Source organism: Sceloporus occidentalis, unplaced genomic scaffold (assembly GCF_023333645.1).
Source record: "Sceloporus occidentalis isolate IW3139 unplaced genomic scaffold, rSceOcc1.0.p SCAF_24, whole genome shotgun sequence".
NCBI classification, from domain to species: Eukaryota; Metazoa; Chordata; class Lepidosauria; order Squamata; family Phrynosomatidae; genus Sceloporus; species Sceloporus occidentalis.
In genome coordinates, this window is record NW_028317004.1 from 3,540,526 (window position 1) to 3,612,614 (window position 72,089).

The following is a 72,089-nucleotide window of genomic DNA, read 5'->3' on the forward strand; positions in this document are numbered from 1 at the left end:
GATAGCCAAGGTATACCTTCTGGAGGAATCCAGGGGTGTTTTATTTTTTTTTTTCCCCTCGTCCATTTTACTTTTTTGTTTTTTTGTTTGTTTGTTTTTTGTGTGTGTGCTATACAACCTCATGGGATGTAACTGAAGTCATATAGCATTAATTCTTTGCCTACAACGAGACCTACCCTGCATCAAGCTAGAGATACTAAAATAAATGATTAAATATATACCATTATACGTTGAGTCGCTGTACACTGTATCTATATTGCATAACAATTTGGATTTACAGAAATAAAAGTTGAGGATGGCCCTGCTCAAACCAGAAGACAATCGAGGGGAGGTTAGAAGTTCTAGGAAAATACCTGGGGGTCTCAGTTCGACTATACATCTTGACAAAAGCCCCTAATTCGATGTGTGGAGCTCTATTCTATCGAGAAGGACTTTCGAATGGCTGCATTTATTTTGAGATGTTTTTATATCCTGTAAATAAAAACACAAGAATTACATTTTAAATTACTTGAATGATGCATTTCTTGAACGCATTTTCTTTTAAACCGAGCCTATTTGTATCGAGCGTTTATTCCCCTGCCCCCCGCATTTTAATAAATGATGAGCTGCAACAAGCCGCTTAGGCGTTGAAAGGTTTCTTAGCAACAAGCTGTATTGGAGATTGCGGGCCCAGATTTAGCCATGCCTTTGTCTCCCGGTGCTTGTTGGTATCGACGTACAATTGTTCAGTAAAGAGAATGATAAATGTCCTGCCAAAGAAAAGCTGGGGGGGGGGGGGGGAATGTGAGAAATAGACTTGCCTAGGACGACGAAACAAAGATCTCACCCAGCTAATGTTCTTAATGTGCTTGTACTGGGTTTGACTCACACCGGGTTACTGCATAGTGGGACATGTTCTTTTGGTAATGATGGAGCAATTATAATACCTGTAATTTGTGTTAATCGCTATATCTCAAACCTAGCCTCTGCTCAGCACTTTTTTGTCATGTCTTTACTGTATGTTAATTAAGTTTGATGGAATATCTCTGCGTGTTGGATTTGCTTGTCCTAAGTGTTGTCTCTTTTGGTGTTGGCCAAGGGCGTGAGTTGTTGTTGTTTGGAGGATTAGGTCATCTTGGCACCAGTAAGATTTGTCCATTCTTTTTTGTGTGTGAGTGAAATGGTATGGCTTGTTTGTTGGAGACATGAGAGATCTGTCAGAGCACAAAAGAGAAAGTCTTACTATAATAGGGCTTTATCCATTTTTATTTTGGTGCTTTTCTATTTGCATAATTTAAAGGGGTAGTTTAATGTCCTTGATACCTTCTCTAAAGAAGAATTGCATAATGGAGTACTCTGGGAGGACTTTAATATACATTCTTCCAAAAGAGGTAGTAGCTGAAGTGCTCCTTGGCTTGAAGCGTCCAGTCAGTGGCAGCAAAGCACTACCATTAAAATCAGTGGGAGCACTTTTTTGCGCATGGTTAAAGAGGTCTACACCAATTCCTGCATGGAATGTTGCATAGTAAATAAGGTTGAAAAAAGACCCAAGTCCATCAAGTTCAACCCTTCTACCTAACCTTCCTATTGTCATTCAAGCCAGTGCTGCAGCTGAATGGCAAGAAGTAGATCACCTGCAAGGAGAAGTGTTTGGTGGAACAAATCTCCTGCACTGCAAATAGCTGGGAGAGGAAGCAGCAACAGGTTCCGCAGAACTCACCAGTACATTTTGTCAAAGGAACGCCATGAAAATGTTTAAAGGGGCCATGCAGCTATCATATGCGTTAATGTAGAATGGTCCTGTAAGCGCTGCATGTTAAGTGGATGTGTAGCTTAACTGACTTTTGACCGCCATCTTCATTTGGGTCGGATGGGACGGGACAATGCAACATGAGTTAAGTTTCATCGGCACTCTAAATATGAGAAAATACATTTGTAAATAACCTAATAACTGTTTGCTGTTCCTGTAGCATTGTACACACTTAAGATATTTAGTCTGTTGGTTTGGGTGAGAAATGAGTGTGATCTATTTTTAATCAGAGTGGCTTTCCTGTCCTTCCTCTCGGACCCCAGTCGCAGGTTGATGTGCTGTGAAGCCCCATAAGAAAACATCTTGCCTATTATGGTTGGTCAGAAAGACCATATGGGGTGAAAAGCTGTCAATCACACCTACATGTCGTATTCTAAGTGTGCAGATGGGATTGACGGCTTTTGATCATCCTAGGTGTTGTGGGTGTACTTGCACAACACCTATTTGAATTGCAGATTCAGCAAGGTTGCCCTATAAATTGATTGGCGTTATTAGTCCGTATATTGTATTACCTTTTATTAGGCCTTGGAGGTGAAAACTAATGATTTAGCTATGTTGCTTGTGGCCTCGGACTACGTCACACCCATTCGGTGTGGTGGGAGTTGTAGAGATCTTGGCCTTACCAGCACATACACCGTGACCCCTAATACACTCGTATTTGTGACTGTGGGTGCAAAGGTGGGTCCCCCCTTTTTTTCTATTAGTATTTGGTTTGTTGTGTAACGCAACACTACATTTATCATTAGAAACATAGTACCACTGAAAGCCCAAAACACTTCCCAGAAACAATTATTTAGGAAAGAATGAGAAAAAAACCAAACTTTTTTGATGTTTTCCATTTAACAGTATTTCTGCATTTCTTTGAAAGATTAGCAAACTGCTTCACAAATTAAGTAAAACATTTTTATTTATTTTTTATTTTTTATTTTTTTTGAATGCAAAGGTTAAAGTTGCATTTTTAATTCACCAGTGCTGAATTTGGGTTAGTCAATAGAGTTACTGCTCTTTTAAAGGCCTCCATAATGAGCTATTAAAAAAGGGAATTCTGTGATATAAAGGGTCAGGGTCACGCCAAGGGCAAAAAAATATATAAAAACCATAAAATACTTTAATTGTATATAGGAAATAAGCTTGTCATCTGTTCTGCTTTTAACATACAGTTTCCATGTTGAGGCTTTAGTTCCGCCATTGAAAGTTTTTCTTTTCTTTTTTTTTTTTTTTTTTTTTTTTTAAAACCACTTCCTTCTAGATAAGATGCTTGTTTCATAATGAAATGAAAGCGACCCGCAGAGAGCAGAAGCACAGTGTATCCGACACATGGCTGAAGCGGTGCACCTGCTTGTGAAGGATTTATTGCAACCGCTGTAAGCGCATCTACCGGAGCGATCGCATCTCACGTTCTCCGCATTGTAAACGGCTTGGGATGGCCGCCCTGTCTCTATGTATCGTTCTGTGTGTGCTGTTGGTGGCTGCAGCGTTTGGGCCGGTGCCAAGGATCAAGTGGGAGCATAAAGGTAAAGTCTGATCTCCGCTAGGATTACTTGGACAAACTTTAAGTCACATGCTCGGTTAATTTCCCTGTGATGTGACACGTCTTAAAGGTATTTTTTTTTACTGTGCCTCACAGCTGTCCTTGTAACTCTTAAGCGTAATTAGCTTTGAGCTTTTATGCTCAGCTAGCTTACTCCTTTTTCCATTAACCTGTTCCTGTTCTCTGAAGGGGAAACGCTGCATGTCTTAACATGGCTTTTTTTTTTTTTTTTTTAATGCTTACGGCTGTGTGTCTCTGAGTATCTAGCTTTTAAAAAAAAAAATAGAGATAGTATTGCGTTTTAACCCACTGAATTTTAAATATTACATCACGTTTTATTTTGCCTATCTCTCAATATATGTGGAAATAGTTGTGCCACTTATCAATGCTCTTCTATCTTTTTGTTTCATGTTTTGCATTATATATTTCTTAATATATTTCCCCCCCCCCACACACAAAATATTTTAGTTACTGTTTGGATGGAATAATCCTAATTTCTTTTCACCAGATGTTCATTTAACACATTTTCACATGGACGGCATTTTCAACTATTCTACTTTATTGCTGAGCGAAGATGAGGACGTCCTTTATATTGGCGCAAGGGAAGTTGTCTTTGCTGTCAATTCCCTCAGTATCGCTGAGAAGATGCAGGAGGTAGGGAATAAATATATATTTTTATGTTGTGTGTTTGTATGAACATCAAGTTTTCAGGAGGGTTTCCAAAGATTCCCTGTAAATATTTTATAAAATATATATATAATATAGCTGTGTTGAGGTTTCATGGGGTCATAAGTGAAATATTAAGATAGTTCCTTATCTATCTATAACTATAAATGATTCTCTACTAACGACATCAGATCAAAAGTTTGTCATGTTAAAATATTATTATAATATGATTTGAGACCCCTTACTTATCCTCTGGGGGCTCCAACTTTATGGTTAAAGCACGGCTGGTACATAATCCTTAAGTGAGAGATGAAACTTGTGAAACTTTTTTTGTTTTTGGTATAATTTTTTACAATTTGTATTTTAAGAAGTTTGTATTACTAGTTTGAAGTGTTTTGTATTATTTTTAAGGAAAGGGTTTATCAAAAATAAGTTGCATGAGTACCAGTAAAGGAAACTGTTTATCTCAGAATGTTTGTTTTTTTTTGTTTGTTTTGTTGTCTTTTTCTGTTAATATGTTAAAATAAAAATGTTTAAGTTAAATTATTCTGAATGCTGCTAAGAAATATTAATAGGCCATTTTTGGTTACAATTCTAGGTCACCCAACAATTGACTTGTGGTTCAACTTTGTGGGTTTAACAATTCGCGTCTCACTAAGATTATTTTTTCTTCTCATTTTCTCTTCAGGTTTACTGGAAAGTCACTGAAGAAAAGAGTAATGAGTGTGCTCGGAAGGGCAAATCCAGACAGGTATTGATGCAATTTTTTGAGCATTGTTACTGCTACTACTGAACACCTAGCGCTGGCTTCAAATCAGGTCAAGTTACCTGTACTCATAGCAGTTATGTACCAAAAAAAAAAAAATTCTATTGGCAAGGTTCCAGGAATGGTTTGTTACAATTGCAGCCAAGAGGTTCCTGTTGATTGGACCATGATTGCTGTGGTTATAAGATTGCTTTTTTAACTTTACTCCTGAACCACTTTTTATACATAACGTTTTTTTTCAGTGGGCTTTTGTGCCCCTGAAAATAAGTATATTTTACCTGCTGACATGTCTATACATTCTGGAGCGGTTTGTTTTAATGATAAAGGGTGCAAACACCACCCATATATTGATAAAGTCTCCTGTTCCTTCATGCTGCTAGGATGATGTACTAAAGTTGTACTCTGCCCTTTCATCAGCAATAAATAGAAATAATAATTTAAGGAATGATTGTGTTGAGTAAAGCCTAGAACATTATTTAAGCTACCAGTCTGAGTTTGACCTTTTTATTGATTATAAATTCTCAACTCATTTTTTTGAAGAGACCTGTGTTAAAATGTTAAACATATTTTTGTGAAGCATTTATATACACTGTAAAGTATTTTCTGATGAATGCTTTTTTTATTACGACAGACTGAATGCTTGAACTACATTCGAGTGCTGCAGCCGTCCAGTGACAAGGCGCTGTATGTATGCGGAACCAATGCCTTCCAGCCCACCTGTGACCTGCTGGTTAGTTATCTTCTCATAGTTTTTTTCTTATTTGTAAAGTAGTTATGGTTTACATGGCTTAACACCCCAGCCGTTCCCAGATGTACAACTGTAATTCAAATTGTATTCTTGATTTTCAGCTTGGGGCTGTTGAAGGATACATATGTTTACAAGGTTGCTCACAGGCCTTTTCTGTGGTGTCCTTCAGCTGTGACCTTTCTGACCAGTGAGATGCTCCATTAAGGCTGTCAGGGAGACACAACATTATGTTATAGAAATATGCTTCAGTATTGATTATTTTGTTTATGGCGTGTTATTAGTCAGTCGGCACGCAAGCATATTTGTCCTACAAGGCTATTCTCTTCAGTATTGGAAAAGGAAACGGCTATTATGATGTGGGTGTTTGACACTGTTTATATTTCTACTGGGATCCTTTTATTCATTGTTGCGTTGAAGGTAACGTCACAAAAAATGTGTTCCCTGTTTAATTTTAATGTGTAATTATATTTAATTTATTCTCTCCATTTGCAAAATACTTTAATTTATGCACTTGCTTGGATGCTGGCGTTTGGGGATATTTAGGGCCATTAACGCACAGCGTGACCACACAGCACTGCCACCTCACCCTGTGTCTCTGGGTAGCGGAGTAATGGAGCTGAATTTTAGGTCCTCTGAGCTTACTATACAAGTTAAAGAACTGGCAATTAGAGGCGTTACCAGGGTCAAAACCAAAAGAATGAAGGCTGCACTGGAGATTTTAAAGATCAGAGAGGCACAAAGGAAAACAAAGGATATTTGATAGTTTGTCAGGATGACTTGTCATATCATTCTGCCAGTGAACAGGGACCTGCTATTAGGATTGTAAAAAGCAGCATCCCGGGACTAAACATCTATCCCTTGGTGTAAATGTATCTATCATATATTTGACAACAAAGAAAAGTTATACTTTGAACACATTAATATTTAAAGCAAACAAAGATCTTGGGTTGCTGGTGATATCCCGTTAAGTACTTACCACGTTCTTCATTTTTGTAGGAACTGAGTAGTTTCCAGTTCATGGGTAAGAATGAAGACGGCAAAGGAAGATGCCCCTTTGATCCAGCCCAAAGTTACACATCTGTGATGGTTGGTAAGTTGACTTCTCTTGCTACCCGGATATAATTTTTTTGTATCGTAATATCCTGTAACGGCATAAATTAAACATAGAAATGTACAGGTTAGCACTGCATCTCTGAGCAAATACACATTGCCATGTTTTCCACCAAAAGACTCTATAGAACCCTTTATAATTTATTGTCACTGCTAAAATAGACTTGTATGGATTATGTTTAAAAATTAGCACTGGCCTAACTTTTTTAAATGCCTATCATAGATGGAGTCTATGTCTTCGATATCTTTTTGAAGACTACATCTTCTCATGGACCTGTGTTATAGCCATTTTTCTTATCACCACAGCAACCAGTAGCATGTTCCTTTTGATTGGATATTTCTGTTGGTTGCACACACGTTTTTATAAATTCTACTACACGCTTTAGATAATGGGGGCTTAAGTGTAAAATGTCATACAGCTGCAGTTTGTGTCAGAAAGTTCGGCGATTAACCTCAATATAAAGCAATCCGTTAAAGTAAGCTTTACTGTGCTGTTTTGGATACCGCCACAAAATAACAAATTACTTGTTCTAATTTCAAATCGCTTGCGTCATCATGAACAAAATGTAATTTTAACATAACGACTCTGCATTCCGCTGGCTTATTACTTTCCTAACAAAAATGCTGTGCGTTGCTCGTCGGTGATTGTTACTGTTTTGTAAGTACAGCTCCCTTTTATTTTGAGTTTTTTTGTGAGCCCGTCAAACGCATACGTTAATGAAAAGGTTTGACGAGTGGTCTTCAGCCGCATGAGATGGTGGAATAAGCAGGGACAATCCCTTGGTTACTATGGTAACACGACCACTTTGAAAACTGCAGTAGGATGACGTTTTGTACACATGGTTGCTGAGCGGCCAGTATTTGACCGGCTTGAACGCTATAGAATAAAGGCTAGCTGGTTGCTGTTGGGTTGTCTGACTGGCTTTATAGAGAGACCATTTTTGTTTCAAGGGAGAAGGGCTGTATTATGACGGCTGGATCTCCCCTCTGACAGCAGGAGCTGACATAGCTGGCTCATAACCAATAGATGGTATGGAACAGCTTTCATACAACAGGATAACAAGGGAACGCAGGGAGCGAGCAGCCTCCCCTCTGTCACTTTACTGGATAGGGTATAGAGAATACATTGTAACTAACCCAGCACAGCTAAGCACTCATGCCTTTTTTCGTCTTATGCGACCGCATTTGTAAGTACCCGTAAAATATTGCGTATAATACACACCTGTGTGTAATACGCAGGTATAACTTTACGCTCAATTTGAACTTGTAGGCACCCACCTGATTAGGTCACTGAATGATGATCACTGATTTAGAAATGGTTTAAACAAATGTGGGTTAATTTAACCCAAATGACCTTTTTTTAAAAAAATTTGTCCGGGTGCCAGTGTAAAAGCTTCCCTGCTAGTACTTGATGTTTCATTTGGATATATTTGAATATTGTGTTCAATTGTGATGCTTTTGAGATAATTTTGAATCTTCTTTTATTAAGATGGCGAACTTTACTCTGCAACCTCATACACCTTTTTGGGTAGCGAGCCAATTATTTTTAAACACTCCCAGCAAAGTCAGTTGAGAACAGAATATGCTGTACCTTGGCTTAATGGTAAGTAGTTCAGATTTAATTCCTCTAATAAGGTATAATTACAGTATTTGAGAAATATGTATTTGACTTTATTTAATTGTCAGAAAATATCAAATATGCTGATTACTGCCGTTTATATTGCCCACTCAATACATGGAAGGCATATTGATTACTTCTTTGTGTAGGTATTTACAGGGCATCCATAAAGTTCAGGATTAAAACATAAGGTGTGGACCAGGCTATGTCAATGAGTGACATATTGGAAATCCATGTTAAATTACTTTTATAATTAGTTTACTGGCTGTAGTTGGCTATGAAGTGGGCTTTGAATTAATTGACACTGTTATTAACCACTCCTGCATCACCAATAGGCTGATTCTTGGGGGACCCGGCCCTCTGTGGCACTTCTACGCATGAACAGTCCAATATTCAGTGTCCATTAATCAAATAATAACCAAAACACATGTGCCCCAAACGTAAAGTTGGTTGGTGTTATAAAATATTTAGATCTTTACATAGACACATGTAGTTTCCCTGGCTATGTCAATACCAGGGCCCAAAAATCACATCCCAGGCTTCATGAGCCTACTTGACCTTAAAGCCCGAGGCCCACAATCTAGTCAGATTATAGCACCCACCACATAGCATCAGGTGGCACTCTGATTCAACAGCATCTGCTCTCTTGGAGAAATACCAGGGTTGTATCTTCAAAAGAATATTGAGGCCACTACTGTGTATGTCCAACGCAGAGAATTCCCCCTCCTTTGTAAACACCACGTTATTTGTACCAAGTAATAGCTTAATGACTTTTTGGTACAACAAATCTGAAGGTTCCCAATGCATTCTTCCCCCATTACTGAATCTTGCTGTGATGACACAAACAGTACTGTTCCTTTAATACACTATGGGGCTATGCATTACATTTGTGCCCCTGTATCGAGAGATCTTGAAGATTAGAATTTCTTAATTGAGGTTGCGTTTGTGAAGTTATTGCATAGTACTGTAATGTCGGTGTGTGTGGCCATACTACGTTCTTATTTTTGTTTTATTTGGTCAAAAATGATTGTGTAAATGGTGTATCTTCTTCTTCTTTCAGAACCCAGCTTTGTGTATGCAGATGTGATCAGAGCGCCTCAAAACAACCCAGATGGAGAGGATGATAAAGTGTATTTCTTCTTCACTGAAGTATCTGTGGAATTTGACTTTCTAAGCAAGCTTCTAATACCAAGGATAGCAAGAGTGTGCAAGGTGAGCCTTGGGTCATTGCAACATTTTTTACATGCCAGACCTAGTGGTAAAGAATTTGCTTACATTGCATGTAACAGATCCTGCATCATATATAAAATCTCCCACTAATTGATGAAGGGTATGACACCATAAATAACATTTATCAAAGCCATAGATTTTATTCGAGTTTTCTCTGGCCATGATTTTGTATTCCTTCAGTATTGTTAATCTCAAACTATTTCTAATATAAGGATTTAGCAAATAATGCATTTTTTTTATTTTATTCATCATGCACAAGCAGGGTTCATAACTTCCAGCAACACATTCACTTGTCTTACAGTGGTTTATATCCTCTGGCAAGGACTGAGATAAATGTTTAAGGAGGATTAAGATAGATATCCACACTGTGGCAATGCCCAGAAAATATATCCATATTTTCTCAAGAGGATAAATGCAGCTTACTACACACCACAAGCAATGCCTGGGAATTCTTGATGGCATACACCTGACTTCTAAACGTGATATATAATATATATTGATATTTCGTTTTCTCATGGGGCAATGCAATCATTTCCAGCCCAGAAACAGCTTTCATTATATATATTAGCTTTCTTTCTGCAGTGTCAGTGTCAGTATCTGTGTGTGTATGTAAGTATGTATGTATGTATGTATATTCTTTGCATGTGCTGCTATGTTACTTTTGATTCAGAAGTGATAATTCTAGTATGTTTATAAGTAAACTAGTTTTCAAGTACGAACTAATATGGTTTCCTTCTTAGTTAAAGGGCAGTCTCACAGGGAGATTTAGATAAATTAGGACAAATAATAGTAACTATCTTTACTCAATGTCCTGGGCTAAATCTCCCAACAGAGCACAATTAGCATTGTATAGACATTCCAAGGGCAGTATTTGCATCACTGTGCATAAAGTATAGTTAATACACCACATTTTGTTACCACCACTTACTGCTAACTATACACAAAAAAGGTATATGTGACTCTCCCATAGAGCACTATGAGAATAAGTACCCTCGCGCTGGTGTAGGAACTGCAACAGTTCAAGGGCAACACAATTTAACGCTTCATTTAAATATATTTGTAAGAAATTTCCTTGGCTGGCCCTGCTGTGCAATTGTCGTACACACTGATAAAACGTCACCATGTCTAAAATAAATGTAAACAAAAAAGAAAAGGAAAAAATAGAGAAGCACCTGCAAGAAGAAAATTATCATTCTATGCTCGTTTTCAAAAATCTCTCCAGCCTAACGTAGCATGTAGTAAGTTGGTATTTATGGCCGAGAGAGACTGTGTATTGCTTAATGACTATTGGTGAACTGGCCCACAGCCAGCCAGCCGTCAGTCAGTGCAGGGCTATGGCAGGTATTGGCCTAACGCTAGAAACGCATAATAAAACGGATCTAATTCTGGCCTTTAAGCCACATTGGCCTAAGACTTTTTTCATCCTATTCTAAATCTGGCCGTGAACATATGTTCATCGTTGTTACTTAAAAACTATCCTCCCATGCAAAATATATGAGTGCTCCTACTTCGCATATCTCCTTTAAGTGTTATAGGATTCTTTAGAGGGCTGTTTTTTTGTCTTAACTGGTGATGACAGGTGGAAATTCATTCTGAGCTGTCATCACTCAAATGAAAAAATTAGCCCAGCTGCCGACTTCTATCACTCTCACTGCATTTAGAAAAGAATGGCTATGCAGCCTGCCGTGGATGGTGTCTTTTCTGAATTTATATATTTTTTTAAAATCTTTGTAAGTATGCCCTATAGCTGTGGAAAAAGTGTTCTGCTTCACTAGAGCTCTTTTGGCAGAGAGTCAAGCAAAACAATATTACGGGGACAAAATGTGTGGCTGAAAGGTATAGAATACACTTTTAGATACTGGAATTTTGTGTCTGTGTAAAACTGTACAGATACCACTTCTGTTTTGTAACTACATGATAACACATGTTCAGTAATATATAATATATAATTGTATTAAAAAAAGGCCAGTAGTTCAACAAATGAAAAATAATCTAAAACTATAAACGTTGACAATCACCTAGAGCAGAAAGCTGCTGGATTTTTAGTATTACAATCTACGTAAATCATCTACTTTATTTTAATTCCTTTATTTTTGCTTTTGTGTATGAAAAGTTTGGGATAGAGAAACCTTCATTACTTGTTAGGGTGACAGCGTCTGGGAGGATTTATGAGAGCTGTTGTCTCTGCTTTAGCCATGCTACAGAATTCAGTCTAAATATTATGCACAGCATTGATCGATTTGCCTGATTGGAAGTGTAATTTGAAGTAATGGGACTATATTCAGTGAGGAAATTGAACAGGAAATTGTGAAAAACATTTAATCCATCCTTGGGACTTGTGTCGTTGAATCTAACCAAAACTTGGTGTTATTGGGAGTCTCTTCTACCATTGTTCAGGCCTCCATGATGACACTATTTAGGACTTTCTTTGACTTCTGACATATGGTATCGTTGGGTTGCCTAGGTAACAAGGTCGCATACTGATTTCACCTTTTTTATGCCTTCTCTGTGAAAAGGGTGAACCAAATGAGGGAGCTCTGATTCATCAGAACAATGTAAAGGACTGGGAATGCAGAGGGCAGTCACATTTTAAAGCAGCCATTGAGGCCCTCAAATGTCATTCTGGTATATAATATAATCATCTTTGTGGGTATTCCATACAGAATTATGTGCTAGAGACTTTTAAGTGCGTCTAAACCTTCTTCAAACAATAAGCAGGATTGCTGCTGATCCATGAAACCTATAATTGCCAATGTGCCCACCAGTGTTTCCATTTCAGAAAGTATCTCCTTCACCATCATCTTACTACATGATTTACTAATGCTTTCTCCTTATTTTTGTTATTTTCATTGCAGGGTGACCAGGGAGGATTGAGGACATTACAGAAGAAATGGACCACGTTTCTCAAAGCCAAGCTCATCTGCCACTCGCCAGAAAATAATTTCATTTTCAATGTGATTAATGATGTTTTCATCCTGAAATCTCCAAATTTAAGAGAGCAAGTAATCTATGGAGTCTTTACCTCTCACTTGTAAGTGTTTTGTGATTGGCTTACCAGAAACGTGCTTGAAGTAGACCTGTCCTTTCCCTAAAATCTAGATGCAAATGTAATGTACTTTCCGTAAATTTCCCCATCATGTTTATTCAGCTCAAAGGTCATTCTGCTGTCTGTCTTGTTTTTTTGTTTCTTTCTCAAGCATCAGACATTAGGGGTAACTGATTTGCTTGTAAGTTGCAGTGATTTATATATTTTCAAGCTAGAGCACTACTGAACCTTGTACATGGCACTTGGTGATCCAGATGTAATTGGTATTATATGTAATGAAGAAAGCACTTAGTTTGTGTTTTAACACACTTGTCATGTTCCTCTTGTTAAAGAAATAACGTTGGCCTGTCAGCTGTGTGTGCATACAATGTCTCCACCGTGGAAGATGTCTTTGCAAAAGGGAAGTACATGCAGAGTGCTACTGTAGAGCAATCGCATACAAAGTGGGTGAGGTTTAATGGAGACGTTCCCAAGCCTCGTCCAGGAGCTGTAAGTGTTTGGTTTTTTTTTTGTTTGTTTTTTTACAAGTGAACCTTGCTCACAGGGGCGTAACTAGACGCCTCAGGGCCCGGGTGCGAGAATCTTTTAAGGGCCCCCCCACCCCCCCCCACCCCCCCAAAAAAAACATGATTTTTACCCAACAATTTTTTTTTCAACAAATTACATATCGAATAATATCTGTAAATTTTTTTCAACTTACTTTATCTTCAACAATGCAGCATTCAGGACAGGTAAAAGGTGACACGTAACAGCCATTGATGGTGTGGTTCTGCAAATATAAAGGACAACCATTAATCAACCTGTTTTATACATTTAGTGAAGTTATTGTCAATGATGTATATTTCTATAAGAAAACCAAGAGAAATTCATGGCAATTATGGCAATGTTAGACAGGAACCAAAAGTGTTAAAAGGCCAAAATAAATAGCAGGGAATAGACAGAATATTAACTCCTCATCATCCATGTATGCTAGATAAAGATGACCTCAGAGCTCAGCAGATGTATGAGATAGAATCTTTTGTGATGGGATTGGGAGTACATCAATACACTAAAAAAGTCATGTTACATCCGAAGCCACAATTTAGTGCCACTAATAATTTTTAATAAAATATGCAGATTGACATAGAGTAAATAACATAAAACCTTTACCTTTCTTCTCACTGATTTCAGGGCCTAGAATGTTTTGTCCACTGAAGTGACTACAAATTCAGAAATGGCGTTTTATCTCTGGATAAATAAAAATTACACAGTTCTATTTATTCCTACAGAAAGTAAAAAAAACGCCTAACATTAGGGTGCAGTCTTCCCTCCTTCTGACCCTGACCATGGTACTCTCCCCCGTAATCATCCCCAGAGTCCCCTTGTCCCTCATTCACTAAACCATACCTCTCTTGCTTACTCCCTGTAGTTCATGTATAGATCAAATAAACAACACATGTAAACAGTACGTTCATGTATAGATCAACTGAATAAGACATAAAAACCCTGTATTTACAGGTATACATAAATAATGCTTAAGAAATATAGATCACTCTATCACGTGATATGTGTTCAAATTAAAAAGTGAAAATTAAAAGTAAAAATAATAATAAACAAGACTCCTCAAGCAATGCACTGCAGCAACCTGACAAAACACTCCTCAGGATGTTCAAGACCAGACGTAATCAAAGAAAAAGGGGCGCATGTACATAGGGCGAAATCAAAGAAAAAGGGGCGCATGTGCATAGGGCGAAATCAAAGAAAAAGGGGCGCATGTACAAAGGACATAATCAAAGAAAAAGGGGCGCATGTACATAGGGCCCCTTTTGTACATGCGCCGCTTTTTCTTTGAATACATAAATAATGTATGGAAACATAGCATAGCAGATATAGATCAACAGAATAACACACAAACCCAGCTTTGCAGGTATAGATCAAATAGAATTCACATAAAAACTCTGCATTAAAGGTATATTTAAAACCCCCTAAATTATAGGCATTGATCACAGGTTGCACACCCCAAAACCAGCCCTGGTCTCCACACTGCCCACATAGAACCTGACCAGCACCCAGATAACACACGTAGGGTTTGCCATCTTTGTCCCCAAACAGCCCATCCTGTGCCTGGCTGGATGGGGACAAAGGTGACACTGGGGAGCTGAACTTGTGTGTCTAATTTATATATGTATATCTATATAAAAATAAATCTAGAAATCTCCATTTTTTTAAGAAAAAAAAAACTTTGTGTTTTGTCCCCCTCCACAGACACATATATTTATTTTTATGTTTATAATTGAAATAATAATGAAATAATAATTAAATGCCATATACAATATATTTTTTTTTAAAATACATTATTGTACCGACCTCCCTATTCCTTCCACTTTGGGGCCCTGATGAAGTGCTGATGGAGTGATACATGAAGACTGCCGTTTTATTTTCAAACTCATGCAGCTCTTGTGGCACGATCCAGTGCTCCTGCAGTCTGTATGAGGGGGCGGAGCTTTCACCCCTCATGCTCTATGTGATCCGGTGATCCTACACTCTGAGCGTGAGGGGGCGGAGCTTTCGCCCCTCACGCTACATCAATGATTAGGCGGCCGTCGCCAGCTCCGTGGCGCGGCTTGCCTTATTTAAAAAAAAACCAAAAAACATAAAAAGGTATCGGGCGGCCCCTTGGCTTGGGCCCCCCTTCCACCGGGTCTCGATTTCATGCGGCCCCTTTGCTTGGGCCCCTCTGCCGCCGCGGCCCGATTTCGTGCGGCCCCTTGGCTTGGGCCCCTCTGCCGCCGGGGCCCGATTTCGTGCGGCCCCTTGGCTTGGGCCCCCCTGCCGCCGGGGCCCGGTCGCAGTCGCGACCCCTGCGACCCCGGTAGGTACGCCACTGCTTGCTCATGAGTTTAACGCTTTTATGCTTTAATAGCTGCAATTTACTTTGAGTCATTGTCTGTTAACTGTCTGGAGCAAAGGAAATATTTGTAGCTTTCTTGAAAAGTAGCTCAATCATGGGTGGACCCAGCCCGTAGTGTTGCAGACAAACCCAGGTCCTTGGAAGGGGCCTGTGACATCATACATTGGTAAATAACAAAACTACTGGGGTTTGAGTGTGTGTTACATTTTTGCAACTTTTAAGTGAATGGTTGATTAAAAAGAAAAAAATATGAACCAGATGAATTTTTTACTCATGCATAACTTTTCTTTATCTAATAAATCATAATGCCCCGGTATAGATGACTGCGTGTGTTTTTTGTGCTGTATATAATTATTCAGCGTGAACAAATTTCCTTCATCTGCAGCCATTTTAGACAGTTATGTGATATTTTGGGTGACCACACTGAGCTGATTCTTTGACGGTGCTAATAAATCCCTACTAATAAAGTCCTCAAACTTTCATGAGTCAGAGTGTTCCTCTGAGACATGCTATTGTTTTGCATAAGAGGCAGGATAACGGGACAGGGTATTTGTCTAGTAGATTAGGCTAAAATAACAGATCTAGAACGCATACATATAGTTAATATGCTGCTATCAAAGTGTTATATTGGGTGAAAACTAGAACTGTTTAAAAACTGAAAATACTATATGAATGAACATTATTTTAATATGAAACTAGTAAAAAAAAATAAAAAAAATTAAGGGACATTCTGCTTCAAAAGGAAAATAAACTTGAAAATGGACTCTATAAATGCAACTGACATTGAAGAAATAGAGATTTTTTTTTATTATTATTTACTAAATCTCTTAGAAGGAAATGGTATTATTACCAAATCTTTCAATGCAAAATCATATAGCTACTGATTGTTACAGCTTGCTTGGCTTTCAAAAGACCTTCCTAACCATTATCCTCTTCACTATACGCCATTTATAGTATCCATAGTCTCCAACGGTCTAGAAGTAAAAGGTAGAAAGTATGTTTGCATGTTCCTTTCCCTTCATTGAGGCAATTCTTATAATAATAATAAGTATAATAATTTTTAACAGTATTTTTATTTGCTTGGCATTTGTAAGTTAAAAGGAACATTTATGTATTTATACGAAATACGATAATTACAACATCTACTGTGTTATGATACAAAATTGTATTTGTTTTAAGAGAAGCATTGCACATTTTGGGTTGAAATGGTTCCGAATTTACATATGTGTATTTCTGATTGGCAGTGCATCAACAATGAAGCCAGAACAATGAATTACACCAGCTCCCTTAACCTCCCTGACAAGACGTTACAGTTTGTTAAGGATCACCCTCTGATAGATGACTCTGTGACTCCAATGGGCAATAAACCCAAACTTGTGCTGCAGAATGTTGTTTTAACACAGATTGTGGTGGACCGGGTCACTGCCTTGGATGGAAGTATCTATGACGTCATGTTTCTAAGTACAGGTACAATAGAACGTCTGCTTCTTATTTTTATCAATGGCTTACTGTACTGTCTCTTGCTTCCCATATTAATTGTACATTAAATATTCATTATTGGAGGTGTGTCTTGGTAAGAAACCCAGAACTTGCTTCTTTTCACTGTAACACCAGGCGAGACTATGTATATGTTTATTTATTAAGCTCTAGTTGTACAGTACAATAAAGGGGAGTAGTAATAGTAATAGGGATGTTTTAATTGACGTACAATGGGTATAAGCAGATTAGGAAAGGAGGTCCTTGTTTCATAGAGCTTTACGGTTTTAGTATGGTGTGGTGTTTTGGAGTGATCCTGGATATACCAAGCCATCAACCACCAGAAAAATGCAAACAATCTAAAATAAAAAAATAAATAAAAACTTTCACTCTCTTAATCTATATTTTTTGGTGTCTTTCTGTTTGTAGATAATGGTATGTTGCGTAAAGCTGTCAATCAGGACTCTGAGATGCGTATTATTGAGGAAATTGTGTTATTTCCCAATCACGAGCCAGTCCAGACCTTACTGCTATCCAGCAAGCAGGTAAATAACACTGTATTAGTTGCAATAATAATTGCCCCACATCACCAATGGTATATGACTGTGGTCCATGGACCTTGCAAGCTGCCATATTTTAATTAAGTGTTCACCGTGTTTCAGGATGATCCTATTAAAAGCTAGGTTCTTGTCCTGAACAGAGTTTCTGAAAACATGCCATTACATTAAAGTTTGAAAACCTCTTGTACCCAGCATGTCTTTTGAGATATACCTAGGTTTCTAACCTGCCTTTTCAGAGCTGATCAGCTGGAGATGTGCTGTGATGTTGTCACGGTGGTCTAGCAGGAATCTAGATAAGAGATCTTCTCTGTCTATCTAGCTGAAAGGAGTCGCTTGCAAAAGTTCAGTGTTCGTCAACGGCAGCGTCAGCATCTGCAAACAGACGGTGCCAGCGACGTAGAGAAATCTTAAAATTAGAGTTTTGTGTGACTTGGTTGGATGTAACTTTTTTCCTTCCCATTAAGGACAAGCACTATATATATGCCGGATCCAATGTGGGAGTGGTACAATCCCCTGTTGCGTTCTGTGAAAAGTTTACAACTTGCGCGGAGTGTGTCTTGACAAGAGATCCTTACTGTGCTTGGCACCCGTTGAAAAGTTCCTGCGTTAACATCCTTCAGGAGAACAACACTGACAGGTAAATAACTTATATAAGACTTCCACCAGCTTGCCAAAATACTCCTTAGTATTTGATAATCTGATACAGACTGGTACTGCACCCTTGTAGTGAACTGATTAAAGTCTACAATTTTTTTTTTTTGTTGAGCATTCATAGGGTATTAATCCCACTCACCGGCTTGAAATGGAGGCATCCACGGTATAAGTTTACACCAAAGTAGGGGGTCTGTTTGTTATCCATAGAGTTGAAACAAAACGTAGTCTCCTACTATTGAGAGCCGAGGCGATCCTGTATTCACCATGTATCGCCAAGCTCTGGCAAGTTGTCCTGTTTTAAGTCCCCAAGATAAATTCCCCTAAAGTGCGCAATTGTGCTCCCAGTGTGTCTTTCCCCCTTGTGGCAGCATTCATCACTGCACACAACAACAACAAAATAGTGGATGATTTCCATTAGTGCAAAGCCTGTCTTGGATATCAATGAGCTTGTGGCTTACTGCTGGATTTAGCTTTTTTGCTATTGAGCGGTTATTTGCCCTGTTTGGATGAATCCAGTGAGAGTGCCCTATGTGCCGACTCGTGTATGTTAGTGCTTGCGTTGTGCTTTCTAATGTGGTACCTTTTTTTTTATTTTTAGGCGTTTGATACAAATGCTAAATGGAGATATCTCCCAGTGCCCAGGTAAGCTTTATTAACTACTCCAAAATATAAATGCTGTTGTGATAGGTAGTCCGCAAACAAAAAAACATCAATATACTTTATTCAGTGTTCTGTGAACTGCTGCTGATTAGGATAGATGGTGTCAAGCACGGAATGGCTCTATATGCATGCGATTGGATTGGAAGTGAATAGCCTTGTGCTGAAAGATCTGCTTAGCGTTTGCATTCCTTAATCCCTTAAAATGAAATGGTATATATGGATTTTACATTATTAAACCATGCTTTTTGGTCTATTATGACTCTCCGTGTTAAACTTTGGTTATTTATGGGGGGGAAAACATTTTTCTTGTGTGTATGTATACAAGATTGTGATGCCACTTTCAATGTGTGCATAATGTCTTAAGTAGCCTTTCGGAGATTGACAAACATTCTAGCAAATACAGCAGATAAATGGGTGTTTAGTATAGTATCACAAAGAATTCGAGATTTTTCTTTTAATGTAGTTAATCTCTATAGTCTTGGTCCATCGTTTTAAGGATGAAAGATGGTCTGGTTGACAATTCCTCAACAAACTCACTAACAAACTGAATAAAAACCACATTTTTATTAACCACTGAAGTTTAGTATTTTGGTATAATTTCTACACACAAATCCTTTTATTTTGGTTGAAGATATAAAAGATTGAAAGTAGTGTTTCCTGCCACTGATGTATTGAAACAACGCTAAGAAAATATTTTAGTATTTGAAAATACTGGATCATCTGGCAGCCAATAATAAAAGCTCAATGTCAAATAAGATTGCTGATGTTTAACCCAACTTTTTTTAGATCCTACTGATAAAGGAACCCAGATACACACTGTGAAGCCAGGAAGTATGGTCGAATTGAACTGCTCTCACAAGTCTAAACTGGCCTCTTTGGTTTGGATGTTCAATAATCAAAGCCTGGTCATTAATCCTCCACGATATCACCTCTTGCATAAAGGAGTAATCATCTCTAATGTTACGGAGGTTGACACTGGCACGTACCAGTGCTTGTTTCAAGAATCTGTAATGGACACGGTGTATTCCCAGGTAATAGTCAGTCATGTCGTTGAGCTGGAGAAGACCTCGCCTCTGTTATTAAGCACAACACAGCTGATGAGTGTGACAGAAGGTGCTGTAGATATGACAGAGGCCTATACGGTGGCTATGGATATGTCTACCACTGAAGCAACATCAACTACTCGGACCACAGCAACTGCTGCAATAACAAATGCTGTCAGTAAGATGCTAACAACTTCATCAGTATCCCCTTTGACTGAGATTTTGAGCTCTCTTCCTGAGGTTGGGGTTGGAAAGACCTTATACTTGAAAGAAACAAGTGACTGCTCACTCCTCATCTTCCCAGCCGTGTTATTTTTTGTCTTGTTTCTTGGTCTGGTTATGTACAATTGCTACAGGGGTTTTCTGCCAGATCAGTGCTTGAAATATCGCTCCACTTTGCATCCTGGCAATAAAAAACCCCCGCCGGACTTTACGGACTGCGAGCAAGGTGTAAATGAGACCCTGGTTAAAAATGAGAGCCAATACGGCGATGCACCAAAGACCCTTCGTGACACCGGTTACGAGACCGAGACGGACTGCGGCAACGGAAATATCCCTCATAAAGAAGACGCAGAAAAAACGGAGCAGACTGAAAAGGACAAGCCATTTGATGTTAAATGTGATTTAAAGTATGCAGACTCGGACGTAGACTGAAAGAGGCCTTTTAAGTTTAAAGACTTATTTAAAAATTAAACCTGCTGAGCCACCGTAAAAGGGCAGCCTTTAAATCTGTCAATTTCCTGTGTAGAAACAAATCCCAAGAAATCCGTCGAGTGCCAGAGATGCATTCCTTCGGGATGTTCTGTCTTTCAGCGGGTAAACAGTAACCTGTTAAAAAAAAATCCTTCTATTCTTAATCCAGTATCTCTTAATTTTCCTCAAACATTTTAGAGATTTTCTTTTCACTGTTTGACTTTCTAGTTTTTTGGTTGTTTTTTCTTGGTCAAGTTACCATATACTGTTCCTGATGTTATATTTTGGTTTTATGTACTTTTTTTTTTTTTTTTTTTCTTCACCCTTTTATGTTGATACAAATAGTGCAAAGGGCTGATTTAAATGTTTGAACATTTCACCAGTCGTTGCAACCTAACTAATTTGAGTATAATTCCAAATTGGAAATTAACGTTTTATCAGATTGGTAAGGAACTACTAGGCCGTGCCTAAGTTTTGTTTTTTTTGCTTAGTGTTCATGTTGCAGCACGTAGAACAAAGGCCTAACAATGTAAATAACTTTTTTGTGTAATTGACTTGTGATTTGGGGGGGGGGGGGTCTGGCTTTGTTTGTATTGCTTTCTCAGGGAAATACTGTAATACATTTCATTTTACAGTATACTTTAAAATGGAATCTGTAACTTGCATGAACTACAGATAACAGGGATTGGAAATGAACGTTTATATGGCTGCATTTCAGAAGAGACTATGGACTTCCTTTAAAACATGGAGTATGGACATTTATCGCACACGATGAAGACTCAAAAGCCAAGCCATGCTTCTGATATGTATATTTGCACACTGGGACATGATGACAGCATTTATACTGTACCTGAGGTAGCAAAGAGATTCTATATACACCACCCCACGGATCCTTAACTGAGCCACGGATTCTAAACTTTGTATGGGGGGGGGAAAGAGTAAAAACTTTTTTTTTTCTCTTCTACATGTTACACTGGAACGAAAACGCAGAGACTAATAACAGCGTTGGGCACCTGGAATTGTAAAATAATTATCTTTAAGGATATATCATGCTTCTAGTGTGTGCAAAAAAAACCCCACCGCTGTAAATGCCTGGAAATAGTTTTATTTTTTTATAAAGAAAATAGGTGTTAATTTTAAAGAGTCACAATAAAATATTTTATTGTTTTATGAAACCTGTTGGAAACTTTGCGTTCTGTGAATTGTGTGGTATCAAGTGAATCAAATGAGTGTCTCGTCTAAAGCTGTGTAACCCTTTTTTGTTTCTTTTAAAGTGGATCTGTCCCATTTTACATGTTTGTTTCATTAAATTTACCTATCCAATGATTTGGGGTATTTTTAAATAAATATTTGAGGCTATCATACCATAACAGCAGTTACCTGCATTTTATGGTTTTCTTGCCCCTCACCCCTGAACCAATCGGGTGTTAATTGTACATCAAAGACCACCATCAATTAATACAGAGGAACCCTTTTCAGATCAGTGAGGATTTGGGAAGTTCACAAATCCACTTTAAAATATTTTTATTGGATATCTGTGCACTTTTGTGGATTCCTTTTGTCTTTTATTTTCCTCAGTACTCTTTCTTTCTTTCTCTTTCTCTGCCCCTTTCTGTGACACAGCCTCATCTCCCATACCTTTTCCTCCTCCTGCTACTTCATCTCTATCCTCTGTGGGACCTGGCTTTCACCCTTCAGGTGGCATGCTGGACAGTGAAGTCCTATCTAGAGCAGAGCCTGAACCAGTCACTTTACTCCCTCCTTTCCTAAGTGACCAAGGACACTTTGTCAGTGTTCATGGAACACTTCACCTGTTCTGCCATGCTACTGGTGAGTATAATATATACATATTTTTGTCCTCTGAAATCTAAACTATGCATTGATCTATAGATATGATTTATAGATATAGTCGCATGAAAAAAGTACACCCACAATAATCATTCTTAGGGCTCCAAATTATTGGGTCGAATATAGGCCGCACCGGCATATAGGCCGCACCCTAAAAGTTAGGTGTTTTTTTTAAAGAAAAACATTTCTGCCCCCTCCCCCGAGATATGCTGCCACTCTATCCCCCCCCCGAGATATGCTGCCACTCTATCCCCCCCAAGATATGCTGCCACTCTATCCCCCCCCAAGATATGCTGCCACTCTATCCCCCCCCCCGAGATATGCTGCCACTCTACCCCCCCCCGAGATATGCTGCCACTCTACCCCCCCCCGAGATATGCTGCCACTCTGTCCCCAAGATGTTGCCCCCCCCGCGCCAGAATTACCGGTCTTGCGGGGCCGGTGGGGGGACATCTACGCATAACGCGTATTCAACTTCCGGTGCCGGCAAGGAAAATTAACGTACATCGCGCAGACGTTCACCGGCTGCGGCGATGCGAGCATAAAAAACCTCCGCTGCCGGCACGCCTGCACGATATGCTTTAACAATCCCCCCCCTGTGGAGGCTGTTTACGCGCTTTGCCGGTGAACGTCTGCACGATGCGCTTAGACATTCTCGCATGCTGGCAGGGGAGGCTGTCTGAGCGTATCAGAGTAGGATGCAGGTCCCCTGCTGCCTGCCCGGCGCCCGGGACTGCATGTCCCGGGCGTTGGGTGCTAGACCCCGAATATAGGCCGCACCCCCACTTTAAAGACTTAAAGTGGGGGAAAAAAGTGTGGCCTATATTCGGGCAAATACGGTATATATATACTTTTATAAGAATACTGTAAGCAAGATGTAGACAATTTTGATTTAAGTCAGTGAGATGTCTAACCATGTTAATTATACCTCGGTTCTTGCAGGCGAAGAATGTCAGGGGGTTGGCTTTTCATTTTCGGATAAAAAAATAAGTATATAGAGATACCTTGGGGGTCTCTATTGTCTTCAGTAATTTTGAAAGGATAAATTATGAGCTAGTATGTTTAGAATCGACCTTTATGCCTTTTTGTTTTTTCCTCTCACAAGCTTATGCTGTTGGAATGCCAGAAGTAAGTAAGCATGTGTTTCTAACTTTTTTTTTTTTTCTTCTGCTATGAACCTCCTGGCGGGTAGGCTGTCTACAAATTCATGGTTGTCAATGTGGATCAATGGACAGTAAAGTCACATAATAAACATAAAACCAATATTAAAATACATATGATTGCTCCAACTCACAAGCTATTCACTTTTTGACCAAGGCTAATTTGTACTTGCTAACCCCAAATAGCAATTTTTTTAAGCTCCTGACAAGTAAGATTTAAATATATAAAGGATGTAAGTATAGAATAATTATAACCCATTATTAAGTATTTATAAGATTAGGAAATACAAAAGGAACATTAAAAAAAAAACAAAAAAAACGTTTCAGATTCATCTGGAATATTTTGCAAACTTGATTAAAACGCCTGACGGTTAGGACTGCTGAGTGGCCCTCCTAAGTCCAGTCCTGTTGACTACCAGCGGTTTACTGATAATCCACTCTAGGCACTATGCAAAACTTAAAATGCCTGTTGAGGGGACCCCCAAAAAAGCCTGTTGCTTTTTCCCCATGAAGCTTGTCCTTTATCATAAAAAAATGCATTATGCGTGATTTAGTGTGTTCTAAGCTTGTGCTTGTTGCAGACACTTCAAGTCTCGGTGATGGATTTAGCCTTGCCAGTTCCTTGTCAATAACAATTTACATATTTTACTATTCTAGGAAAGTTGTAAGCAACAGGCTAGGCCTGAGGACGGCTGCCCCTTTTGCCCAGCATTATCTATAGCCCTGAATGAGGAGTAAGATATTAGTGACATATGTTCAATCCTAGAGGACCATTGTTAACACAATAGCATAGAACACCCTGACTTTTGTAATAAGGAAAATGGTTACAGCCTTGTAGGTCCATAAGATGTGATTTATTTATTTGTTATCAGGCCACCATAAAAAAAAAAAAAAGTCTTTACCCGACGCATCAAACTTCTACACTATTTCATGATTACTGGTTGTGTAAAATATATACAGATATACGTGCACACACACACGTGAGTATGGGGAGCAGGACTGTTTTCACTTGTAGTTCACGAACATCATTGTGTGGATAGTTTGGGTTTCCATTTGGTATAAAAACTGCTGGTGTCTGCAGGTCCAGAAGATTTACACTTTACGTGGGAAAAGGATGGTATTCAAATGGAGAGCTGCGTCCAAGAGGCTGTACATACAATGGCTGATGGAAATGTTCACATTCTCAGCTGGGTGAGGGACATTGCAACCAGAGATGCAGAGTATCAATGTACCGTCAGATCCAAGTCAGTGCTGAAGTCCTCAAAGGTTTTTATCAGAGTCACAGGTACATGGAAGTCCAATGAGTTTGGCAACATCTGCTTACTTTGTGTCTTGTTAAGCAACTGCAACCAATGTTGGTGATTAGAGAAGTCAAAGTGGTACACCGCATTTTCAGTTTAATAACATTAATATAAATAATGTAAATATTGCATTTGACAGTATACATTACCCACAAAGAGAGAATCTGACATCTTGGGTAAATCATAATTGAATCCAAAAATACTAAGTGTTCTCTCGGCCCAAACAGGAAGTCTAACAAAAGAAAACTATGTAAACTGGTATTAATGTTTGGGATATCGGGGTCTATTCATCAGTTGGCTTCTGGGCTTTTTATCTAAAATCAAATGTAGTACCTGTGAACATCACAAGATCTTTTCCCTGAAGATTTTATTATTCTGCTGTTTTTATTATAGTTAGAAGCTTTTAAACACAACTATTATTTGTATTTCAACGCGGTATTTTTCTGAATGTAGATGGTGTAAGTCAAGGCTGGTCTAGTGAGCTCAGCAGATGGAAGAGTGCAATTAATGAACATAACAGCGTCATGGAAGGCTGGAAGAAATCCTGGGTACTGATACTCAATTCCAGCATGTAGTGCGTTTTTTATGAATTTGTGAACTAGCTTACTACTTATATAGGGGTCTATATTCAGTATGTTTATATGACAGTGTTATAGTATATAGCATAAATACATTTGGGCTAATCACCAAATCCAAAGTAACCTTGAATTATCATCTAATTTATTAACATTTAATTGGCATTTTTAGAGATCCCACTGACAATGCTGATGTTTGGGGAAATGGTTTGAAGTTTGGGCTACTGCCAGATCTGCCTGATGTCACAAGGAAAGAGTTTATTTTGGGAACTTTTATGAATGAACATTTAAGAATTCTCACTGGTTTAACTATATGTTATGCTGAGACGTGGCTCTTCTCATAAGAGGTTTGCTCTTCATGATGCTTTAAGTCATAAGACTTTTTCCCCATGTAGCTTGTCCTTTATCATAAAAAGATGCATTATGCGTGATTTAGTGTGTTCTAAGCTTGTGCTTGTTGTAGACACTTCAAGTCTCGGTGATGGATTTAGCCTTGCCAGTTCCTTGTCAATAACAATTTACATATTTTACTATTCTAGGAAAGTTGTAAGAAGAAAGATGTGAATTAGAAGTCGCCTTACGCATTCACAGGCATCCGTATGAACGAAAAATGGTGAAAAGAGTATGATGAACTTTGGTATTACAACAACTGGTTTTCTTGCAAAGGGGTTCTTGTTCTAAATCCTTTTTAAATAACTTTCTATAATATACCTGTGTATATTAGATTCCCCATTAGTATAAAGCTAGAACCTGTTTGTTTCTGTGACGTTCACAGGAGGCACAATTTACAGAAAAAAAAATCAAATAAAATCCTCCTTTTAAGATTTTGTAGATCAATCTCCATTTCCACTTAGATTTACAAATTAACATCACCCAAACATTCTATGGAGAATGTGTATTCCCTTAACATAAAGGTAATGTCATTTGTCGTACACTGTGTTGGAACACCTGTCGTGTGTAATTTGGATGTAGGATGCGCACTGTTTTAGTCTCTTACAGCACTAACTGTTCTTAGAAATGAACTGTGAATTTAATACAAGAATTCCCACAATAATATTGGTTGACTGGTATATTTTGATATATTTATTTTTTGTGGACAAACCAATACTGTTTAAAGTGGAATTTTCATTAAAATATTGATTAAATATAAAGATTATTCGATGGCTTTCTTGTTTTCATTCCTTTATGTATTAGCAAACCAATATTTTCTTGCCCCATTTTCTGCTTTGATGCAAATGAAATTTTGCGTGTTTGAAATAGTGGCCCCTTTTAAAAACAGGGGGCCATATTTATCAATGCACAGTGTAAAGTTTATAACAATGCTAATTGCGGTTGTTCTTATGGGACTTGCTCTTAAGATCAATTTATGAGTGGAATCAACTATTAGCAGTGAAAAGTGAAATGCGACCAGAGACTTGTGCTTGAAGGCATTGCATTGGCTTTATGGACAGCAGCTCTACAAGAGACTCCTGGGAAATTCGTCTACAACCTGTTACGTTACAAAACTTCTTAGAGCCTCCTGGTCACTATAATGCCGCCTTTCTTGTTTTTCTGTCTTGCTTCTCATTTCATGTGTCAATGTAAAATCTTAATGTCACAAGGCTTTCTTTTCCTCTCCAGTTACATTTGCCCAAACAGACTAATGTATGTGATAGAAACAATTAAATACAAAAATGGCCAGGGCTGACGGTATGCCTATTCGAAATACATTTATTTCCTCGAGAAGAGGAACAGGTCAGAAAACGTTTTACTACATGGAAGGATTACACTAATGCACCGGACAAGCAGGTTAGGGAACCCGTACTACAAACAGACTAGGTTTGAGGCCAAATTCTGGTTGTCCCGAGTGTGGTGCTGAAAATGCGCATTCCTTTCACTGCTTTTGGCAGTGTCCCCTAATCCAAATTTTCTGGTCCCAAATACACACATTGTATCGTTTCTGTTATCTCCTGAAGTGTCGATGTTTTGTATGGTTAGCCCAATTGATCTTTCCTCTAAAAAACGGCTGTCGCTCATAAATGTATTCTTCACCACTGGATCCTCCCTCAACCACCCACTCTCACCTTTTTCCAAGATAAATTGTTCTACCTGTTTAGGATGGATTGGGTGGATGCCATGCTGACTAAAGAAAAATCTAGCAGTACATTTTTTGAAACCTAGGGTACATACACATCTCCACACTGAAACCAGACACGCAATTACTGATCCAATATGCCTTTCAACATACCTCATGGTATAGTCTCCAACTCTTGCAGGGCAGGGCAATTGTAACTATATAGGTTCGGGTGCCGTTTACAACCTGATGTTACACAGCGGGCAACTTCTCCCCCCTTTTTTTTTTTTTTACCACCACGCAGGGTAAGCAGAGGGTTTATATGTTCTTGTTTGTTATATTATGTTTAATAGATTGTGTCTATCCACGCTCATGACAATGGATACACAGAAAAATGTTTACCTCACAATGAGGGCCTTTACATCTACTCATGTTATTGACACACATCACGCTTTCACCACCTCGCCTAATCGAGTGCTGGGAATTACTCAAGATATTGAAGCCATGTTGCACCATTGTTGTCCTTATTACATATATTCAACTTACATGTGCTCTTAACAGTAATTATTCTGTACCCTTTCATATAAATTGTGCAAATGGAATATTGTAATCGGAGATTTGATATGTATCCTTGACGTGAAGAAGAAAGAAAATGAATGAAAAAAAACTCTAAATAAAAAGTAAAAAAAAAAAAAAGTCAAACAGTAAATACAGAAAGGGCTTTGACAGAGTACAGGAGTAAAGTTTATTTCAGAGGAGAAATATCACACAAGAGGCTATAGTCTAAAACCAAATATGATGCTTTTCTGCTGTCAAATTCTATTTTTCAGCCGGCAATTACAAAATTTTTATCATGTAAAGTATTCATTGTGCTTGTGTTTTTTTTTTTTTTTTTTTTTTTTTTTTTTAATGAATACACGTTTCCATCTCCTATATTCATCTATATAATACACTTTTCTAACGAGTCAAATCCAGTTTCCCTTTCTTTTTATATTAAATAGTTTTGTCTTGTTAAGTATATACATATGTATTTACTGTATAAATTAAGTGCTTGTATTACATTATATATAAAGTGTGTAAATATTTCAATTCCCTGACTGCATTATGAAAGGGCAACAGTAGAATGTATCTCCTGCAATAATGGCTGACCTGAACATATATGGTTAATTGGGGAGATTTCATGAGCCACCCCATGGATTTTAACTAGTCCGGGCCTGATCAGCACTTCTTGCTGATGGGTTTTTGCATAGTCTTCTAACCTAACTTTACTTAAGCTTGTCTTTGGGTCAGCTTGGCATGTTGGAATGGTCCTGTTTGGTCCATAGGGGCAACCCGCAAATGATCACACCATAAAATGCCAATACAATGATAGTCTTTGCAGGACTTTACAAAATGATCACTACAGCAAGTTGAGTCTGTAAATATCAATGATGCTTTGTTTTATGGGGTTTCAATTTTTGTTGGGGATGTTGTGTAATATGTATAGATGTATATCCCCGGGATATTGGTTTAGTACCATACAGCTGTTCTCTTAAGTTCAGGAAATGAAGAGCGGTTTGTCTTCCTTCCAAATCTTAAATGCTCTGGGCTTGTTCTGTACAACAGGGCATGAATACCCCCATAGGTAAAGAAAAACTAAAGCTTTAAAAAGGATAATAAAACTGCAATAAAAGGATAGTTGGCATCTTAACTATATAGCTCTAAACCACTTGTCAAATAGAGGCAAGAGCAAATATATTAACCATTTATGCGAGTCTGAAGCTGGTAACACCTCCAATCAGTACAGCGCAACTGCCTATAGTGTAAATTAAATGGGAAGGTAATACCTGCCTGAATGATTTGGTTCTGTCTACGTTATGTTTCAATAATAAAAATCCTATTACCTCATCTATGACTGCTTAGGACACGTGTGAACCATTTCACAAGCAAAATGGTCCCAGTGTATCTTTTAAACGATAGTAATATGTGGTGTCCTGTTTTTCATACATTTGGCCAGATTCAATGACTAAACCTTAATAGGCCAGAGCTGTGTAAATATAAAAAAAGAAAAAGACACAAAACCCAGACATTGCTATATTGAAACCATAGAAAAACCTCCTCACAGTGTAAATGAGCAACTAAGATAGATACATTTTTGCTCAGGTATTTCAGACCATCTGAATATATCTTTTATCTAACCTTATTGGGCCTGGTGAAACTGAATGAAGATGCCGTTCAAGAACCAAATAAACATTCTGCACATACACGGCCAAGCAGAAATAAACTACACCAAGAATGCTTAACCTTCTTAATGCTGACAAAGTTTGAATTCAACTATCCACAGAACATGAATTAAATCACAAGACAAATGTTTCTCATTTGAGTTGGTTACATCATGTATCAATGCAGTCTATTTCTAGTTTTTCTTTGGTCTAATTGGCAGTTAAGGGGTTTTGTCTTGAAGCGCATGTTGTAGCATAAGTTAATGATACGATAGTTTACTGATTACGCCACACATATGTATACAGTATGAACATTCTATATTTTTTGGGAAAAGTTATAAGGGGACACAGTTATGTATTAAGTGTTTATGATGGTTGTTGTGTCCCTTTAACGGCAAGGTAGCGCCACCTAGTGGAATCTAACCATAAGTACAACAGTACCTAGAAATCTCAAACATTTAATGCTACCTATACCTGTGATAATTTAGCAAAAATAAATATTAACATTGGCCAAACGGGAAAAAAATACTGGTCTCTATGGGGATACTTTCTATTGTTTTATATATCCTTGCCCCAGTCATATGCATGACTGCATGCCTCCAATAAAGCTTCACATTTATTGTCAGAATTACGATACAGTCTTCATATGATGGCATCATACCTATTAACCCCCTTAAGGACCTGGTCTATTTTTTTTTTCTATGTCTTTCTTTCATCCTAATATCCATATTGCTGAAATAGATAGAAAACATTTTAAAAGACAAATATAAAAAGTGGGCAAAAACTGGGGAAAAAAAGCATTTCAAAATGCACTCCTGTCTGGACATGTTTGTTGTATACACATATGACTTGTGTAACATACACTAAATCCTTCTAGATTGCGAGCTTGACCTTCCTTACTTCTTGTTCCTGTAAGTCAAATCTTTGTTATGCCCGGTTTACCCATTGTACTGTGCTGCAGAACATAATGGCGCTATATAAAACCACGGTGTCAGAAGCTTTAACTACCAAGTAATTTGTGCTGCAGTCACAAGGGTTAGAGGGGCAGCAATGGCCCTTTTTCCCAGGCTCACGTCAAATACGGTTTGCCTTTATGATGTCCTTCATTCATACAAATGAGCAAATAATGCTTCATATAGAAATGCTTATTTAGTTTCCTGGTTGCCAAGTCTGCCATCAGAAAGGCAGTTTCAACTTCGCATTACCTTTTCCATGGTCCCGTGTTTAAAAGACTTAATAACTAAATAAATAATGCATAAAAAAAAAAAAAATCAAAAACCTCAGATCCTATGTTAAAGAAATATAATCTGTAAGCCCCTACATCATTATTCAAGGTAGGGATTTGGGGGCACTATGCCAGTGTGGAAATAGAGGGGTCCCATGTCTTGTCAGAGGCTGGCATAAACAGTATACTGGCTGTATCCTCCTAATGGCCGTCCTGTTGGTTGCTTACATGTATTACATGCATCACGTGTGCCCTCAACGCTTCACATTGTTCCTATGCTTGTGTCTTAAAACTACTTGATCAGTGACACCCAGCAAATACTATTCTCTTCCTAACTTTTAAGCGACAAAACCTGTATACGTACGTCAGTGCCAAGCACACTTCCAGGCACATCAATACATTTTTAAGCAAACCCATCTGAAAAATATTACAGAACCATAACCACTTGAGTTTTAAATGTATATATATATACATTTATTCTTGGTTTCTAGAAATGATTGTCCATCATATATTTTTGACATCCCGAGACCTGGTTAGATGCAACATCAACGTTCCTGTTTTTGTTATTTCAATAATCGAGTAATTAAGTGTAAGAATCACATTGGCGTGCCATTTAATTTTTTTTTAATTCAATAGATATTTGAAAATACAGTAAAAAAAAAAAAAAAAAATTAAAGAAAGTCAAAATCAAATGGCATCAGCATGGGGTCATGTGGGCAAGTTAGACCTGCTAGGTTTGTGTTGTCAATCGAGTACATTGTTGCCCTGCGCATGGTTTGCTCCATTGTGAGACAGAGGGACCCCATACTGATGCTGCAGTCACAAATGCAGATTAAACAGGTCAGTGTTAACTTTCTCTTCAAAACTCATAGTGTACGGCTTATACCCTTCTTCGAGCATCCGTTTCCACACCTTAACTGAAATGAGAGGCAGATATAAAGGATACATTTGTTAAGTCTTGACTGTAGTGCTTTCAGTGGAGAGGGGGTAATGTCATAACTACACACACAGCTGCCATTCATTCTCATAGTTACACCTCTGCAAGTCAAAAGTCAATAAAGAAATGTAACATATATTAGGTTATATATAATAATATATATAATGTACCTAGTTATATAACATAATTAGGTACATTTTAGGCATGTTAGACCAATTCGATTTAATAAATATACAAAGGAAAGATGTAATTTAGTAAATACATAGAAGATATCATAGCAACTGTTTTAAACACTATTTTTTTTTTTCTTTCAACCCTAAAACGTCAGCCAGTACTCCAACCTGGTGAGCTAGAGTCGGCTGTTAAGAGTCTGAAAGTTAAGAAACTTAGGTTACATCAGGGGTTCCAGTCTAATCACTCAGACATAGTGTACATGGCATTGAAAAAACAAAACACACCTGCGCAGTATTTGGGCCAATGTGGCAACCAGCAAGGATCGACTAGGGGCAAAGCCATTATTTAGGCCAGGGCACAAGGGAACACCACCTACACAAGTGTAAGCTCTGTCTACAGAGTAAATGCAGAACAATATCCATACAGACATGCATATATACACACACACACACACACACACACAGATCGCATTCACACCATAACGTTATTATGAAATAGGGTACCCTTAAAAAGCAGAGATTTGTCTAAAATAGCTTCTATTTTAAAAAGGCCTCTGACAACTAAAATCAGACGAGTACGTCATGTATAATATTTTGTCATGATTTAACCGTCTTGCTTTCAAGGTTGGCAAATGGTTAATATATTGAGTTATTTCGAGGATGCTATTTGTTAGGGGTTATATGTAAACCTCACGCCCGCGGCCCATCCCTTGATTACTTACTATAGTTTGGTTCATCGTCCCCCTCTGGCACGAGGGTCTCCTTGCTCTCTCTGTCAGGCTGCTGTTTGCTTTCAGGCAGAGGTTCTGTTGCTGGTTTTGTCTCATCAACCCAAATCCAGTTTTCAGTCTGATGCTCTATTTCTTGTGCTACATCTTTATACATTTCCCTTGCTTCCATTGTGAGCGTATACAATTTGTAAAAGTGATCCTGTAAAGAAACAAAAATGTATTTTTAGTGTATATTTGTCAAGTTATTTCCCCCCCCCCCCATCTGTCCTTATGGTCTTTTTTCACACTTTCAATGCTCTGCTTGGGTCCCTTTTCAAGCTGCATTGGTCCCTGTTTAAAACATGCCCCAGCCTTTAACCCCTTCATGACAAAGCCTGTACAAGTATGGGCACACAATGCATTGTCCTTAAGAGGTTAAATCTCACCCCCCTATTACCCATGTGTGTATTTGTGTGCCGAGTCACCTGCACATGCCATGTGCACCCACATATTACAGCTGCTGGGTTACTCATAGGGCCCCAGAGGCTGCTATACCCCTGACAGTAGTTTCACTTTTAATAATAAACTCCTTTCTATCCAATAAGCTTCAAACATCAAATTCATCGCATTAAATGTCATTTTGCTCACTGTGATGCCACCTGAAATATGTCACTATCGCCTTTTAATAACCCCTATATTACCTATATAAATAAAACCCAATCCTGCTCACCTGGGCACCGTCATAGCTGAAAATCCCGACCACGCTAACAGGCACAGCTTTGTTCACGCATCGGCCCAGGGCTTTCCGATTCAGTGCAAACACAAAGGGGACATTCTGCTCACGGGCACAGTCAATGATAGCCTGCAGAGTGTCATCCAAGCCACCTGCAGACACACACAAGCAGGTAAAGTGCCTTCTGTAACATTGTTAAAAAGAGAACATATATTAACAAGTGGGAATGTTACATCTGTGAATGCAACATCATTATAGATTTTAGATTTAAGGCACTCAAAAGAGTACATAGATAGGGTTAAAAAGACAAAACCATTGATACAAGCTCCAACGTTATGTAACTGGCATAACGCTTTCCCTAAATAATGAATTTACATTCACCTTTAGATTGGATCTTTTCACAATTGGGAGAAATTATAATACACTTAAGCTTGCCGAGTTTCAGGTGTTTCAACACCTCCCTCAGACCCATGACCAGCCTCCGCTTGGTCTTAGCTTTCACTGGATCCTTCTGATACATGCGATCCTGGAACCGAACAAGCTCTTTAAGAAGGGCCACCGCACACGCATCCACTTCTTTGCTCAGAACCTGGCTGCAATACCTAGGGGAGACAAAGTCATCTTAATCAAGCCCCACAGTGCAAACTAGACCTTTGATGACCACTATACACTATATGCAAAACATCTACACTGCGCGATTTGTTGATGGGGACTCAGAATCACCGGTAAAATGGGGGGGAGGGGGGCAGGAGGCTCCAGGTCCCCTGCAGCACTGCGGGGGATCTAGATCTTAGTCTCATAGATGACCCCGATTATAAGACGAGGGGTATTTTTCTGAAAAAAAACTCTTCTTATAATCGAGCAAATACGGTATCTATTGGGCGACTCCTATGTGTACAGTTACGCTGCAATACATCTAGCTCTGTTTTAATATTATGTATGTCCATTTGATCCGATCAGTTCATCATGCATACTGACATCAGATCACACGCACATGATGACAATCACACAAGACTGGAATGAGAATCCTCACAGGGTGTCATAGATAGAGAGTTGGGTCATCCTGGAGTCAATGAGTCAGGTTTCATATTTGAACCATTATTTTCCTGGTCATACCCATGTGGTTTGGCTCACGAATTACTTAAGAATACAATGTAAACATGTTTGCACACCGTTTAGACAAATACAGTATACTGAAATGCTACTGGGATTTGGGATGTGTCAGTGTTCCTTCAACAGCAAAATGTTGCTACAATGCCTGAGTCACGCATTAAGAATAAATCTCAAACTATTTAAAAGCTACAAAAGGTCTTACTCTCGAAATCTCCTACTGTGAATTCTGGCAATAGTGGAACCCGATTGTGAAACAGAAGAAAGTGGCTTGCTGGTGTCTTCTTCCTGTTCACCTTTAACAGCTTCATCAGTAGCTGCAAAAGAAAAATTAAAAGCAAAAAGTCAAAAAAGTAAATGTACCAAACCGCCTACTGTCCAGTGTACAAGCAAACGTAGCATATTTCAATTTTAGTTAACACCACAAATTATACAACTGAACAACATGGTGACTATCAAGTCCCTGGGCTTTCTGGATACTAAATTCTACTTCGTCAATAATTAGTTATATAGGTTTTTATTTGTGTAGACTTTTTGATTTTTTGCCATTGCCCTTGGGGATATCATTTTAGCTTTATTACAATATCCCTCTAAACAATGACACGCTAGAAACATTTAACCAGCTGGTAACCCACCCATGATTTTATAAACATGCCTGTTTCAGTGTTAGGATGTGGATCATCTGCAGATTCTGCTGGAGCGTCAATTTGTTCACATGAACCAGAGCTAATGTCTTCAACGGAAGCAGGTGCTTCCTGTTCCACTGAAGCTCTCAGCTGCTTCCGCTCTTCCCTCTCTTTCAAAATTATCTTAAATTGAAACAAAAAATAAAAAAAAATTCCATGACATAAGCTTCTAAATATACAGTGTATCCATCCACACCTCAAAGACCCTGGGAACTAATGTCATTAGAATTACCATGTGTGTTTATTTAGTGTACTGGAAAATAGATGCTTTTTAAAAGTTGTTTTTTAAAAAAGTTGTTTCATCATCATCGTCTATACAGGCAAACCTTTTTAAGTGAAGTTGGTTTCTTGGCTTTGGGCATCTCTCTTTGCTTTCCTTTCTTTACCAGCGGAGCACTCGAGTCCAGCGGATTGTGTGGAGCTTGACTTGGTTTTGACTGTTGGTGTTTTGTTGATGCAACTGGCTCTCGAGCCAATACTGGGATACCACCTCCAACTGAAACACAGTCAACAGGTTATGAGACCGAACACTGTCACAATTAAAGGATTTAATCAGATGAGAAATCATATCTGACCAGAAAAAAAAAAACACAACATAACAAAAAGTACATAAAGTTGTTTGCACAAAATAAAATGAACAGACATTCAGTAGGTGGTAGCCAGCAGAATGATAGGTGTAAATAGACATCAGAAATTATTATTAACTAAGCGGCATAGACTGTACCAGATAACACTACAGGCTTGGCAGACTGCTTTGCCTTCTCTGTGTGCTGCTTCTGCTCCAGGGCTGCCAGCATCCCACCCAAATCAAGCTGAACCGGGACTTTACTCTTTTTGCCAGAGCCTTTGGGTTTTGCATCCCCCTGCAGAAGAAAAAATGTCATAAAAAATACAGTGTAGGCTGCAGAAAGGAACATCATTCCTACATAGGGCATACTTTATTTTTAGCTGACAGCATGATGGCAAAGGAAGAGGGGATCGATATATTTATTTATTGATACTGGGTGAATAAAGATAACTTTTTAAGGTGCCCTAAACAAAGTATACATGTACAGAGGCATCATGCTAAGCATTTCATTGAACAGTGTTATAAAGAGAACAGCCTAAAAATATATATTGCTTAAGAAAACCTGAATGATGTGAAGAGGCATTCTCCCTGTGCTCTCCACAGACCTGTATGCACCGGTGGACCGGTAGGGAGCAGTAGAAGAAATCTAACCGCCGTCAGCACAAATCTACTCCACTGCTAGCTCAAATGGGGATGAAAAGTGGTAATTGTACAAAAACATATGGAATGCGGGCCCTACACTGCCTAGCTAAACTACGGATTAAAATAATTTTAAGGTTAAACATTCAAAATCTGTGTATGTAGTGCTGGATTTTCAATCTCGGTGTCATTTTACAAACAAACAGAGCAAAAGAAGTGTAACTTAGCTGGTGCTTACCCAATATAGAAGCAGATTTTTAGGCTTTGTCATAGGCTGGTTGTCTGATATAATATGGAAATATATATATTATTTCAGCCTTTAAAAAATGTCTTACCGTTCCTTGACGCGGTGACAAACCATAGGCACACGTGGTAATGGATTCATGTCTCCTACCCCTTACAGACGATACCAGATCAGGAAACTCTTCATTGTCCTTCAAAAGAACAACTCTAAATAAGCCCATAATTGAACCAAAATAATAGTTTCTGAAAACTGGGGGAATTCCTACACAATAGGTATTTACCAAATTTGAAGCTTCGCTGATTTTTTGGCAGGGACTTCAGTAATTGAATATGTTTTAAAAAGAAATACTAAAGCCACTTAATGTTAGAAGAAGTTGCAGCTCCAGAGCTGAGTAGAGCAACTTTAGTTGCAGGAAAGTGCTCACAACTTTCATGTGGCAGAAAACATGTCCACTGCAGAGCCAATATCTGGAGGGTGTAGAAAAGGGCAGATACGAAATCCCTGTGTGCATTTGCAAAAGGGGTCATACAGAAATGTGCATTAAAGTGCATATAACGGCCAGAGAGTCGGGTTAAAATAATGGCTATACAATACCATATCGGAACCGCTAGTTGCTAAAACTGAAACGAGAGAATTTCATGAACTGTACCTGTATTTTTGGTGGCTCTTGACTAATATAGTTTTCATTTTGAGATTTTTCAACATCTTCACAATTACTGCTTGTGCTTGGTTTCTTTTTCCTTTTTTTCTTCTTTTTCTTTGCTACCACCTCTTCTGCTTCTGTCCCAGTAGCTGTGTTAGTAATTACAGGCATCTGTAAAAGAGCATTAGAAGAGAAAACACACTGATAAAAGTATTTTTGTGACAGGTTGTCTTAAAAGCGGCCGTGTTTTAACATAAGTGATTCACGACCACGTTTAGGAAATCTGTTAACTTTCCCAATATTTCAGGCAACCTTCAAGCTCTTTGACAAAGCATTAATAGCACTCCATAGGCCCTTAGGCTATTGGTACAGAGCTCAGGTTGGCGCAGGACTATAAACTGCGCCCTTGATACAGAGTCAGCTTTTCAGAAGGTGCTGCCAGGAGGTGAAACTTCTGTGGGGCCACGTGATGTAAAGTTACGACCCAGTAGTAGTAATAGTAGCAGTAATAGTAGAGAAGCCGTGACTGGCTCCTAGATTTTAGGCCTTAGAAGTTTCACAAGCTTTCTCTGTATCTGTGGCAACTACCTATCAGTGCCTGCTTTTGTTTCACATGACAATTAAGTGTTACCAGCAAGTGATGGGAAGGTCTGGAAAATAATAATAATAAAAAAAGCTATTTTTTGTTTCTTTTTTCTGGAAAAATTGAAACAAAACGGAGCGTGGAATAACTTCTTCTACAATGAGAAATAATACATTTCCGACATGGCATTCAAACTATATGACATGAAGACCTTTGTGAAATAACACCAGTTATTCCATTTCACTATTTCCATTTGCAATTGGCGCTAAGGTGCAAATCTGATTGGGTGATTGTGATCTCTCTCCCCGACCAATCCATGTAGGAGGATTAGAGGAGATCATTTATTTTGTTGCATTTGAGGGAAGGTGTTATCTGTTCTTATGAATAGTTGAAATGTTCTTAACAAATACAGACCTTGTTGTTCCATTTGCAACAAAAAATTAAAAAGCAAATTTAGTTTATTATTTACTGAATAAGTTGTAATTTTATTGATACTTTTATATACACAACATTTCACGTTCCCAGTGTAAATAAAGCATTTTACATTTGTAAAACTATTCCACTCTGCATTTTTTTTTTTTTTAATTTTCCTGAAAGTTTCCATTATTTCCAGAAAAAAAAAACATTTTTTCCCCCAATGGCTTTAAAATTTCCAGAAATGTTACCAGCAAAAAATCTGACTGAAAAAAAAATTATTTCTGGGTTTTGACATGTTTCAGTAATAGGAACATTGTCAGTGGAGGGAAAAGTGCATCCGAGCTTGTTCTTAGGCAGAAGTAAAAGAAACTGTTTACTAGAAACCCAAATAAAATGTTTTGTTTTTGCCTTAATAGCCAAGATGTATTAAAGCTTTAGATAATAAAGAGGCCATCTAGAACGCGCCGATTCACGGTAAAAAAACTATTTTATAGGCCCATCACGCTTTTTCCAGTCTCGCACCTTTTGTTCCCTGGTGTGTGCAGGTGAGCCATAGGCCAGAGTGGCTGAGGTAGTTGAAAAGATCACATTTTTGTTGGCCTTTTTCACCCTGCTGGCCCAATTTTCAGTCTCGGTACAAGTCACTGCCAGACAAAACGCAAGAAATTACAAGCAGTAAAGACTGTTTTGTTACATAAACATATTTTAAAAGAATTAACCCCTCAGGAACATTAACATTCTCTTCAGAGTTTGATTAGTTACAAAAGATAACACTAGACAGCTACTGCTGACCCCTTAACCGGTATAGAGACGACTAACGCACACAAGCTAGTGCTGCCTGTGGTGAGACATTTACGTAACCCGCGCAAACCCTCTCAGCGCCCCCTAGTGGACAAAGACAGGACTGTGATCACGTCACGCAGGTCTCGTTAGTAAACAGGTAGTATTATGAATGTGTATATGGGCGGCAGAAAGCTCCACACAGAATGCAGGTCAGCACGGCTACCCCGTTTACTAACCGGCGAAACTGCACTGCGCGCGAGATCACATGGAACCGAGTGTTCAAAACTCTAAACTACTGTGGTTACGTCATTAGCAAGACTGCGCACCCCCACCATATCACCGCCCTTTTCATATACAGTAGTATCGCACGGTACATACCCACAGGCTGCATTGCTTGGCTGCTTTTAGGTGTCTTAACTTCATCTGACAATCATAAACCGAATCCCCAATCTAAAACCGGAAAAGCGACTGTAGCAAATATGAACGCCAAAGGGTTACATGATGTCATCATTAAACGCGTTTTCCCTTCCTCCTCAAAAAACAGTCGAGTGTTAATGTAACGCCCTCAGCTGCAGGCGGCATTTTGCCGGAGCCTATTTCTGAGCCCGCAGTGCAGCGGTAAAATGGCTTCCTCAGCGTACTTCGGTGCCGGCCACTGGAGACACATTGCAAAAGCTGACTCCGTGCAGCAATTTCTGGTGTTTATAGCTCTGGAGTCCACGGTAGAAAAGGATGTTAGGCTGCGCTACATTTGAAATTCGTTTCTTAATATTTCTTAGCCCTTCTTGCCAATATGACTATATTACACCACTCGTAATTCTGTTTCTGTGCAGTAGTAGGGGTTATTTCTAAAAAGAGATTTTTCTCCATCATAGTTTTTAGTAAACATGAAAAAATAGTTTACATGAGTTAATATTTAATAGTAAAACTTTTTTCCTATAGGGCAGTCTTATATTCAGGTTTTTTTATTTTTTTTTCTAAATTAATATTCAAATTTTATAATGAGCACATACGGTATAAATATATATATATATATAAATATATATACATAATGTCTTTCTTTTGATACAATATTCTTTGATACAGTAATCAATTTATTAACAAAAATATATTAAAAATAGAGTAACATTTGAAAATAAAACACATTTTCATGGATATAAACTTCCACTAAAATAGATACGCTGACAAAAATACTCATTTAATTATACGCATGGTGCGTAAAAGTCGCCAACACCGATTCCATAGCTGAAGAGTTCCAAACTTCCACTGACATTAATATCAGCACAAAGCCTGCGCGGCGGGAGCTTCATGGAATGGGTTTGCATGGCCTGCACACAAGCCCCACATCACCGAGTACAACGCCAAGCGTCACTGCCAGCGGACTCCGGAGCGATGGAAACGGGTTCTGCGGAGTGACTAAGCCCACTTGTTTGGCAGTGTGATGGGCGAGGCTGGGTTTGGCGGATGCCAGGAGAACGTTACCTGCCTGACTGTAAAGTTCGGTAGAGGAGGGATGTGGTATGAGGCTGTTTTTCAGGGGCTGGGCCCCTTACTTTGACCTTTCCGTTAATCTCTATATTTCTATGTGATTTTCATTTGATCTATACATGCAATGCATAGTTTGAACGTTATTCAGTTGATCTCGGTTTCCACGTTGTTCTCATTTTATCTATTATTGGATGTTACCGTGTTACTTCTGTTTGGCAGTACGCTGCAGTACTAGCATATCTCGAAAAATTCTATGCGGTTTGTTTACAAGGCATTCTCACTTTTATGACGTGTGAAAGATATTTGCATATTTTGGACCGTTGCAATACAGCTTAGCAAAATACTTTGAACATTAAAGGGCTACGAGGGCTGTCATAAAATTGTTTTGCACATTATCCTCTTTGGAATATTTTGTAGAAGCGCTACATTCTTATTTGCCTGTATATTATCTACTGTAAAAAAAAATTTCAAGCACCATTTTCAGTAGTTTAATTTAAACATGGTTAATTTCATATTAATATTTAGCATTATTTAGACTAAACATATTCTCCCAGTTCATGGCCCACAGCTATATTAAGAACTATGTTTTCAAGGGTATGACTGTCCATCAAATATACTTTAAAAATCTATGGTTTGTTCCTATGCTGGACAAACATTTGCACAATAATGGTACCATGAAATAGATTAGACATTTTTTTTGCAGCGCAAGCAGGGCCTTTTTTGGAAACCATAGACCTACACGAGTGCTGAGAAATAAAAGCTGCAGCAATACCCCATATACATAGCTTTTATGTTCACATCAATACCTTATGCAGTACCCTGTATTTTCCCCATTCTGTGCCAAGTTAAACAGCTATAGGAGTACCCTTGGGGATACCAGTTTCACACTTTTAAATACCCATGTTCATCTAGCAAGAGGTGATCAGGGATGCCAGCATGGTCTAGACAGACCTCCTTGTGCATGTGTAACTCATTGATTTCATTGGTACCACTTCCATGTCGCCAATCGTTGCTTTAAGCAGCTAATCAGTGGCAAGAATTCTGATCACAGAAGAGTGCAGCTGTAGCAGAACTAGCCGGAGTACTGATATGTATTCTTCAGTGGGGCTGTCAGGAACAGTCCCTTTAGATAATTAAAGAGCAGTCAACTCCCACACTTCTCTGACGTTTTAGTTTAATATAGAATTGAAGTCCTTCCAATCCCTCCGTGAGTCAGATCTGCCGATTCATATTGTTTATGTCAGCACCTTAAAACAATTTGATTGCAAAGGTCAGTAATAAATGCAAAATTAAGCAAACATTTCGCATGAATACTTGTTTGAGCCTTCAGTTTTTTTCCCTTTACATCAAGCAATTAATATACTAAGTTGAAGGCAAAACTGCTACGTTTTGACCATCTGAAACATTCCTATGACATAAGGAACTGCCAAGCCAAATTTAGCACTATGTTGCAGAAAAGAACAGTTAAAGTCATTTTTCACACACTGTTACTCTTAACCTTAAATCAAAAGTGAAAAATTGTAAAGGGGGGGTGTGCACAAATAAACACCATTTACGCAATGTAAGAATAGACATGCATGAAACATGTAAACTTTATTAAAGAAGTGGTCCAAGTATTCACTAGGAGTGATAGCAGAACGACAGTCAAATGAAAAGAAATTAACACAATAGCAGCTCCATCTGTAGGTGCACTAACTGAGCTCTTTTGCTGTTAAGAATACAGCTCTTGCACAGCTGTGGTTGTAAGGATCATAGTCTTTGTATTCACTGAATACTACATTATGTACAGATTGTCCCAAAAGATAGAAGTGAAGAAAGCAGTTCATTTCTGTTGGTCTTTTGGAAGGGGTCTCCTAAAAAGTAGTATATGCGGCTCTGCAGAGGGGAAAAAAAATATATATATGAATCATTCTGCAAACATTGATAGCTTCTTACGTATTATATGCCATAGACTATTACCAAAGGTGCAGTTACACACGACACAGTATGTCCGTATCTAATATGAGAAACACTACTCATTTGTTTGTAAGTGCAGTGACATAGTTTTGCGGGACCCCCCACTGCATTACTGTGTGTGTGTTTATATACACGTACAACCTTGAAATCAACACATTTCATAAATCATAATTTTAAGAGTATACCTAAAATACATTGTGATAACCATTATGAAGCATGCTACATAACATTAAAACAGTTTTAAGTGAAGACTCCCTGAGAATTCATCACAAACCTAAAAGCATAAACAGTGGTAGTGCCATCACATCCCTTTAGCAGAATGTGATTCATGTCTCCTGTAAGCCAGCATGCATGGCATCCTCTCCTTAACTATATTAAAAAAAAAAAACAAACAAAAAAAAAAAACTGTACCCACCTGGTTCATGGATCATGTAATGGACCCAGCCAAGGCTTTGTTGTACACCAAGTCTTCGCCATTCTTCTTCAGACATTAGATGTGTTTTTGGTACTTGCTTTGCCAACTCTTTTGGCAGCATAACATGCCTAGGGGGAAGATAAACATAAGAGTTTAGAATGAGACAGAAACCCTCCCAAAACCAAACACACTAAATAGGATACTAAATAGAACAAAGAAAGCAAGCACACCAGAACTATAGTAAGCTATTCAATCCATACAGCATAATAGAAACCACAAATGTTTCAGGCATAAGCCCTTTGTCAATGCGTCCTGTCCCTCATATGAGCAAGTGGTTACCTGACATGTTCTACTGTAATATTCTTCATACCAATTAAAATGACAGCATGCATCAGAGGTCTCCACGGCATTGTTCCTTTAAGTCAAAGTGGGGATTGCTTCTGATTACTTACTTTCTCGAGATAAATTGCCTACAGACCTCAATCTGTCGTGCACTAGAAGGGATTGTAACTAAGTATTTGGTTTACAGCTTTTCATGTACTTAGTTGAAAAGTTGACCTCTGGAACAGTAGGAAAGTGGTATTATGTAACTTCCTGCCCTAAAAAGGTATCCCTTCTCACCCTTAGACAAGCTGCCTGAAACAGCAGCTAAAAAGGGGAGCAAACCCAATGGATATGAAAAGCATCATGATGAGCTGGGCTATAAATATATACCGCTTTTTTCATTTTAATCTGCACTAGTAGTAGGATTTGGGAAGACAGATCCACTGCAACACCGTCAATACAGATCACATTCCAAAAGAGCAGAAAGGACATCATGACACTAAAGAAAGCTGCTATTGATAGCAAACATAGCTGGAAGAAAAAAAAAAAAAAGGTAGCCTCGCGGAAAGTAACTTGCCTTCCTGCTTTGAAGAACAATTATTAAAGCACTTGTTGAGTGCCTTAATATGCATTCCTCATAGAATATCCCGCCTCATGCGCCAGGGACTAAGTAGTAGGTATTTGTTACTTTATTCAGAACAGAAAACCTCACATAAGATTTTGCACAAATGTTCCTTAGTGCCTGCTTTCCCGGTAAAACAAGTTGAGGCGGCCTTTCCTAGCCAGCTTCGGGGGCAGAAATAGCCTCAGCTATGTTTTCAATATGTGGCTTGGTTAAGGATGCTTGATTCCATTTGCAACAAACATTTACATAATTACATTACATGCTGCATCCCATGCAACCCAACTCCAGGTTATTTATGACAGCTATAGTCTAACAGAGTTTCAATGGTATAAGTGTACGTGTGTGAAACAAAGCTACTATGTAGGCAGCAAACATTACATGTACACTTAGTCATACAACAAAATATAAAAGTATGGTGGGAGCTCTAAGTATGAATGATGTAGGCAGTTCTAGAGAAGAATTCCTATGTCAATCAATACCGTCTCACAAAGCAAAGCCAGAAAGTTGAACCCACTAAACTAACTCGTGTTTTGTTTTTAATCAATCCGCAAAACAATTAAATAAAGTTTAATTGAATAACGTCCCCTCAGCTGACTACAGGCCTGACCTCGCCATGTTTATGACTTATTTTCCATCTGGTAACCCCAAAATTCCTCTTAAGCAGAATGAACTTTTTACAACGGACAAATGTTTAAAACTATGACCTAACTCGCGGATATATATACACGCCCTCCGGTGAAGTGGCACCAGTTAACAGATAAGGAACACAGTGAAAACGTGCAGCGCCTCCACACTTACCTGTATTCATACTTTTCATCCGTATACTTGTCGGAGTAGTATATATTTTTGAAAGACATGTTATAGACTCTGGCGGCGATGCCGCGGACACGCTAAAAAAAAAATCTGACTCCTCCTTCGCCGGTTTTGCCTACCCGCCTGCTGGGACGGTTGCAGTCTACTAACGGCCACCAATCGTATGCGTTTTGAATTCGACCACACTTTTCTATGATTGGTAAAAACTAACACAGACTCCAACCAATCAGAAGCTACTTTGTTTACTATTGACGATCGAGAACTACGCGAATTGTCCAATAAAAAGTCTGTTGCTAAGGTTTGCTCAAGTTTCAGCAGAAAGTGACGTATTACGTAGTGCATTGGCGTAAGACCCACGGAGGGGGACTGTAGAGATAGGGTCGTGTATGACCACGTGCCTTAACGGTGTTGTGCGGCCATTTTTGTTTTGGGCTGGTTAATGTTTAAAAGCAAAAGATAATTCTAGAAATGGTTTACACAAGAGCGGAGGTATGTTTCCTGTCTGCAGTTGTCGGACGCCATGTCTGATGTGCATTCGAAAACTATGTAATGCACGACCGTTAGGCGGAATTAAGCTTCCATGGCTTCTTTTGCATAGATTTATATACGTTCTGACCGAGTAAATGTGTTGGGGTAAGCGTTTTATATAGTTAAATATCAACAAACCTAAAATTCATGTTTTATGGGCTACCCAGCACTCAGGAAATTAATAAACTGTCAGGTTTCCCATTGACGTTGCCATAAAACAGATGGGAAAGGCTGAACTTGATGGACGCATGTCTTTTTTCAGCCTATGTAACTATGTAATGAGAAGAAATGTCTGCAGGTGTAACATCTCTGTACTTGGGACGCATAACCTCCTGTACTGTGGTAGACTAATTACTGTATTTGCTCGATTATAAGACGACCCTGATTATAAGACGACCCCCCAAAATCTGAATATTAACTTAGGAAAAAAGAAAAAGCCTGAATATAAGACGACCCTAAAGGAAAAAAGTTTTACCAGTAAATGTTAATTCATGTAAACTATTTTTTTTAATAAAAGCTATGATTGAGAAAAATATTTTTTTTGTTTTTATTTCTTGTATTTTCCAGCCTGTCCCCCAGTTACGCACATCTGCCCCCAGGCTTGCCACACCAATATGGCACTGTGGCCCATGATATGCCTTTTAACCCTCTATATGCCACTGTGCCCCATGGTATGCCTTTTGACCCCCTATATGCCACTCTGCCTCCAGAAATGCCTTATACCCCTATATCCCATTCTGGCATTTAGGGGGTTAAAATGCATATTATGGGGCAGAGTGGCATATAGGGAGGTATAAGGCATTTCAGGAGGCAGAGTGGCATTAAGGGAGTTAAAAGGCATTGTATAGAGCACTCTGCCTCCAGAAATGCCTTATACCCCTATATGCCACTCTGACATTTAGGGGGTTAAAAGGCATATTATGGGGCAGAGTGGCATATAGGGAGGTATAAGGCATTTCAGGAGGCAGAGTGCTCTATTAAATGCCCCCTTAACGCCACTCCAGAAATGCCCTATGCCCCCATTTAATTAACACACACACACACACTCTCTCCCCCCCCTCTCCTCTCAGCCCTCTCTTACCGGTGCTTCCAGCCGGGGCAGCGGGTTGACGTCGCCTTCTGCTGCAGCCGGAAGGAGGTGGAGTTGGCAGCGGGGGTTTGTATGCGTCCGTCGCGTATACTTTCCCCGGCTGTCAGAGATCAGAGATCTCTGACAGTCGGGGAAGGTCTACGCGACGGACGCAGACAACCCCCGCTGCTAGCCACACCTCCTTCCGGCTGCAGCGGACGTTGTCAACCCGCTGCCCTGGCAATACAGCAGGAAGCACCGGTAAGTGTGTATGATGGGGGGGGGGGGTGAGACAGGAGGATCCAGGTCCCCTGCAGCGGTGCGGGGGATCTGGATCTTAGTCTCCTAATCAGACTCTATTTGAGGTCTGATTAGAAGACGACCCCGATTAGAAGACGAGGGGTATTTTTCAGAGCATTTGCTCTGAAAAAAACCTCGTCTTATAATCGAGCAAATACGGTATATATATATATATATATATATATATATATATATATATATATATATATATATATATATATATATAATTATACACCATCGTTTAGTTAGAGCGATATGTATATGCATTTGCATGTTTTATATATTTTGTATTGGAGAAAAATATTTTTCTCCAATACATTTTTTTTACTCCATTTGACTGGAAGTACCTTTGGGGTCTTTATAGACTAAAGTTATTATAAGACCTCCCCTTAACCCCTTCGAGACAAAGGCTGATTTTACTTTTTGTACCCTTTGTGACAATGGCCTTTTTAACATTTCTGCGCTGCTTGTGTTTAGCTGTAATTTTCTTCTTTCCCGTTTACTGAACCCACACACATTAGATATTGTTTTTTCAGGACAAGAAGGGCTTTCTTTAGATGACATTGTTTTGATTGTATCATATTATTTACTATTAAAAAAATTATAAAATATGGTGAAAAATTTAGAAAAAAATGACTGTTTCTAACTTTTAGTTGAAAAATCTTTTACTCATCTATAAAAGGTAATGAAAAAACCTGCTAAATAGATTCTACTATTTGTCCTGAGTTTAGAAATACCCAATGTTTTTATGTTTTTTTGCTTTTTTCTACCCATTATGGGGCAATAAGTACAGGTAGCGTTTTGCTATTTCAAAGCCATTTTTTCCAAATCTGGTAATTCTTCCCCCCATGTGCCATTTCGGGTATCTTTGAACCCGGCCAATGCAATTTACCCCATCAAGTCATATATTTTTGAAAACTAGACAGCCCAGAGTATTCCAAATGCTAGTATTTTAACTCTTTCCATGCACCATATCTACCACCAGTCTTTGTCAAACTTTATGGTAGTCATTTTTTTGCATTTGTTTTGTCATACACATTTTACTTCAGGTATGAATTAAAATGTTCTAGTTTATGTCACTATCACAAAACACCCCAATATGTGTTCAGCAACATCTCCTGAGCGCAGCGATACCCCACATGAATGATTTTGCCTGGCTGTTTGGGGGCAAAAGGGCCACATTTGGGGCATGCGCATTTTTCAATGTTGAACTTTGGCATTTGGGGATCCACTGCCCATGCCCTATTTGGTACATCTTTGAGCCGGGCCATTTCAGTGTGCCCAATAAACCCATATATTTTTGAAAACTAGACACCCCAGGGTATTTCAAATGCTAGTATTTTAACTCTTTCCATGCACCATATCTACCACCAGTCTTTGTCAAACTTTGTGGTAGTCATTTTTTTGCATTTGGTTTTCCACACACATTTTAATTCAGGTATGAATTAAAATGTTCTCGTATATGTCACTATCACAAAACACCCCAATATGTGTTCAGCAACATCTCCTGAGTACAGCGATACCTCACATGAATGATTTTGCCTGGCTGTTTTGGGGCAAAAGGGCCACATTTGGGGCATGCGCTTTTTTTCAATGTTGAACTTTGGCATTTGGGATCCACTGCCCATGCCCTATTTGGTACATCTTTGAGCCGGGCCATTTCAGTGTGCCCAACAAAACCATATATTTTTCAAAACTAGACACCACAGGGTATTTTAAATGCTGGTATTTTAACTCTTTGCATGCACATATTTTACCACCAGCATTTTTTCAAAGTTTGCAGTAATATTTTTGTGTGTGTATTTTTCCCACACACCTACTTTATGTATGAATTTACAGCTCCTGGTATATGCCGCTGTCACACGACACCCCATAATGTGTTCAGCAACATCTCCTGAGTGCAGCGATACCCCACATGCATGGGTGTGTCATTTTTGTGGGAACTAAAAGGCCACATTTGGTACGTGTGCATTTTTCTAATTGGAAATTAGATGTGTGGCCATCCTTCCCCCCGTGTTAATTGGGACGTTGTTGAACCTGGCCCATTCAATTTACCCCATCAAATCATACATTTTTTAAAAGTAGACACCCCACGGGCATTTAATATGCCAGTATTTTAACTCTTTCCATGCGAGAATTGTTTTAAGCTAATATGCTAATTTTAGGACTTGCTCACAAAAATATATTTTTTATATATATATATATTTTTTTTTTATTTTTTTTTTAAAAAAATTTAACATTTTTTTTCAACTTGGAGGTTCCCCTTATAGTGACATCAGTGGGAAATGATTTTTACATTTTACTGTTTTTTTACTATTTTTTTCTAATTATTATTAATTTTATTTTATTTTTTAATTTATTTTTACTAATCACACTGTGATTAGAAAGCTGGGTTCCATTGACTTGCATGGTGAATGCAGTACCTGTATTCAACCTGCAAGTGGAGCCAAAGTTCTCTAGATGGTCTGGACTATCTAGCGAACTTTTAAAATTTGTGGTTCCTGTTACAGGACGGCGGCCATCTTCCTTGATGGCGAAGATTGCCGGCAGCTGCGGCTGTGACCGCTCTCCGGAGCGGTCACAGCCCATCAAAAGGTTAGTGTTTGGTGTCGCTGGATGCCTCCTGATCGAGGCATTCCAGCGACACCATTTAAGTTTAGGTAACGCTTTTAAAACGGGCGTCCGCCGCCATACAAAGTATGGCGGATGTTGACGCCCCGTGGAGGGGCCAGAGATGGCCCCTTCGTGCCGATCGCGGCGTTGCTGAATGCCTCGAGGTCGAGGCATTCAGCAACGCTTTTTGGGTGCAGAAAGCGATAGTAGATCGCTTTCTGCACCCGTTTAAAGACGTGCCGGTCCTGGCACGTCAATTGTCGTAAAGCACATGCTTTTCCGTGCCGTGCCAGGACCGGCAATTGTCATTAAGGGGTTAATGCCATGGTGACAGTACCGAAGTTTTGTTTGTTTACTATTTTTTTTATCCTCACTGTAGCTAATTCCAGAATGATCAGCAAACATGGTTTTAATAAAGTACAGGAAGGAAGTTTGTGTCAAAGGAGTTGAAATGAAAGAAGAGTCCATCTAAAACTAGACCGTCCCTGTCTTAGATGTAATGAAAGGAAGTTTTACTTGATTGAGAGGAATCTAAATAAGTGAAACAAGCAAAAGTGGTAGAGGCTTATACAGTGAGGGAATTCAAACATGCATGGGGTAGGCATAAAGCAAGGCCAAAGGCTGATTAAGGTTGCGTCTTTGTATGGTGAAGCATGGACAGACTAGACTGTAAGTTCCTACGGGAACAGGGCTCTCCATTTCTTATGTATCTGTATGTCAATTGCTGTGTTGTACTTGTCGTTTATCTGTAAAATTTTTATCTTGTACAGCGCTGTGGAGTCTGTCGGCGCTTTATAAATAAAGCATAATAATAGTAATGTGTCAAATGTTTTTTATCTGCCCTTGAATGCCGTGTTTTCAATATACAATTTATGACCAAAAGTATGAGGCCTCCTGACCATCACAACCATAAAGAGCTTATTTGACATGCTATTCCAATAGCTAAACCACAGCATATGGTGACACAAGTGAAAAGGAGTGGGGTTGCCCTTTATGTAACAAAGCTTAATCTTATACGAGGTAAGGAGTCAAAGCAAGAGACAGTTTGGGGAACTTGGTAACAAAATTGATATAGGTGTGCTTTATAGACCCCATGGACATGCAGAGGAACTCGACCTGCTAGTTGAAGGAATGACTAAGGTGGCAATGGAAGACAAGGTTTTCGGTATGGTGGACTTCCTGCTGTAGACTGAAAAAAACAAAACTGGGTTTGGGTCAGCCTGACGTAGAGACATCTGCAATACTTAAAAGGGATTGGGTCTGAGACAATTGGTAGTGAAGCCAACAAGGAAGGTGGATGTACTAGATGTGGTATTTACAAATGGAGACTTGATTTTGATTGTCCCTGTAGGAGACTGTAGTGATTATCAATCAGTGTGGTTTAATGTAAGGGCAGGGGTTGCATTGAACCACACTTAACCTAAGGTTTTTCAATTTTAGGTTCATTTTTCTAAAATGGAACGATTTGTAGCTGATGCCATGATGTTCTGGTTGTTTTTAGATAATAGGAGAAATGGGGAACAATCATAAAGCTAAGCTTAGGGAGGCAAAACACATTAGACACAGCAAAATAAACACGGAGGAGGAAATTGCAATGTTTACCCCTTAACCCCTTCGCGACCTTTGACGGTCCTGAACCGTCAAAAAGTAAAATAAGCTTAGAAAGTGATCAACGATCACTTTCTTCGCTTAAACGGTGTTACTGTAATGCCTCGATGTCGAGGCATTCAGTAACGCCGAGATCGGCATCGGGGGCCATGTCTGGCCCCTCCCCGAGGCGTCAACAGCCGCCATACATTGTATGGCGGCGGATGCCCGTTTTAAAAGCGTTTAGGAGGCGATCAACGATATGCGTCACTGGAATGCCTCGATCAGGAGGCATCCAGCGACACCAAACACTTACCTTTGGGTGGGCTGTGACCGCTCCGGAGAGCGGTCACAGCCGCAGCTGCCGGTGTTCTTCGCCATCAACAAGATGGCGGCCGCCCTGTAAAAGAAACAAACAAGTTTTTAAAGTTCGCTAGATGGTCTAGAGAACTCTGGCTCCACTTGCAGGTTGAATACAGGTACTGCATTCAACCATGCAAGTCAATGGAGCCCAGCTTTCTAATCACAATGTGATTAGTAAAAGATAAAAAAAAAAAAAAAAAAATATGGAAAAAATTAAAAGTGCTAACATTTAAAAATAATTATGCAGTGATGTCACTAGATGAACCATCCAGCAAAATGTGTAAAAAAAATATAAAAAAAAAAAAAGTATTAAAAAAATAAAATAAAAAAATAAAGTTTATTATTTTGAGCAAGTGCTAAAATTTCTCAAAAATCTCAACAAAGAGTTAAAATAAAAGCACTTCAAATACCCAAGGGGTGTCTAATATAAAAAAAATGGCTGATGGGGTAAATTGGAGTGGCTGAGCTCAAAGATAGGGCATAGGTACAGACTTTCCAAAATGGACAAAAAAAGTTCACTTCCCAAATGTGGCATTTTAATTCTCAAACAACACGACAAACCCATGCATGTCGGGTATCACTGCACTCAGGAGATGTTCCTGAACACACATTGGGGTGTTGTTTGACAGTGGCATATACCAGGACCTGTATATCTATAACTAAAGTACAATTTGTGTGGAAAAAAAAATAAAAAATTACTATTACAAAGTTTGACAAAGTGTAGTTGTATAATTGGTGCATGGAAAGGGTTAAAATAACAGCATTTGGAATACCCTGGGGTGTCTAGTTTTCAAAAATATATGGTTTGAATGGGTTAAATTGAGTTAACCGGCTTCAAAGATGTTCCAAAGAGGAGATGGAGGCAGAATGACCAGATTTGTTAAAAAAGATTTGGAAATCAAAAAAAGCTGCTTGTACTTATTGCCCTATAACTTACAAAAAACAGCAAAAAACATAAAAACATTGGGTATTTCTAAACTCAGGACAAGTAGTAGAATCTATTTAGCTAGTTTTTTTACTTGCTTGTTTAGGTGAGTAAAAGATTTTTCAAATAAAAGTCATAAAATGTGGTTTTTTTTCAATTTTTCACCATGTTTTTTTTATTTTTTTATAGTAAATAAGATGATACGATCAAAATAATGGTATCTGAAGAAAGCCCGTCTTGTCCTGAAAAAAAACAATATATAACTTATGTGGGTACACTAAATGGGTGAGGAGAAAATTACAGCTGAACACAAGCACCACAAAAGTATTAAAACAGCCTCGGTCCCACAGGGTACAAAACGAAAAATGAGCCCGGTCCTTAAGGGGTTAAGGACCAGGCTGTGTTTTACCTTTTGTACCATTGGGACCGAGGCTGTTTTAACACTTTTGCGGTGTTCATGTTTAGATGTAATTTTCTCTTCACTCATTTAGTGAACCCACACAAATTATATGTTGTTTTTTTCAGGACAAGAAGGGCTTTCTTCAGATACCATTGTTTTAATCATATTATCTAATTTCCCATAAAAAAAATAAAATATGATGAAAAATGTAAAACCCCACATTTTCTGACTTTTACCCCAAAAATCTTTTACTCATCCAAAAAAGCTAATGAAAAAACCTACTAAATATATTCTACTATTTGTCCTGAGTTTAGAAATACCCAATGTTTTTTTGCTTTTTTCTGCACGTTATGGAGCAATAAGTACAGGTAGCGTTTTGCTATTTCAAAACCATTTTTTCCAAATCTGGTAATTCTTCCCCCCATGTGCCATTTCGGGTATCTTTGAAGCCGGCCAATGCAATTTACCCCATCAAATAATATATTTTTGAAAACTAGACACCCCAAGGTATTTCAAATGCTAGAATTTTAACTCTTTCCGTGCACTAATCCTACCACCAGTCTTTGTCAAACTTTGTGGTAGTAATTTATTTTGTGTTTTTTATCGCTAAAATTGCTCTTCAGGTATGGATTTACAGCTCCTGGTATACATCACTTTCAAACACCCCAATATGTGTTCAGCAACATCTCCCGAGTACAGTCATACCACCCATGCATGGGTTTGTCGGGTTGTTTGGGAGGTAAAATGCCACATTTAGGAAGTGCACATTTTTTAACTTGGAACTTTTACATCTGGTCATTCTGCCCCCATGTCCTTATAGGACCATCTTTGAAGCCGGCTAATTCAATTTACCCCATCAAACCATATATTTTTGAAAACTAGACACCCCAAGGTATTTCAAATGCTAGTATTTTAACCCTTTCCATGCATGAGATTCTACCACCAGCCTTTGCCACACTTTGTTAGTATTTTTTTGGTATTTTTTTTTTTTACACAAATTGTACTTTGGGTATACATTTATAGCTCCAGATATACATCACTATCAAACAACATCTCTTGAGTACAGTGATACCACCCATGCTTGGGTTTGACTGCTGTTTGGGGTTAAAATTTGGGAAGTGCGCTTTTTTCCCCTATTTTGGTCAGTCTGTGCCTATGCCCTATCTTTGAGTCTGGCCACTACAATTTACCTCATAAAACCATATATTTTTGAAAACTAGACACCCCAAGGTACTTAAAATGGTAGTATTTAACCCTTTCCATGCATCAGCTTCTACCACCAGCCTTTGCTACACTTTGTGGTAGTATTTTTTTTTTGTATTTTTTTTCACACAAATTGTACTTTGGGTATAAATTTATGGCTCCAGGTATACGTCATTATCAAACAACACCCTAATTTTAGCACTTGCTCATAATAATAAACTTTATTTTTTTATTTTATTTATTTTACTCTTTTTGGACTTTTTTTTTACATTTTGCTGGAACTGGATAGTTCCTCTAAAGCATAATAATTTTTAAATGTTACCATGTTTTTTTTAAGCTTTTTCTTTTTTTCCTTTTTTTTTTTTAAATATTTTACTAATCACATAGTGATTAGAAAGCTGGGCTCCATTGACTTGTATGGTTGAATGCAGTACCTGTATTCAACCTGCAAGTGGAGCCAGAGTTCTCTAGAGGGTCTGGAGACCGTCTAGCGAACTTTTTCAACTTTATTTTTTTTTCCGGGCCGCAGCCATCTTGCGGATGGCGAAGACTGCGTGCGGCTGTGACTGCTCTCCGGAGCGGTCACAGCCCGCCCTGGGGTAAGTATTTGGTGAAGTTTAGGAGGTGATCGTTGATCGGCTTTTAAAACAGGCGTCCGCCGCCATACAATGTATGGCGGATGTTGACGCCCTGGGGAGGGGCCAGACATGGCCCATCATGCCGATCTCGGTGTTGCTGAATGCCTCGACATCGAGGCATTACAGCAACACCGTTTAAGCTTAGAAAGTGATCGTTGATCACTTTCTAAGCTTGTTTAAGTCTCATGACGTGTCAGGCACGTCATAGGTCGTTGAGTGACCGTTTTGCATGACGTGCCTGACCCGGCAATGGACGTTAAGGGGTTAACAAACGAATGCTATGATTTTTTTTTTAGATTGATAAGTGACAGAAGAAAACAAAAAACAGGAATAATTCAAGACAAATAAAGGGATAAACAAGGATAAATGTCTACCTGACTACTTAAATACTAATAATCCTCTCTTTTTAAAGAGAAAGGTGAGGGACCCATGTTAGCAAAGAGAGTGACATGTAAAACAAATGTGAACTTTCCAAAGTGAAAACAGACAAATCGGTGGGGCGCAATTGGATACACCCAAACGTATTAAAAGAAGTTGGGAGTGCCCTAGCAAAACCGCTAGCAGACTTTACCAGTCGGTTCCAGAATATTGGAAGTTTGCAATTGTAAAAGCACGTCACAAAAAAAGTAGCAGGGAAGACTACAGACCAGCAGACTTATGTCAATAGTTGGCAAATTAATGGAAACCATGCTAAAGGATAGGATTGTTAAATATCTGGAAGTAAACGGTTTGCCTGGTCAGGAACAACATAGGTTTACTTCAGGGAGAGCTTGTCAAACTAACCTAATTTAGTTTTTTTGACTGGGTAAATAAAATAGTACACCAGGAACAGTTGATATAGCTCATCTAGATTTCAGTGAGACATTTGACACTGTCCCCCATAAATTGCAGTCTTTAGGTTTGGATGTCAAAATAGTTGAATGTATAACACACTGGTTAAGTGGCAGGAGACAGAAGATTATAATTACCATACTGGCTCGAATATAGGCTGCACTTTTTCCCCCACTTTAAGTCTTTAAAGTGGGGGTGCGGCCTATATTCGGGGTCTAGCGCCCGACGCCCGGGACATGCAGTCCCGGGCGCCGGGCAGGGTTAGGATACAGATCCCCTGCAGCGGTGCAGGGGACCTGCATCCTACTCCCCGATACGCTTAGACAGCCTCCCCTGCCAGCACTTTCCACGGGTGGGAGGTTGTCTAAGCGCATCGTGCGGATGGTCACCGGCTGCGGAGGTTGTTTACCCGCATCGCCGCAGCCGGTGACCGTCCGCAAGATGCGTTTTACCTCTGCCCCCAAGACTTACCAGAGGAGACTCCCGGGTGTCTTGCGGGGCCGGCGGGGGACATCTACGCAATACGCGTATACAACTTCCGGTGACGGCACATCAGCTGAGTGCCGGCACCGGAAGTTGTGTACACGTATTGCGTAGATGTCCCCCACCGGCCCCGCAAGACACCCGGGAGTCTCCTCTGGTAAGTCGGGGGGGGGGCAGAGTGGCAGCATATCTCGGGGGGGGAGGAGGAGGACAGTGGCAGCATATCTCGAGGGGGGAGGAGGACAGTGGCAGCATATCTCGGGGGGGGGAGACAGAGTGGCAGCATGTTTTTTTTGGTGCTTTTTTAAAGAAAAAAACTTTTTCTTTAAAAAAGCACCAAACTTTTAGGGTGCGCCCTATATACGGGGGCGGCCTATATCCGAGCCAATACGGTAATTATGTTTATTCAGAGGAAGGACTTGTTACTAGTGGAGTACCTCATGGATATGGTTTATTTTATTTAAAAAAAGGTACTAACAAAGCAATGGATACAGCATAAAACACAGTTTGTAGTCCGTTTACTGACACAGAAAATTACACATATAAATCAGAATTATATCGGGAGGGAACATACAACCTCAACCCATGCAATGACTTATTATACTGATGCAGTCGATGTGTCAAACATGTCTTCTAGAGATTAGGGCTGCAACTAACGATTATTTTAACCCCTTAAGGACCGGGCTAATTTTTTCTTTTTGTACCCTGTGGGACCGAGGCTGTTTTAATACTTTTGTGGTGCTTGTGTTCAGCTGTAATTTTCTCCTCACCCATTTAGTGTACCCACATAAGTTATATATTGTTTTTTTCAGGACAAGATTATTTTGATCATATCATCTTATTTACTAAAAAAAAAATAAAAAAAAACATGGTGAAAAATTGAAAAAAAACACATTTTATGACTTTTTAAAAATCTTTTACTCACCTAAAAAGCAAGTTAAAAAACTAGCTAAATAGATTCTACTCCTTGTCCTGAGTTTAGAAATACCCAATGTTTTTATGTTTTTTTTGCAAGTTATAGGGCAATAAGTACAAGCAGCGTTTTATGATTTCCAAATCTTTTTTAACAAATCTGGTCAGTCTGCCTCCATCTCCTCTTTGGAACATCTTTGAAGCCGGTTAACTCAATTTAACCCTGTCAAACCATATATTTTTGAAAACTAGACACCCCAGGGTATTTCAAATGCTGTTATTTTAACCCTTTCCATGCAACAGTTATACAACCAAACTTTGTTATAGTAATTTTTTTTATTTTTTTCCACACAAATTGTACTTTAGTTATAGATATACAGGTCCTGTCAAACAACACCCCAATGTGTGTTCAGGAACATCTCCTGAGTGCAGTGATACCCCACATGCATGGGTTTGTCGTGTTGTTTGAGATTTAAAATGCCACATTTGGGAAGTACGCTTTTTTTCTCCATTTTGGTCAGTCTGTACCTATGCCCTATCTTTGAGCTCGGCCACTCCAATTTACCCCATCAGCCATTTTTTTATATTAGACACCCCTTGGGTATTTGAAGTGCTTTTATTTTAACTCTTTGTTGAGATTTTTGAGAAATTTTAGCACTTGCTCAAAATAATAAACTTTATTTTTTTATTTTATTTTTTTAATACTTTTTTTTATATTTTTTTACACATGCTGGTACTGGATGGTTCCTCTAGTGACATCACTGCATAATTATTTTTAAATGTTAGCACATTTATTTATTTTTTTCCATTTTTTTTAAATTATTTTTTGAATATTTTACTAATCACATTTTGATTAGAAAGCTGGGCTCCATTGACTTGCATGGTTGAATGCAGTACCTGTATTCAACCTGCAAGTGGAGCCAGAGTTCTCTAGAGAGTCTGAAGACCATCTAGCGAACAGTCCATCCAGAGGTAAGTGTTTGGTGTCGCTGGATGCCTCCTGATCGAGGCATTCCAGCGACACCATTTAAGTTTAGGAGGTGATCATTGATCACCTCCTAAACACTTTTGAAACGGGCGCCCCGGGGAGGGGCCAGACATGGCCCCCGATGTCGATCTCGGCGTTACTGAATGCCTCGACATCGAGGCATTACAGCAACGCCGTTTAAGCGAAGAAAGTGATCGTTGATCACTTTCTTAGCTTATTTGATTTTTTGACGGTTCTGAACCGGCAAAGGTCGTTAAGGGGTTAATAATCGATTAGTTGGCCGATTATTTTTTCGATTAATCGGATAAAAAATAAAAAAAATTTAGATTTAAAATAATGTAATAAAAAACGTGTAATGGCCTCTCTCTATTCACCTTCTTATTTTACTGACATAATAATAAAAGCTACAAGAACCCAAACACTGTTTCTCAAACTAGGTTTTAATACAAAGTTATTAGTAAATATTAATTCATATGTTAACTATTTTAGATATTTAATACATACTGAGAAAAAAGCCTTGTTTATATTTTCTTTTATTTACCAAACTGCCCCCAGTTATGCACATCTGACCCTCAGCTTGCCACTCTGCCCCCATATATGCCAGAGATTCCACTGTGCCCCCTGATATGTCACTGTGCCCCCGATATGCCTTATACTCCTTATATGCCAGTGATATGCAACTGAGCCCCCTGATATACCTTTTACCCCCAGATATGTCTTATGCCCCCCTGATATGCCTAATATCGATATGCCTTATACCCCCTATATGCCTTATAACTTCCAATCTGCCACTCGCCCCCATTTATGCCTTATACCTCCCTATATGCCACTCCTTTCCCCATAAATGCCCTGCACCACCCTGAAATTCATTATACTCCCTGATTCACCACTCTGCCTCCCCCAGGTATGCCACTCTGAAATTCATTATACCCCCATACACCACTCTACCTCCCCCTATACACCACTCTAACTCCCCCAGATAAGCCATTCTGCCTCCCCGAAATTCATTACACCCCCATACACCACTATAACTCACCCATACACCACTCTGCCTCCTCCCCCCTCCCATACTCCACTCTGCCTCCTCCCCCTCCCATACTCCACTCTGCCTCCTCCTCCCCCTCCCATACTCCACTCTGCCTCCTCCTCCCCCTCCCATACTCCACTCTGCCTCCTGCTCCCCCCTCCCATACTCCACTCTGCCTCCTCCTCCCCCTCCCATACTCCACTCTGCCTCCTCCTCCCCCCTCCCATACGCCACTCTGCCTCCTCCTCCCCCCTCCCATACTCCACTCTGCCTCCCCCTCCCCCCTCCCATACTCCACTCTGCCTCCTCCCCCCTCCCATACTCCACTCTGCCTCCTCCCCCTCCCATACTCCACTCTGCCTCCTCCTCCCCCTCCCATACTCCACTCTGCCTCCTCCTCCCCCTCCCATACTCCACTCTGCCTCCTCCTCCCCCTCCCATACTCCACTCTGCCTCCTCCTCCCCCCTCCCATACTCCACTCTGCCTCCTCCTCCCCCCTCCCATACTCCACTCTGCCTCCCCCTCCCCCCTCCCATACACCACTCTGCCTCCTGTCAGCAACGGAGGTTCACAAGACACCAGGGAGCCGGGTAGAGAGGCAGAGTGGTGTATGGGAGGGGGAGGAGCCAGAGTTGCGGGGGATCTGGATTCTAGTGTTATAATCCGATCTGTGTTTGAGGTCGGATTATATAAGGAGAGGAGTTTTTCAGAGCATTTGCTCTGAAAAAAAACCTCCTTTTTATAATCGATTATTATCGATTTTATCGATTAGTTGTTTCAGCCCTACTAGAGATAGCAATCAAGGGTAGAGCTGCGTAACGCAATAGGGGTGGGATGAGAGAGAGAGGGATATAACGTTCAAGGAGCTGCTCTTACAATAGATTACAGTGAAGGCCCCAGTTAGTCACTTGTCCATAGTAGAGGTTGGACGCGGGGCCCAGCTATAAATTTCAGCCAGTAAGCCCTCAGCAGAGAGGGCCAACTCCTCCAGCTCACGCTTGCACTCTACCCAAAGAATCCACTCTCTAAGGGAGGGAAGGGCAATGTTGCCCCAATGTAAAGGGATTAGAGCTTTTCCTGCTGTCAAGAGGTGGCAGATTACTAATTTTTTTTGTACCAAGAAATCGGGTAGGTCATATGAGTGAATGTTGGTCCAGAACGGGACTATTCTAGGGCATTGCCACCATAAGTGCAAATGTGAGCCTGGAGATGCCCCACATCTCCAACGTGTGTTAATTGTGCCAAGGTGATAAGTTGAGGTTGTCGATGGGGGTCTATTAGAGTTGGCCAGTAACCATGCTAATGATAGAGCCATCTCCTGGTCTTTGTTATTAAGAGAGCAATGGTGAGTGAGGACACATACCGTATATTTTCCTACTGTTCGGGAGGGAGGACGACCCGCAACACTGTTTCCAACTTTCCCATAAAGGTGGGGCACAGGGTGTAGGGCCGTGAGAATGAGCTTATAAAGCACAAATATACCATGGGCTAGAGGTGAGGCTGAGGTGCATAGGCTTTCAAAGGGGGTGAGGGCTCTTAATAAACAGTGTTGCTGGGCAATGGATCGGAGTAAGTTATTTAGTTGGATGTGTCTAAATTTATCAAGGAGGGTGGTAGGCCTATTTGGGCCTTTGAGAGGGGAAGTGACGGATCTCAGAGCCCTCTGCCGATGAGGTGGATAAGAAAGGGCCCGTCCCCAAGCCTTGAGGGAAGTCAAGATTATCCCAGGGCGAAGGGGTGAGTCGAAGCCTGTCTCCTGGCAATGCTCACTGCAAGCCACGTGAGTGTCAGTTCTCTCTCCACCCCAATCCACTGCTGTGAGTCGTCAGACCACTCTAATATATGGAGGAGGTGGCAGGCTCTACAATAAGTGTGCGGGCATGGTAATGCGAGACCCCCTTTACATTTAGGGAGGATTAATATCAATGTTTTATCCTAAGAGTTTTATTAGTTTATTAGCCTAAACAAAACGCAGGAAGACTGAACGGAGAGTAGAGAAAAAGGATAATGGGATATGTATAGGGACGGTTTGGAACAAATACAAGAGATGGGGCATTATGTTCATCTTAATAGTGTTCACTCTACTTGACCATGAAATCTCTAGCTTGGATCAGGAGGACAGATATGATTGCAGAGGGGAAAGTTATATTGATAGAGCCAGGAGAGGTCAGCAGTCAACCAAATCCACAAATATTTCAATTTAGAGTGACACCAGGCAAAAGGAAAGGAGGCGGCTATCCTCCAGAGGTAAGTTAATATTAAGGATTTCTGATTTTGAAACTTCAATTTTAAAGTTCAAGAGATTACTGTATATGCAGAACTCTCAGAGGATTACCGGTAGAGAATGGTTCTAGGACATGTGATTGTGAACAAGAGGCCATCTGTGTAACGTAGAATCTTATGATGGATCCTACCCATGCAAAGACCCCCTATGTCTGCATTTAGTCTAATGGCTTGCATAAGTGGCTCCAGCGAGAGCAAAAAAAAGCTATGGCGATAACAGGCACTCCTGTCTGGTCCCATTCAAAATCTAAAAAGAACACCCACTTATGTGCAGTCTCGCATTGGGAACAGAATAGAGAGAGCGGACCCAGGTGAGCATTCTTGGGCCAAAACCAATATTTAGGAGCGGGCCTGCATGAATGCCTAATCAAGTCTATCAAACACCTTCTCTGTGTCCGTAGATTGAAGAATAGTAGGGGTAGAGGAGCACTTGGTAAAATTGTATTAGGTTAAGTGCCCAGATCCTGGGCTTCTTATCCTGGCACAAACCTCGTTTGGATGAATCAGTAATGGCATATAGGGTTTTATACGGTTGGCCGGTATTTTTGCAAATAGCTTCAAATCTAAATTGAGCGAGATGGGGCAATACCTACCACACTGCTCAGGGTCTTAACCCCCCTTTGGGATAAGAGATATCGAGGCTGCAAACGTGTGGTCATGAATCTGGCCATCTTCCAAAGTGGCCAAAGACCTCCTTAAATTGTTTGAAATACTAAAATGGTTGGCCATCAGGGCCTGGGTATTTCTCAGTTTGGAGGACTTGATGGAAACCATAAACTCTAAGAGTGTTATCGGGGTATCAAGGACAACTGTCTCATCAGCAGAGAGCCACCCGCCAACCATCCTCTCAGATACTCCTCTAGCTTTGCCATCCTCCTGGGGGAGCTCTGATCTTTTGGCTTAATGTTATATAGAAGGGAGAGGTAGGTTAGGAACTCCTGGGCCATCTCTGAGCAGAGAAGACAGGCATGACCTCCAGGTGTGCGGATTTTCAGAATGTGGGTGGTGTTAGGGATATTAATGAGACAAAATAGGCAAAACCAATATTTTGTCACACACACAAAATAACGACGCTACCAAATATTGTAGTACCACATCCACAATATTAATTTAAGGAGATACCCTATATTTTATGTCCGATCCTAAATTCTTTCAGATCGCCGAAAATTATAATTCAAATTAGATAGATATCGCCACGATAGTCAATAAAAATATTATTTATTGTAAACACAATTTATAAAATATCTATATGAGTCACACAGTGCATAATATAAAACACAAAATTCTTCAAACATGTCAAAAATGAGTCAATTCAAATACAGTATATTATCGATAGTTATCAATATGAATTGTTATTTTATGAGTCTAACACACAATTAGGGATTAATCTAGCCTTGGTGCTGTATTAATCTAAATTTTATGAAAGACAGGAGGCGAGTATTTTGCATTATCCTTCTTTACTGAAACCTCCAGCAGCAAAGGAGTTAACAACAATAATAACGACAACCAATCAGAAAGAACAGGACCCTATAACAGTCCAGGCGTCCAGCAACTCCTCCTCTTTCTTTGCAGTGGCGCCGAACAGGTGTGCCAAACGACACGAACCGAAGACAGGAACAGCAGCCTCAGAATAGGCAGAAAATCCATAGACAACCAGGAAATGAAAACCGGAACCACTCACAGGGCAGAAGAGCGACCTGAAAAAACAGAGATAACATGACAATACCAGGCGAATGAACCTGTCACCTGGAAGACAAGCATGAAAAAGGTACAGCAAATCGGCACCCACAAGGACCCCCCAAAACACAGGGAGGGAAAAGAAAGGGAGGGAAAATACTCGCCTCCTGTCTTTCATAAAATTTAGATTAATACAGCACCAAGGCTAGATTAATCCCTAATTTTACCACAAGACAGGAGGCTTCATATTTTGCAATTTTAACGCCGCAACAGCGCAGAGGAGGCATGCGGCAGAGGACGAAAATAAAATGTGCGAAACGTAGACTCGCGCGACCAGTCTGCCGCGGACAAGACATCCGAGAGGGAGCTCCCAAGAGACAAGGCCGCCGAAGCAGCGGCGCCCCGCACCGAGTGAGCCCCAAACGAAGCCTCAACGCCAGCCAGGCCAAGGATCCAGCGGAACGTAGGAGAGGAGACCTGGCCGAAACGGACGCACATAGGAAATGAAGAGGGGACCCGAAGAAGAAACACAAAACTGACGAGAGGCTGCAAGGTAAGCTTGAACGCACTGCGCTACGCAGAGCTTGGGCCTATCAGGGAAATAAGGGTAGGAGACAGAAACTGACTGAGATTTCGTCCTCCAAGAGATGGAGACCGACACCCCGACAGGGGAAAAGGAAAAGGAGCCAACATCGAACGCCAGAACGTCAGCCACCCGCCGAAAGGACACCAAACACAACAACAAAGCAGCTTTGGCAGAAAGCTGACAAAAGGAAAGGCGGACATTATCCGGCCAAGCCTCAAGGAAATCTAGGACCCGCGAGACGTCCCAGAAAGAAGAGTACCGAGCAGCAGGGGGACGCGCGAGCCGAATCCCGCGGAGGAGGCAGCACACTGACGGGTCCTTACCGACACCCAGGCCCGCCACAGGGACATGGGCGGCGGAGATAGCCGATCGGAACAGATTAATGGTCCGATAAGACTTACCCAGGGAATAAAGGTGTGCGAAGAAATTCAACACGGCAACAATAGGAGCCGTAGTGGGATCGCAACAGTGTTCCACACACCAGCGACACCACACATTCCAGGCCTGCAGATAGGACTTACGCGTTCCCGGGGCCCAAGAGCCCCAGAGAAGGTCCCTAGCCCCCGACGATAGACCCGACACATCCCAGGATCCCCGGAAACCAGCCAGGCCACCAACGACAGGTGATCCTGAAGAATGAGAGGATGGGAGTTCCCCTCCGGGTCCAGAAGCAGATCCGGAGAGGCGGGAAGGAGAAGGGGATCGTCGCAAGACAACTCCAACAGCAGCGGGAACCACGGTTGCGTCCTCCACAAGGGGGTGATCACCAGAACCGTGGCCCCCTGTCTGCTGAGGCAGTGGAGAGTGCGCAAGATCAAAGAGAACGGGGGAAACGCGTAGGCGCCCCGACGGGGCCAGACCTGCAGAAAGGCATCCGCCGCCAGAGAGAGTGGATCCGGCAACCAGCTGAAAAAGGCATCGGTCTGGCGATTTAACCTGGACGCGAAGAGGTCCAGATGAAAAGGACCCCGGGATTGATCCAGAGCCAGAAACACTTCCCGAAGGAGACGCCAGTCGCTGGCGTCCCTCCAGTGGCGCGAGAACCAATCCGCCACCAGATTCTCCTTTCCGGGCAAATACTCCGCCCGAATGGACAGGTGATTGTCCAAACAGTACTGGTAGAGGTCATTGGTGAGTTCCGTAAGGAGCTTCGACCTTGTACCCCCTAACCGGTTGATATACCGTACCGCGGACACGTTGTCCATGCGCAGGACAAGGGAGCAGTGGGTAACCTGTTTGGTAAAACTGCGGACGGCGAAAGACCCCGCAATTAGTTCCAAACAGTTGATGTGGAGTCCACGCTCCTCGCCGGACCAGAGACCCCCCGTCGCCGTCTCCCCGCACGCTGCGCCCCAGCCAAGCAGGCTGGCGTCCGACTCCAGGACGAAATCCGGAACCGAGCCGAAGATGGCCCGACCGTTCCAGGCGTCCATGTGCGAGAGCCACCAACGAAGTTCCAAACGCGCTTCGTCGGACAAAGGGACGAAATGGTCGTAAGAGCCTGACGCGCGAAGATGACGAGTCTTCAAACGCTGGAGAGCCCGATAGTGGAGAGCCTGAATAGAGGCCGAGAGAAGACCTATCACGCGAGCGAGAGCCCTGAGGGAAACCATCGGAGATCGGAGCAGTCTCCGAATATCCTTCTTGATGGCCAAAACCTTGTCCCGTGGCAACCGAAGCACCGCCGACACCGAGTCCACGGCGAAACCCAGGAACTGAATAGACTGGGAAGGGACTAGGACCGACTTTGCCTCGTTGATGATAAAGCCGAGGTCCTGGAACAAGCGGACTGCTAAGACCGTGTCCCGGATCAGGGAATCCCTGTCGGAGGCCATGAGGAGTACATCGTCCAGATAGACGATGCACCGCACGCCGCGAGCGCGAAGATACTCTAACACCGGCTTCAGCAGCTTCGTGAAGCACCAGGGCGCGGAGCTGAGACCGAACTGGAGGCACGTGAACTGCCACAGACCCCCTTGCCAACGAAATTGGAGATATCTCCGATCCCCCGAACGGACTGGAACCGTCAAATAGGCGTCCTTCAAATCCAGCCGCGTGAACCAGTCGTTCTCGCGGAGGAGATCCCTCAGAAGGTGGATACCTTCCATTTTGAAGTGGCGATAAACCACTAGCGAATTCAGGGAGCGGAGATTGATAACCGGGCGGAATTCCCCCGATTTCTTGCGCACGAGGAAGATGTTGCTTAGAAAACAGGGAGGACCGGGGACCCGCTCGATGGCGCCCTTCACCAGTAGAGAGGACAGCTCGGAATCTACCAGGGCCCGCGAGCTGCGGGCCAGGTGGGGGGAAAAGGGAGGGGAAACCTGACACGGAGGGGAAACAAACTCTAGACGAAAGCCTCGAGAACCCAGGGGTCGGAGGTGAGGGTGGACCAGGCATGGGAGAAATGAGCCAACCGACCCACAACCGGAATACGGGGAAGAAGAGGACAAACGCTTACCCGCAGGCGTCTTCCCTCGGTAGGCGGAGGAGCCTCTGCCTCTAGCGTAGCCACGGCCGAACGGGGCGCGGTCTTGGGCCCGGTAGGTCATCGAGGCGTGTGGAAAACGGGGTCTGGAGCCGAAGGCGACTCTGCTGGCGGCACGACCCCTCTGCCGGCCAGCCCTGGAGGAAAAACGCTCCCCGGAGCGAAAGACGCGCTTCATGGACGTTTGCGCTTTATTAAGTGAAGTGAAGACGTTCACATGCTGGCTTAAGTTCTTCATGAACTTGTCTCCGAAGAGGAGGCCATTGGCATCAGGGCCCAGCTCCTTTGGGGCCAGATCGGCCAGCTTCGCGTCTAATTTGAAGAGGGCGGCCTTGCGCCGTTCCGCCGAAATGGCGCAGTTGGCATTGCCCAGGAGACAAAACGCCCTCTGGATCCACTCCCGAACCAGGTGGGCGTCCAAAGGAGAGCCTTCAGTTAGGGCCTCGTCGGCCATCTGGAACACCTGAGCTAGCGGCCCGGTAGCGTCCAGAAGTTTATCCTGCGCTGCCCGAAGCCCCAATTCAATACCCTTCCTAGGGTCTCTTCCTGTGCCAGAAAGGAAGGTAACAAATGACTGATCGAATTCTGGCGTATTCGACACTTTGGCAGGCAGGGTAGGTCTAGGACACTCAGACCGCAAACGCTGACGAACCTCCTTGTCCAGGGGACGTCGCAGCCAGAATTTCATGAATTCTGCGATGTGAGCGGACGGCGTCCACTCTGCTGATCGTGGGTGACGGAGAGCCCGAGGATCGAAAAGTGGGAAGCCGAGTGCGTCCGTGACTTCAAAGGGCTGGTCGGGCCCCGAGGATGTAGGCTTGGGGAAATCAGGTGTCGCATCTCGCCCGAAGTCAGTGGGAGGTGGCGAGCCAGAAGAACCAGCCCGATACTCATCCAAAACCTCGTATTCTTCGACCAGTTCCCCGGACGGCGAAGCGTCGGGATCAGACCCCGCAGGGGGAAGAGCGACACAGTGTCTCTTGAGAGGGGCTTTGCCTTTGCCCGATGTCGAGGGGGCTTTGCTCCAAGGACGCTTGCGAGTGTGTTCCTGCTCAGTCAGGGGAGGAGAGCTACCAGCCTCCGAATCCTCAGCCCCAGGTAGAGATGACACGGTCAGTGTCGGACGGGCCAGTTGGGTCTCAGCCAAAGCGGTAGGAATAGCAGCTGCGATGGCTGAGCGAAGCCAGGCCTGTAGGGCCGCAGGAAGAGGTGTTTCACCTTCATCAGCCATACTGCCAGTACTGTGTTTCTGAAAAACACAAATAGATAGAAATGAGCGGATGTTTATTGAAAAAGGAGGGGTTCACCCAAGCCTAACAGTAACACAAAATCCGCAGGGGGTTTCGCCCCCGAGGCCCAGGCAGGTACGATACAATAAAGGTGGAGAGGGAACACCCTCAGAAACCACCCACCAAGGGGCCCTAGAAAGGGCACAGTCAGGGTAGAGGGGGGTACCCTCAATCTCAAGGTAGAGGGGGATACCCTCAATATAAGTAAGGGGTTCACCCAGGGTTCAGAGTGGGGCCAGTGCAGAACATAAACACCTATGCATGGTGTATCCAGAACCCGGAAAAGCAGCTGATATAACAATGAGGAGGGGTTCACCCCCATACAAAGCGTGTCTTTTTTTTTTTTTTTTTTTATTATTATATGATTCTAAACCTGCTCAAACAATCCCCAGCAGAAACGGTAAACCTGCATGGGGCCGGCAACACACATACCGACCGGCCAGAGACCGAGAGACACGTGGTGCAGAGGGGAAGAAATCCCCTCGCGCCACAAACATCCAAGGAATTTCTCGGCCAGTGAACTGCACCGCGCCGAGATGAAGGAGACACGCACGCGGCCAGCTTTCAAAGAAAACCGCCACGTAACGTCCAACAGACGAGACGCGCGGCGAACCGCCGCTCACAAACACCAGCGCGGTACACGCGAGCAGGAGCCTAGAAATCAACCCGCCCGCGAAAGAGACGCGCATGCGGTCAGCTTCAAAGGCGAGCCGCCGCGTGGCACAGAGGCAGGGAAAAGGAGAGCTGCGAGGTCCGCCGGACCCGCGGCACGCAGGGAAAAACCAGCGGAGGGGGGGGCGAGCAGGAGAAAAAGGCAGTCAGACAGCGCCAGAAGGGACCCGCGTGGAAGGCAGGGAGAAGAGCAAAGACAAAATCAGGTAGGATATAGAATAATACAGGCCCAACAAAGCAAAAGGCACAGTCAAAGAGACAAATAGGAAAAATAAACTGAAAATGACAGTAAACACCAATGCAAAAAATAAGAGAAAACTCCTGAATCAAATAGATAAAACGAAATAGACCTAATACAAATAATAAGAGTTATAATTCATAATTGGAAAGTGCTCACCTGGAGGTCAAGCAGCAAAGAAAGAGGAGGAGTTGCTGGACGCCTGGACTGTTATAGGGTCCTGTTCTTTCTGATTGGTTGTCGTTATTATTGTTGTTAACTCCTTTGCTGCTGGAGGTTTCAGTAAAGAAGGATAATGCAAAATATGAAGCCTCCTGTCTTGTGGTAAAATTAATTTCCAGTCCACTCAGCAACCAAAAATTGATAATAATCAGGGCAGTAATAAAAATATCACTATTTCTCTTATATTAGTTTAACTAATATGACAAATTAAAAATAATTTGTTTGTGTCTAAGAGTATTAGTGAAGTTCCTAATAGATGCAAATAATGTCAAACTTCATCTATAGGTAAAAATACCTTTTCATTATTGTTATTATCACGGGTCATAAGCTGTAGTCTCACAAGCCATCATATACAATAATGTAATAATATAATATCAGAATAATAAAACAATTATAATTACCACCACTTGTTGCTGTTGTCCAACTGGTCCTTGTAGAAATTAATCCAGATTCATTGTCAAGAAATTAAATAGGCAAGAATATAACTTTCTACAAATTATATAGGTTAGGACTCCAAGTAACTCTAAGAGTGAAATATGGTGCCAGGATCTTAAGATTCCAATTCTCTGGGGTAAATTTGGTGAATAAGTCCGTCCGGGTCTGTCCATTTCAGGGTGCGATCTTTTTTTTTTTTTTTTTTTTTTATTAAAGACATAAGCTTTTAAAGACAGGGCTTATTATCATAGCCTCCACCTTTTGATTGGAATTCTCCAATCATAACGGTGGGTTTTACCCATTATAATTAGGATTTTTACTCATATTTACACAGTTGTAATTTCTTAATTTACCTGTGAGAGACGTTCTGGTCTAAAAATTAACTTAAAACCATTACATATGTGTTTGGAATTTTTCCTTGGTCACCCTAATCGCCAAATGTTACTTCCTAGATAGTAACTCAGGTCTTGGTAGTCTTACCATGTATCCCCCATTCCAAGTTACATTTCTAAAGATATGCAGTGTCTACTCCTTAACTTTCTCATGGAAGATAACATTAATTGTATCATATATACACTGAAACATCATTATACATGAATACTCCTTTGTTCTCAATTATAGAGGGAACAAGGACAAAAATAAAATATCTGACAGTGGGCGTCTGGTGGAGTGCTCTCACCAGGTATTTCTGTGGTTTGTCTTATTCCAGAGATAAGATTAATGCATCTTTTTGTTAAGGATGGATGCCAGCTCTTGGTGGATTAGGAAGAGCTGCTGCAGGTTGCCCTTGCCCAAGGAGGTTTTGTGGGATGGTTCAACAGCTGCCATGATCCGGCCTTAACATATTGTAAAAGAACCCGAGCCAGCTCCACGGGATAGAGAAGAGAAAAGTAAGAAGAAGAGGAGAGAAGTTATTGAGAAAAAAAAGGTGCGACCCGCTCTGATCTTCTGATGCTCGAGTGGGCGCGGCTATGAACTGCAAAGACCTGCTGGCGGCTCCCGCTAACTAGACGAGTAACACGCAGTTATACTGAGGCAAGGCCTACAAAGCCTGTTTTCTGGCATTTCTCCAACTGTCTGTCCTACTATGATGTCATTTGGCCATGCCAGATATTGTAATGATCTTTTGGTCCACCCTGCTCAACCCAACCAAAATCTAACGTCTCGGTTCATAGAGAATGTCACGGAGCTGGCTAGTCCGACCGACTACCTCCGCTGTCTTGTGCTCCCTTAGCCTGGGAAAACACACTTTCCCCGGTTCCCCAGTCACTAGCCGAGACTCAGTGTAGGGTGAAACCAAACGAAGACTGATTTATTTTAGACACACAGAGCTGGATATATCCAGCAAAACACACATTAACATAAAACAAGATATTGGGACACAAACTGCCCCCTTAATCTGCCTCTCAGAGACAACAGGGGCAGTAACGGGATTAACAATACAATAGGGGGAGACTGATTTATACAACATTAAACATCAAAGAATGGTGGTCACTCCCTGGTGGCAGATCCTGGCTGTCTGCTGGAGATAATCCCCTCAGCCAGTGATGAGATGATACTGCTGGGGGTAGCCACAGAAGTCTTTACAAACCCAGGGCCCATAGTCAATAGGGAGGAGGCTGGCAGTCAGGCTTCTCCAGTGGCCCCAGTGATGGAGGCTTCCGTCACAGAGAACATGTTCCATTTACCAACTTGACATGTTACCAGTTCTTAAACCTTTGGCAATGGAAGCAAGATTCTGGTGCCCAGCTATAGCTTTTTAATTAATTTAGTTATGCTAAAAGCTATGAAGACAACAATTCCCCTTTAAGAACATAAAACTGGAGAACATTTTGCATTCTGCTGTCTAATAACAGCTTTGCTCAATCAGGTAATTTCAGTGATTATGTATCAGTAGTTAATTACCTCCCCGGGGTTCAGGACATCCCACTACTTTTTGTTTCTCTTAAGTGCCTGGGGTGTGTTTGTACTGTAGTCATTATACTCGTTGTAGCTGGATTAATGTCTAATTATAAAATTAGTATCCCGATTTTTAGGAAGTCATTTTGGGGAGTCCAAAATTGCAGCATATTTCACTGTTTATTATTTAGTACCAGCTTTGAGTTTATTATATTAACTAGTTTCCAAATAACTTCAACCTTCTTTTCGCTGCAATGGAATGGATTGTTGTAAATATCTATTTTCATTTTATTAAAATGTACCAACAGGCACTAAACCGTCAGCAGAGAGCCACATGTTTTTCTGTTCTGCAGGTACAGTGAGACATTTGCAGTATATAATGGTTTGAAGATTTTAGTTAGAATCTTTAAAGGAAGTAGTGGCAGTTATGCATGGTAGGAAGGGTTAGGCAAAAGTGCCCCATAAGCACCTATGATTTGTACAAGCCTCAACACAGACACCCTTCTTATTTCAATTTTATGATAAAGTAAAGTAAAGGATCTTGATCCCTACCTGTTAGCAGGAATCTGCCGCTACTTAGTGTAGCTGCTGGTTTCCATGGTAACAAAATAACTGATTCCCGTTTGTTGGCAAGTCTTCTATTATTAGATCCGCTTGACCACATGGAGGAGCAATTGTCTGATCCCTGCTTACATGGAGGGATAGAATACTGTGATGTTACACGTCTTCCCCAACCTTTTAATGCCCCCCCTATATTGAGAGGCAGCAGAGCTGTACCCCACAAAAGCATGTTCACCAGGGGAACCGAAAGAATAACATAATTTAGGAAATATGTTTTATGTCTAAACGTTTTCTTCTTCCTTCATCTAATCTTTATCTAGCCTGAGATAATGTTGTGTAATCTACATACATGTATTCATATATCGGGTAGTTTTTCTAAGGGGAGGGGACTTTCAAGAAACAGATATTCATTTTTTATTACTCCATCTTTATTGTTTGGTGTATATATGGGAAAAAATAGGGAAACAATGTTTTATGTAATTTTTGGCATTGGTACCATTATATTATGATGTGTTGTATGGTTTGCCTTTTATTTTTTTCATTTATAAATAGCTTAACTTGTCATAAAAAAGATACATAGGTTTCTTTAAAGTGTAAGCTACTTATGAGGTTGTTTTGTAGGGCAAAGAATGTGTTCTACCTGCTGGTACACAAATGGTTTAATGTAACATAATTTTGTATGATCCCCGTGTGTTATTGTGTCCTATGCATATAGAGGTTTACAAAGCAATACCCCCTTGGCACCTGTGGGATGTGTCCCCAGGTAAATTACTTTTTGTGATGTAAAACAGAATAGCGAAGTTAGGCATCCGATCAGACACAGACCTGTTTCTCCTTTCTTCTGATGTCCAAGATCTAGGCTCAGCATACTGTATTATAAGCCTTCTCACTCACTAGACCATTAGTAGATGAGTAAAATCACTGGGTGTGTAGACCCTTACCACCCATTTACCACCCATGATTCCATAGTTACCTCACTAAATAAACAACATTTATGGTTGTTATGGAATTAGTAGCACATTTTTTGGCTATTATGATTTGATTATTTGATGCAAACAATGTTGTCGTGCTGAACAAAGTAGGTATAGTGAGAGCTCCAACTTGACAATTTCGGTTACAAAGCCAATACCCACAAGCTTGCAGTGTTAAGAGGTTTAACATACACGTATGTTTATATATAA

General features: G+C 40.6%; 3 protein-coding genes across 3 annotated transcripts; 1 reads left to right on the forward strand and 2 right to left on the reverse strand.

The window, feature by feature from the left end:
* The first annotated feature begins 3,212 nt into the window (after positions 1 to 3,212).
* Positions 3,213 to 20,441, forward strand: LOC149300520 (semaphorin-4D-like). The gene is made up of 14 exons (XM_089485020.1): positions 3,213 to 3,303; positions 3,829 to 3,974; positions 4,675 to 4,737; positions 5,384 to 5,482; positions 6,497 to 6,590; positions 8,100 to 8,213; positions 9,289 to 9,440; positions 12,314 to 12,489; positions 12,837 to 12,993; positions 16,639 to 16,861; positions 17,300 to 17,415; positions 17,895 to 18,067; positions 18,683 to 18,726; positions 19,531 to 20,441. Exons 1-14 carry the CDS (start codon positions 3,213 to 3,215, stop codon positions 20,439 to 20,441), a joined length of 2,559 nt encoding a protein of 852 aa, XP_089341146.1.
* An 11,221-nt stretch (positions 20,442 to 31,662) lies between these two features.
* On the reverse strand, positions 31,663 to 40,281 carry LOC149300521 (selenocysteine insertion sequence-binding protein 2-like). The gene is made up of 11 exons (XM_089485021.1): positions 40,278 to 40,281; positions 38,809 to 38,930; positions 37,293 to 37,457; positions 35,917 to 36,055; positions 35,519 to 35,688; positions 35,162 to 35,315; positions 34,712 to 34,823; positions 33,778 to 33,998; positions 33,394 to 33,548; positions 32,676 to 32,883; positions 31,663 to 31,760 (listed from the first exon to the last, which is right to left on the reverse strand). The coding sequence occupies exons 1-11, from the start codon at positions 40,279 to 40,281 to the stop codon at positions 31,663 to 31,665; spliced, it is 1,548 nt and encodes a 515-aa protein (XP_089341147.1).
* A 2,098-nt stretch (positions 40,282 to 42,379) lies between these two features.
* Positions 42,380 to 44,734, reverse strand: LOC149300522 (cyclin-dependent kinases regulatory subunit 2). The gene is made up of 3 exons (XM_089485187.1): positions 44,676 to 44,734; positions 42,929 to 43,056; positions 42,380 to 42,432 (listed from the first exon to the last, which is right to left on the reverse strand). Exons 1-3 carry the CDS (start codon positions 44,732 to 44,734, stop codon positions 42,380 to 42,382), a joined length of 240 nt encoding a protein of 79 aa, XP_089341313.1.
* Between the last annotated feature and the right edge of the window lie 27,355 nt (positions 44,735 to 72,089).

What these genes read in the sequence shown, in the direction of transcription:
- LOC149300520 (XM_089485020.1), top strand. Translation starts at nt 3,213, where the DNA reads ATGGCCGCCCTGTCTCTATGTATCGTTCTGTGTGTGCTGTTGGTGGCT. An exon ending in GGAAGGGCAAATCCAGACAG is followed by an intron (nt 4,738 to 5,383) that starts GTATTGATGCAA and finishes TTATTACGACAG; the next exon opens with ACTGAATGCTTGAACTACAT. An exon ending in TTACACATCTGTGATGGTTG is followed by an intron (nt 6,591 to 8,099) that starts GTAAGTTGACTT and finishes TCTTTTATTAAG; the next exon opens with ATGGCGAACTTTACTCTGCA.
- LOC149300521 (XM_089485021.1), bottom strand. An exon ending in CAAGCCTGTAGTGTTATCTG is followed by an intron (nt 35,689 to 35,916) that starts GTACAGTCTATG and finishes ACTGTGTTTCAG; the next exon opens with TTGGAGGTGGTATCCCAGTA. An exon ending in TGAAAAGATCCAATCTAAAG is followed by an intron (nt 33,549 to 33,777) that starts GTGAATGTAAAT and finishes GTGTGTCTGCAG; the next exon opens with GTGGCTTGGATGACACTCTG.
- LOC149300522 (XM_089485187.1), bottom strand. Translation starts at nt 44,734, where the DNA reads ATGTCTTTCAAAAATATATACTACTCCGACAAGTATACGGATGAAAAG. An exon ending in GATGAAAAGTATGAATACAG is followed by an intron (nt 43,057 to 44,675) that starts GTAAGTGTGGAG and finishes TCTTCCCCCTAG; the next exon opens with GCATGTTATGCTGCCAAAAG. An exon ending in TTACATGATCCATGAACCAG is followed by an intron (nt 42,433 to 42,928) that starts GTGGGTACAGTT and finishes TCCCCTCTGCAG; the next exon opens with AGCCGCATATACTACTTTTT.